This window comes from Rhinolophus hipposideros (assembly GCF_964194185.1).
Source record: "Rhinolophus hipposideros genome assembly, chromosome: 11".
In the NCBI taxonomy this organism is placed as follows: domain Eukaryota; kingdom Metazoa; phylum Chordata; class Mammalia; order Chiroptera; family Rhinolophidae; genus Rhinolophus; species Rhinolophus hipposideros.
Genome location: NC_138057.1, coordinates 64921032 through 64981979, shown reverse-complemented (window position 1 = coordinate 64981979; position 60948 = coordinate 64921032). Strand labels below are relative to the sequence as shown.

Genomic DNA, 60948 nt, shown 5'->3' with positions numbered 1-60948 from the left:
GAATTTGATAACCTTATTCTCTCATTATCCATTTTAGATGAATTTAACAAGTATCTTCATCTAAAACATCAAATGTTTATCATGCTACTACTATGACAGAAAACTTCAATTTTCCTGCCTTCTACTACATGACATTGAATGTCTCTGTTTAATTGTCAGAGTTTTTATTATCCAATCCCATTTCACTTTTTCTAATTTTTTACCTCTGCTTTTCAGAGACATACATCTGAATTATTATCATTGACTTTTTGTCATGTCATGTACTTTTCTGTATCATTACCTTTAATTATACATTTTGTCTCAGTGCTGTTATTTCTTTTTTCCATGCCTCTCTATATTATTTCTTTTCTTCTTTAAATTTACATATTAGCCGGGAACTATACTGTTGAATGTTTAATTTTATCATATCACTGGTTTATTTTTATTATTTCTTTTCTGTAATTGATGAGCAAGTTTTGTTTTCCTCTTTTGTACTGCAGAGGGAAGAGGTACTGTCTACCACTTAATTCCAGATACTATATCCAAAGTCAGAGTATCAACTCCAAAGCAGAAAGCTGAAAAATAAAGCTGTTATGGCGTGATATTAAAAAATTTTCAAGCGATGGTTTCAAAACTTTGTATTAGAAGAACTGGAATTTGATAACCAGTTTGAGAACCACCAGTAAAATGAAACTACAAGGAAACTCAATTTAAGAGGAAGATTATAAACATAATAATTTGGGGGCAATATTTAATCTGATCTCAAACCTTTTTAAACACTGATGTTTGTAGAACATAAAGACCTCAATTTTGATACAGATGGTAGGTGCTTAAAGTATAAGTCTACTTCAATTGATTTTTAAGGCAATTTATAAATGAAAAGTAATTTATTAGATATAAGAAAGGATGCATTTATACCTAAAATCTTACTTATTCTAGAAACAATTTAAATGTAAAACCATAGTTCAGTAGTAATGGAATCTGAGAAAATTTGTGTGAGAGAGAAACATGAATGTAAGCTTTGTGGTAAAACCTTCCACCGGAACACTAATCTTATTCAACATCAAAGAATGCATACTGGAGAGAAACCTTATGAATGTAATGAATGTGGAAAAGCTTTTAGTCAGAGCACTAACCTTATTCAACATCAAAGAGTCCATACTGGGGAGAAACCTTATGAGTGTAATGAATGTGAAAAAACCTTCAGTCATAGGTCTTCTCTTCGAAATCATGAGAGAATTCATACTGGAGAAAAACCCTATCCTTGTAATGAGTGCGGGAAAGCTTTCAGCCATATTTCAGCCCTTACTCAACATCACAGAATTCATACTGGAAAGAAACCATATGCATGTATTGAATGTGGGAAAGCCTTCAGCCGGAGCACACATCTCATTGAACATCAGGGAATTCATTCTGGGGAGAAATCCTACCAGTGTAAGGAATGTCAGAAAGTTTTTTGCCACAGCACATCACTAATTCGACATCAGAGAACTCACACAGGAGAAAAACCCTATGAATGTAATGAATGTGGGAAAGCCTTCAGCCATACTTCAGCCTTCATCCAACATCAGAGGATTCATACTGGAGAGAAACCCTACGAGTGTAATGACTGCGGAAAGGCCTTCAACCGGAGTGCACATCTTACTCAACACCAGAGAACTCATACTGGAGAGAAACCTTATGTCTGTAAGGAATGTGGAAAAACTTTTAGCCGAAGTACACACCTTACTGAACATCTAAAAGTTCATTCTGGTGAGAAACCCTATCGATGTAATGAATGTCAAAAACTATTTTGTTATAGAACATCACTAATTCGACATCAGAGAACTCATACAGGAGAGAAACCCTACCAATGTAATGAATGTGGGAAATCCTTCAGTTTAAGATCAGCCCTCACTAAACATAAGCGAACACATATTGGGGAGAAACCTTATCAGTGTAATCAATGTAGTGATGTTTTTTGTCATAGTACATCTTTAATTAGACATCAGAGAACTCATTTCAGAAATGAAATCCTATCAGAGTAATGAATGTGGGGAAGCCTGTAACCATAGGTCATCACTTACACCTGAGCACTCACAGTGGCAAGAAACCCTAGGATTGTTGTGCAAGAAAAAGTTTAGGCAGAATACTCATTCATTCAATATTATAATGTTTGTGCTGAAAAGAAACACTGTTCTTGTAATTAATCTGAAAAATGTGTTATCGTTGAGAGAAAGACTTGTAGTGGAACTATTCATCTCCAAATCTGAAGTTTGCTTTTTGATATATATTTAGAAAATTATTTTCAGATAATTTATTACAAATGTACATATTTGCTTATAAAATCCTTTTCAGGTACACAAAAATTTTAGTGGGATGATGAAAATTACTTACCGTGTACATACTCTTTATCCTTTTAGTAATTCCTGTGTTATTTTTCAATGTTAAAGAAACATTTTCATAGAGGATTTGAATTTTTAAAATTGACAAGTTTAATTAATAGACATAAACACATATAATATGCATTATTTCCTAATATTCATAGAATATTTGAAAGAATGGACAATGTATATGGCTATAAAGAAAATCTCAACTTATTCTCCTAGAGGGGAATAGTCAAGTCCTCCCTGTTTATTTTTATTTATTTTTACCATGATGATATAACAGTAGAAATGAAAGACTAAAAATAGCATCACAAAATTATTTAGAAAATAAAAAATAATTTTCTAAGTAATTTTGGGTTAAAGAATAAATGCAAGCAGAAAAAAATGCAATTATTAGAAAATAAAGCTAGAACATAATTATTCAACTCAAAAAGATAGGAAACAATAATGATATAAACCCAAAGAAAGTGAATGCATTAATAAAGATAAATGCTCACATTATTGAAATAGGTGCAAAGAGTATATTCGATAAGCCAGTAGACAAACTTCTTGCCAATGGGTCAACGGTGGATAAAAAGGAGAATACACAACACCCAAGATTAAGAAAAGTAATATAAATACAGATAAAAAGGAAGTGAATTTTTTAAATTAGGTCATTAACAAGCCAAATGTATCAGTTTAGTAAATTTGTATTGAGATTTAACATAGGGTTTCCAGGCTACTTCAAAAGTACAAATGTACATTAATAAAGAAAATGTATCTTAATGCTGTAAAAGTATTTGGTAAAATGCTACAGGCATTAGTGTTTATTTTAAGTTAGGAATAGAATGAAAGTTCCCTAAATTCATAAAGGATATTTACTAGAAACCTACACTACATGCAGTGAATAAATAGAAGCGTTCTTACCAGAGACAGGAATGAGAAAAGTGAGGTTTTATGTCACCACTATTAGTCAAGATTGTACTGAAGGTCCCAGATAATTCGTAAGAGAAAAAACGAGCTAGTAATATTTGAAAGGAAGAGAAAAAGTCATTTGGTATGATAAGTTCTGTAAATAGAAAATCCAACTAGTAGAACTACTAAGATGGAGATTATATACATATGTAATTCAATAATACACAAGGTAAAAGCTTTCTTAAAAAGAAGAAATAGAAAATAAAATGGAAAAAAGTGAGCTACAATCTTGATAAAAATTCTAAAAGTACCAGGAATAAAAAAATTTCAAAAACGTAATTATAGGATAAATCTTTTCTAAAGAATATAGAATATTATAATAAATGAAGAAACATGACTTGAAAACAAGTAAATGATGTCAATTTGTTTCAAATTTATCTTTGTAAATTAAAATCTCAATGGAATTTTAAAAACTAAGCTTTTTAGAGGTATAATTCATTTATGTGCATAACTTACTCTTTTAAAGGGTACAATTCAGTGGTTTTTAGTATATTCACGTAGTTGTGCAACCGTAACCACTATCTAATATTGGAACATTTTCATCACCTCAGAAAGAAAACCCCTGCCTGTTAGTGGTAACTCCCGGTTGACCCTCTCCTTGCAGCTCCTCACAACCACTCATCTACTTTCTCTTTCTGTGGATCTGCCTGTTCTGGCCTCTTCATATCAATGAAAGCACAGAACATGTGACCTTTTGTGGCTGGCTTCTTTCACTTAGCACAATGTTCTCATGGTTCATTCATTTGCAGCACTTATCAGTACTTTATTTCTTTTGATGGCTGAATAAGCTTTCATTGTATGGATATACCACATTTTGTTATCTATTCACCAATTGGTGGGCATTTGGGTTGTTTCTATTTTTAGTTATTGTGAATAATGCTGCTATAAACATTTATGCTATAAATTTTTGTGTGGACATGTTTTCAGTTCTTTCGGGTGTATACATGGGAGTGAGTCATTGTCGAGACATATGTTAACTCTGTGTTTAACTTTTTCAGGAAATGCTAAACTCTTTTCTAAAGCAGCTGCACTAAGCCCACTAGCAACATATGAGCGTTCTTATTTTTACACAACCTCATCAGTACTTGCTTTTCCCTGTGAGACATGTATATATGTGTATATATATATATATATATATATATATATATATATATATATATATGTGTGTGTGTGTATATATGTATATGTATATATATATGTATATATATATATATGCATATTTTCTTTGGAGAAATGTCTATTCAGATTCTTTGCCCATTTTAAATTAAGTTATTTGTCTTTTTGCTGTTGAGCTGTAAGAGCTCTTTATATGTTCTGGATACTAGATATATGTATACAATTTACAAATATTTTCTCCCATTCAATGGATTTTTTCACTTCTTGATGATGTCCTTTGAAGCACACAAGATTTTTAATTTTGATTAGCCCAGTTTATTTATTTTTCTTTTATTGTTTGTCCTTTGGTGTAACCCACCTTCATGAAGATTTGTATATTTTCTTCTAAGACTTTAATACTTTAGCTCTTTCAGGTCTATCATCCATTTTGAGGTGTTTTTTTTTTTTTTTTTTTGCAGAGATAGGAATCCAGTGTCATTCTTTTGCACATGGATCACATCAGTTGCACATTAACTGATTTGTGGATATTGAAGCAACCTTGCATACCAGGAATGAATCCTACTTGATTATGGTATATGATCTTTTTAATGTATTGCTGAATTCAGTTAGTTAACATTTTGTTGAGGATTTTTATATCTATGTTCCTGAGGGATATCGGCCTATAGTTTTCTTTTTTTGTAATGTCTTTGTCTGGTTTTGGAATCAGGGTAATGGTGGCCTCATAAAATGAGCTTGGGAGCCTTCCCTCTTCTTGGACTTTTGGGAATAGTTTGAGGAGAATAGGTGTTAATTCTTTTTTGAATGTTTGGTAACATTCCCCTATGAAGCCATCTGGTCCAGGACTTCTGATTGTTGGGAGCTTGTTGATTACTGATTCAATTTTGTTGGTAGTAATTGGTGTGTTCATATTTTCTGTTTCTTCTTGATTCAGCCTTGAAAGATTGTATGCTTCTAAGAATTTATCAATTTCTTCCAGATTGTTCAGTTTGTTGGTGTATAGTTGCTCATAGTATTTTCTTAAAAATTTTTTTTTTGTATTTTTGTGCTGTTGGTTGTCACTTCTCTTTTATTTCTGGTTTTAATTATTATTTGGGTCCTCTCTCTATGATTCTGGTTAAAGGTTTGTCAATTTTGTTTATCTTTTCAAAAAAACCCAGCTCTTGGTTTCATTGATCTTTTGTATTTTTTTTTAGTCTATTTTGTTTACTTCTACTCTGATCTTTATTATTTTCTCCCTTGTACTCACTTTGGGTTTTGTTTGCTGTTCTTTTTCCAGTTCCCTTAGGTGTAAAGATAGACTGTTGATTTGAGATACTTCTTGTTTCTTTAGGTAGGCCTGCATTGGTATGAATTTCCCTCTTAGGACTGCTTTTGTTGTGTCCCATAGATTTTGGGTTGTTGTGTTTTCATTTTCATTGTCTCTAGGTATCTTTTGATTTCTTCCTTGATCTCATTGTTGACCCATTCATTATTTAGTAGCATGTTATTTAGTCTCCAGTGTATGTGTGTTTTTCAGTGTTTTTTTTTTCCTTGTAATTGATTTCTAGTTTTATACCACTGTGGTCAGAAAAGACGCTTGGTATGATTTCAATCTTCTTAAATTTATTGATACTTGTTTTGTGGCCTAATATGTGGTCTATCTTGGAAAATGTTCTATGTGCACTTGAAAAGAATATTTACAGTAGTACCTCAGTTCTCAAACGTCTCAGTTGATGAACATTTTGGTTTATGAACACCTTAAATGCAGAAGTAAATGCTTCGGTTTTTGAACATGACTCAGAAGTTGAGCATGTCATACGGCTTCTGCTGAGTGCAAGATCCTGAGGCCTAGCTGTCGGCTGTTTTTGGACATTTCAGAACTCGTGGTTTACGTTCGAAAACCGAGGTACCACTGTATTCTTCTGCTTTGGGGTGAAATGCTCTAAAAATATAAATTAAATCCATTTGGTCTAGTGTGTCATTCAAGGTCGCTGTTTCTATATTGATTTTCTGTCTGGAAGATCTGTCCATTGATGTCAGTGGGGTGTTAAAATCCTCTAGTATGATTGTGTTACTGTTGATCTCTGCCTTTATGTCAGTCAATATTTGCTTTATATGTTTAGGTGCTCCTATGTTAGGTGCATAAATGTTTAGTAGGGTGATGTCTTGTTGTTTGATTTATCCCTTTATTATTATGTCATGTCCTTTTTGTCTCTTATTATAGTCTTTATTTTAAAGTCTATTTTGTCCAATATAAGTATTGCTATTCCAGATCTTTTCTCATTTCCATTTGCATGAAATATCTTTTTCTATCCCTTTACTTTCAGTTTGTTGTATCCTTCCATCTGAGATTGGTCTCTTGTAAACAGCATATACATGGGTTATTTTCTTATCCATTCAGCTACCCTATATCTTTTGATTGGAGCATTTAATCCATTTACATTTAAAGTGATTATTGATAGTTACATAGTTATTGCCATTTTATTCGTATATTTTATCATTGTTTTCTCCTTTCTTCTGCTTAAAGAAGTCCGTTTAATATTTCTTGTAATAATACTTGGGGTAATGAATTCCTTTAGTTTTTTCTTGTCTGGGTAGCTCTTTATCTCTCTTTCAATTTTAAATGATAGCCTTTCTGGGTAGAGTAATCTTAGTTGTAGGCCCTTGTTTTTCATCACTTTTAATATTTCCTGCCACTTCCTTCTGGCCTGCAAAGTTTCTGTTGAGAAATCAGCTGATAGTCTTATGGCAGCTCCCTTGTGAATAGCTAGTTGTCTTTCTCCTCCTGCTTTTAGGATTCTCTCTTTGTTTTTAAACTTTGCCGTTTTAATTATGATGTGTCTTGGTGAGGACCTGTTTGGGTTCATCTTGTTTGGGACTCTCTGCACTTCTTGGGCTTGTATGTCTATTTCTTTTGCCAGGTTAGGGAAGTTTTCAGTCATTATTTCTTCAAATAGGTTTTCTATCCTTGTTCCCTCTCTTCTCCTTCTGGTCTTCCTATGATGGGAATGTTTTTATGCTTGATGTTGTCCCACAGGGCCTTTAAACTATCTTGTTTTTTATCCTTTTTTCTGTTTGTTGTTCCTATTGGGTGTTTTCTGCTACCTTGTCTTCAAGTCACTGATTCAGTACTTTTCTTCATTTAATCTGCTGTTGATTCCTTCTAGTGTATTTTTCATTTCAGTTATTGTATTCTTTATTTCTGACTGGTTCTTTTTTTATGGTTTCTATGTCTTCATGCTTACTGTCTGTTGAAATTCTCACTAAGTTCCTTAAGCATTCTTATAATCAGTGTTTTAAACTCTGGTAGGTTGGTTGCCTCCATTTCATTGAATTCTATTTCTGAAGTTTTCTCCTGTTCTTTTATTTGGGACATATTTCTTTGTTTCCTCATTCTGGCTGCCTCTCTGTGTTTACTTCTATGTATTAGTTAGATCTCCTATATATCTCAGTCTTTGCTGGATGGCTTTATATAGTAGTGCCCTGTGTGGTCCAATAGTGCAGTCTCGCTGATCTCCTGTGCGTGTGTTCCAGGAGTGTGCTTGCTTTTGGCATGTCAATGGGTGGGATTAACTGCCAGGCTGATTGACTGTGGGGATTGGCTACGCCCACAGTGTATGAGCTGACCTCTCAGAGGAGATTTCACTCTCATGGGCTCTTGTGCCTATTGAGAACCTCCTTTGGATGTGCTCCTTGTGAGGCTAGTCAGGTAGTGCTCTGGTGTGGTCTGAGGCTGGCCTCTGGGTGTGTGGCTTCTGGTGTCTCTTTGGAGGGGCTGCTGTGCAGGCCAATTTCAGCCTTGCCTGTTACTGGCCCGCGGCTATGTGGTAGGAGCCACAAAGCTATGTGGTTGGTTGCTTTCTGTGCTGGATCTGGAGGCATGCAGGGGTGGCCTCACCGTGAACTGAGGCTGGCTGCCACCAGTAGTGTGCCTGGGGCAGCTTAGCAAAAGGCCCAGGGCCACCTAGGCCTATTGCCATTGCTGCCTGCCCATAAGTCCCAGCCGTTGAAAGCGCCTCCTTAGGTGCGTGGGCTGGGCTGGTTGACCCAGTGCTCATTATACAAAATTGTTTATATAGGTGTTTTATAATAAACAAATTTTATACTAGGTTTGTAAATAATGTGAAGAAAATTGTAGATTTTTAAAGCATATACTTAAAATAATCTGTTCCATATATACTATCCAAAAACTATTTCAATTGTTTTTGCATTCTAAATAAAATCTAAATGCCAGCATCAAAACTGGTGGTCATCCCAGAAGATTGCCTCTCAAACTCATAACAGAATACAAGTTCTGAATTAATATGTATTAAGTAGGGCAAAACCCAAGAAAGACTAGCTAGTTATTGCCAAATTCATGTACTTGTAGGCACACTTAATAGTCCAGTTTTAAGCATTCTTTAGGCATTTTTTAAAAGTTTCCCATATTAATGAATAAAATATGTTTTAAAATTCTGTCATTTAAGAGCAGATTAGCACTGAACAGATGCTAATTATTTTTGTCTGGCAAATATGTAAGTGATTTCTGTCCAATTGAGAAGATAACCACAAAGACTGTGGATTTATTGCCCTGTTGGAAATCAACCACTTTGGGTCTAACTTAGTAATTTTATTCCAGCATTTTTTTTCTTTCACTGACATTATATATGTCAGCTTCTCATACCCTCCTTTGGACTAGTTGTTGTCATTCTTCTGGGTCTTTCACTAATGGGTTGCTTAAACCTTTGACTTATGTTCCCTATATAGTTGTATGCGAGTTATATCACTTAACTCTTTGAGAATAATATTTTGACATAAGCATAAACCAATAAGTGTGACTGCCGCGGTGCAAGAACAAAGCTCTAAGTGCACTGGGATGGACAAAGGAATACAAGGGTGAGTGTTGGGAGAATCAAGGAAAGGGAATTCTTGAGCTGGGCCTTGAAGGAAGGGTAAATTTTAACAGGCAGAAAAGGAAGGGCTTTCTGGGAGGGATTGCAGCATGAGTGAAAGAAAAAAGAAATTAGGGGGTTTTGTAGGGACTACAATTAAAAGAGAGGCACCTAGTTTGGTCTTTTTCCTCATGTCCTGCTCCTGAACTTATAGGATACAGAATGTGAATATTAAAAAGAAATAGACTACTGTAGCAGCTCAATAAGGGCAGGGATTCCAGCTATTTTGATCAACACTGTATTCAGTACTTCAACATAGTAAGCCAACAATGACTATTTATTAAATGACTAAGTTGATCAGAGTAAAAGAAGATGTTTAGTTTCCATTAATTGACTATTTACTATGTGCCAAGCAAGGCACCAAATTCTTTACGTAGGTAATTGAGTCAAATCCTTACATTGATGGTGTGAAGCAGATTTTCTTTTTTTCTCCTCAGTCATTTAAATGGGAATTTTATTTTATTTTATTTTTTTTAATTTATTGGGGTGGCAATTGTTAGTAAAATTACATAGATTTCAGGTGCACAATTCTGTATTACATCATCTATAAATCCCATTGTGTGTTCACCACCCAGAGTCAGTTCTCCTTCCATCACCATATATTTGATCCCCCTTACCCTCATCTCCCACCCCCCCACCCCCCTTACCCTCTGATAACCACTAAATTATTGTCTGTGTCTGTGAGTTTTTGTTTCTCATTTGTTTGTCTTGTTCTCTTGTTGTTTTTGGTTTATATACCACATATCAGTGAAATCATATGGTTCTCTGCTTTTTCTGTCTGACTTATTTCGCTTAGCATCATACTCTCAAGATCCATCCATGTTGTCACAAATGGTACTATATCATCTTTTCTTACCGCCGAATCCCATTGTGTATATATACCACAACTTCCTTATCCATTCATCTATCGAAGGACATTTTGGTTTTTTCCATGTCTTGGCCACCGTAAACAAAGCTGCAATGAACATTGGAGCACACATGTCTTTATGTATAAATGTCTTCAGATTTTTTGGGTAGTTACCCAGGAAGGGATTGCTGGGTCACATGGTAATTCTATTCGTAATTTTTTTGAGGAACCTCCACACTGCCTTCCATAGCGGCTGCACCAGTCTGCATTCCCACCAACAGTGTATGAGGGTTCCTTTTTCTCCACAGCCTCTCCAACACTTGTTACTATTTGTCTTGTTGATGATAGCCATTCTGACTGGGGAGAGGTGATATCTCATTGTGGTTTTCATTTGCATTTCTCTGATGATTAGTGATGTTGAGCATTTTTTCATATGTCTATTTGCCATTTGTATGCCCTCTTTGGAGAAATGTCTCTTCAGGTCCTCTGCCCATTTTTCAATTGGGTTGTTTGTTTGTTTGTTGTTGAGTTGCATGAGCTCCCTGTATATTTTGGATATTAGCCCCTTATCGGAGGCACTGTTTGCAAAGATCTTCTCCCATTCAGTTGGTTGCCTCTTTATTTTGTCAATGGTTTCTTTTGCTGTGCAGAAGATTTTAAGTTTCATATAGTCCCATTCGTTTATTTTAGCTTTTACTTCCCTTGCCTTTGGAGTCAAATTCATAAAATGCTCTTTGAACCCAAGGTCCATAAGTTTAGTACCTATGCTTTCTTCTATGCAGTTTATTGTGTCAGGTCTTATGCTTAAGTCTTTGATCCATTTTGAATTAATTTTGGTACATGGTGACAGATAGCAGTCCAGTTTCATTCTTTTGCATGTGGCTATCCAATTCTGCCAGCACCATTTATTGAAGAGGTTGTCTTTTCTTCCTTGTATGTTTTCAGCTTCTTTGTCAAAAATTATCTGTCCGTATTTATGTGGTTTTATTTCTGGGTTCTCAATTCTATTCCTTTGGTCTATGTGTCTGTTTTTCTGCCAATACCATGGTGTTTTGATTATTGTAGCCCTGTAGTGCAAGCTAAAGTCAGGGAGTGTGATACCTCCAGTATTGTTCTTTTTTCTTAAGATTGCTTTGGCTATTCGGGATCTTTTGTGGTTCCAAACAAATATGATGATTTTTTGTTCTATTTCTTTAAAAAATGTCATTGGGATTTTGATGGGGATTGCATTAAATCTGTATATTGCTTTGGGTAATATGGCCATTTTAACTATGTTGATTCTTCCAATCCATGAGCACGGAATGTCTTTCCATTTCTTTGTGTCTTCAATTTCTTTAAAAAATTTCTTATAGTTTTCAGCACATAGGTCCTTCACATCCTTGGTTAAGTTTATTCCTAGGTATTTTATTCTTTTTGCTGAAATTGCAAAGGGAATTGTTTTTTGTATTTCTTTTTCTGAGATTTCATTGTTAGTATATAGGAATGAGATGGACTTTTGTACGTTGATTTTGTAGCCAGCAACTTTACTGTATTCGTTGATTGTTTCTAACAGGTTTTTGGTGGAGTCTTTAGGGTTTTCTATATATAGCATCATGTCATCTGCAAAGAGTGATAATTTAATTTCTTCATTCCCAATTTGGATGCCTTTTATTTCTTTCTCTTGCCTGATGGCTCTGGCAAGGACTTCCAACACTATGTTGAAAAGCAGAGGTGATAGGGGACAGCCCTGTCGTGTTCCTGAACGTAAAGCAAAGGGCTTCAGTTTTTCACCATTAATTATGAGATTAGCTGAGGGCTTGTCATAGATGGCCTTTATTATGTTAAGGTATTTTCCTTCTATACCTATTTTATTAAGTGTTTTCATCATAAATGGATGTTGTATCTTGTCAAATGCTTTTTCTGCATCAATTGATATAATCATATGATTTTTGTCCTTTATTTTGTTTATGTGATGTATCACATTCATGGATTTGCGGATGTTGAACCATCCTTGTGCCCCAGGGATGAACCCCACTTGGTCGAGATGAATAATCTTTTTAATGCATTGTTGTATTCGATTTGCTAGAATTTTGTTTAGGATTTTTGCATCTGTATTCATCAGAGATATTGGTGTGTTGTTTTCTTTTTTTGTGTTGCCCTAGATTTTCTTATTTTTCAAATTAGGTCCAGCTGATGGCAAAATTGTAGCAAGGATGATTTTTATCTTTGTGGGTCCTTGACCCTTTTCCCCAAGGTTCCAGGATCCAAGACTTATGATTAGTCTTCCCATGGTCCAAACTGCCTCCTCACTCCTGCTAGTGTCAGCATCAGTCCTAAATGATGTACAACTGAGAGAGTCCCAGGTGGGTTACCCTCTGGGTAACCTGGGGCCACATACACATAGGGACTTACTGAGTTTTAACGAGTGGAGGCAACAGTTAGTGGGATTCTTGGTTTTCTTACCTCCAGGAACCCTCATGTTGTGGTAGAAATTTCAAACTAGAAAAGAAAGAAAGTGGTTATGTTTCCGCCCCTGGTCCTACTCCATGTAGGAAGAGAAACTCTGGGCCTATTTGAAAAAAGGAAACTATACATATATATATATGGTATCAGGTAACTTTGGACCTCTTTTGAGGAGACTACCTATTTCCAGATATTAGGACGGTGTGCCAGACATAGAGATGCATTGCTCACATTCCCCCATCAAGAAAGGGCTCCTGGCCCAGCTGACAGTCTCCACTGTTAACTCACTCAGATTTGCCTCAACCCTTGAGATGAGGTACGGGTCTTCTTGGGGTGGGCCCAGTCAGTGGGTTCAGTCAGTGACCGAACAGGACTGTGCTACAAGGTCCTAGCAATTTTCTCCTGACAAAGGACTCTGCTAACATGCTCCAGAGCTCCCTGTGGGGCTGACAGAGACATTGTCCGATCTGCATCATGGTCTGGCGACTCCCCTTCCCTAATCCTGCTTCCTTCTTTTTCCTTTCACAAGTGTTACTCCTGAATAAACCGTTTACACTTCTAAATCTGTCTCAGCATCTGCTTTCTGGGAGACCCAGCTAACACAGATGAGCTGTTGTTAGCTTTCAGGCAACCTTTTATTGGTGAAGGAAGTGGGTATTTTAGAACTGGATCTGTGCCAGTACCAGCAGGATGTCTAATCAGCCTGGATGCTGAGGAGCATTTCACTCTGGCACGTGAATCAAATAAACTGCTATTCTTCTTGGCATTGACTATGCCTTAGTATTATTCAACAGGGGTTGGATGTTGCCACTGGTTTTTTCAATGAGTAACTTGTTCAATGAATCAAGAGTGAGATTGAAAAAAAAGGTCACAAAGTGCATTTCCAGTCAGCCAGTTAGTTTCAATCAAGTTGCCTAGTTATAAATGGACTGTTATCTGGTCATATATGGACTCCATAAGCCTCTGACTCACACACAGAGTCATGACTTAAGCCAGTCGAATCTCAACCACCTGACAGACTGTCACCCTCCCCATGGGTCACTTATAAAATGCCCTATATGTGGTGTTGGGTAAAGGAACTCAATGTGGTTGGTGACCACGAACTTAAATCCATGAATAGAAGAAAATAGTTTTTGCTTTTTTGATCTGGAAGCGTTTCCTAATTCCTTATTAGAAGGTAATACTCCTCACGTCATCCATCCATCCATTCACCCATGAAATACTTATTTACCAAGAGAGAGTTGGCACTTGACCTTCACTTGATCAGATACACCTGCAGCTCCACCCATGGTGTCACATTTTTGAGAAATCTACAAGCAGCTTCTTTAGTAGTAACTACCAAGCAGACACCCCTGAGGTTCTAAAGCAGGGGTGTCCAAACTTTTTTCAATGGTTTTCACCAAGGGCCATATGTGGTAAAATACACAAACAGCCGGGCCACTCACTCGAGGTGAAGTACGTACTGCCTCACCTGGTTTATTTAAGTAAACTAAGTATATTTTTGGAATTTTTGTGGGCCAATTAACAATGGATCATGGGCAGCAGTTGGCCCGTGGGCCACAGTTTGGACATCACTGTTCTAAAGTATTACTTATTCTGCCCTTCATGTCAGAAACATCAAGCCTTGGCTTGTGTAGTTGAGTCAATAAAAGTAGGGGCTCTTGGATCAGACAGTCTTGGGTTCAAATATGGATTCTCCCACTTACTAGCTGTGTGATCCTGGTATGTTTGTTTACTTAGCCTCGCTGAGTCTTAGTTCATACCTCTGTAAAATGGGAATAGCACTTATATAGAGTTATTGTAAGGATTATATAAAATAATATTTTTAAAGCACTTAATCTAATACTGAGTTCTTACTCAGTTGGTGACATCAAAATATTACTTTTAAATATCTGGTCCCTGGACAGATGATGTTTGTACTATTGCAAAATACGTCCCCCATTATAACTATTTGCCTTGGTAAGTGGATTCTGGCACAATCTGATGCTTGAACAAAGATGACTTTCAATAAGACCTTCTTTTTTGTGATTACCAGTTTCTAAGTTTGTTGAAGTCTACGGACCTTAATTATAGAAGTAGCTGATGCAACTTGGCTGAAATATAACAATTTGGATTCACATACCATTTAAAATATGGGAATATGATTTAATATTATTAATTCTCTGTTCTTAAAAGATTGGTAAATATTTTGGGCCCAGGCTGCTCATCCCTAGAATGATTGGCTACTCTTAACAGCAATCAGTTGGCCCTATAAAAGAGAAGGTCCAAAGGCTAGCTCAACAGGGCGGCAACAAAAGATAGGATATAAACTAGGTCCATCTGCTACTGTTGCACTGACAGAGACTGGCTCAAGAGAAGTACTGTTTGTCCCCTAGCAGAAAGGAAGGAGTCAGTTTCCTTGGCTGACAGAAGAACCACCCCTTTCTCCAGAGACCAATGCCCCCTGCAATCCCCCTCCCACCCCCAGGGCCCTTTCCTTCTCCACTGGACCAAGAGAGGACCAGAGTCTACTAAAGCTTGTGTTCTTTACATAAAGTGCTACTAATTTGGAGGGGAAAAAAACTCTTCTGGTTCCGTACCTGGAATTAGGTAATCAATCTTCAATTGAATCAAATCATGTTTTATTTTTCTCTCCTTTTATTCTTTCTCTTCATCACTATTGGCTTCTTGGGTTTCCTATATAATTTGAAAACCTGTCTACCTAATAATTAAGATTTTTTTCAAATAATCCTTGCACTGACCAGGAGTTTCTTGAGGGCACAGCCCCTATCTTATCTCTTTAGTCCTCAAAGTGTCTCTAAAAGGCCTAGTGTAGAGTAGGCATTTGGTAATGGTAGTTGAATTAACTCTAATCATTGTTTTTGAAAAATCCTGTAGTAGCATCATCTCGAGCAACTTGCTACACTACAGACAAAATTACTCTACAGTCAAATGTACCTTGTGTATCTTCCATTATACAATACATGTATTCCCTGTTGATGGGTGGCCAAGTGAGCTTTTGTAAATTAAATCCTTATTCCATGTGCTTATACTATAATCTGGGAGATGCTAACATCAGTGGTTACTCTTTTTGAACTATTTATTTTGTTCTCATCTTTCCCCATCTCTACCTCTTCCCATCTCACTATAAAAGTCAATATTTCACTTAACAGTGACATTTATTGATCATCTAAAAATTGTGAGAGTGTTTTTAAGTAATGAATCCACAGCTCCTACCACAAATATATAAATGCAGTAATGCAGAAGTATTTAAACCCATTGTAGGAATTCTTTAATTCCTGTTGTAGGAAACCTATTGTAAAGTGAACCATCACTCCTGACTGATTTAATATTAGTTCAGGTTTTGTTTTGTCTGGATTTTCTTTCACTGAACCGCCAGCTGGATTGCTCACAACTCCTTGGTATATTTGCAGCCTTGACCTTTCTGTCTCAGTGTTTTTTGGCTGTCCTGGCAATGCTTACCCAGACACCTGAAACTTGGTAGATCTGAAATGAAAGTGAGTAATCAGAGCAGGGAATAGTCAACTCAGGTCTTAGTAGATAAGATGATCCACAACAGGTTTCTGATTATAGACTTCAGTCCTATGCTCTCCACTACTTCTATAACTCAATAATATAAATTAGGAGGTCACTTCCCAAAAATAATATTCCTAGGTACAAAAGGATTTTCTATAAGGTTCCTTCTACTAAAAGAATACCTAATGCTTTTAATATAGGATATGGTGTACAATCATTCTAAAGGCAATACTATGTATCAGGTGCTATGGTACTTACAAAGGTGAACAAGAAACAGATTGCCACCAGGGACAGAAAGTTCTGATATGGTGCTCTGATATGGGTGCAGAGTAGGAGTGGTGATGGGCTGGGATCGAGATGGTGGGTGTGCAGCAAGGGTAGCTGCCTGTCCCCTCAGCATCACACACAGCCCAGGAAGAACGGGATTCATCTCACAAAGCTGATTACTCAGAGGCTGCCATCAATTCTTGGAGATAATCAACTAGAGAGAATAAAGCACACAGCCTTTGCCCCGAAGTGTCAAACTCAGCACCTTTATCGCTCTGGCAGCACAACCTAACCGACAGCCAGCTCATGAAGCCTAAAGTTGTATAGACCTCAAAAGACCAGTGACTGGATATAGGTTGAGCGTGAATTAGGAATGGTCCCCCAGGGGCTGGGATGACTCTAAAGCAGCCCACAGATAGATGCCAGAGTTCCTGGGTTCACTGCCTTGTGCTCAGCTCCACCCAGGACACTGGCCTCTTTCTGTTTTGTGGGTGCAGCAGGGGACCATTAGTTCAAGGCTAAAATGAGCCACAGCTTTGAACAAGCCCCAACGGTGGTCACAGGGGCCTGACCACAACATTCCTCTCACCAGGAATCTTCTTCCAAAAGGCTCTCCATGTCTCCATACCTCCCCTAATGATCATGGCCTCCCCCTAGTCTCACCTACCCCAGGAAAACTTTTGGGACCCAACCAACCCAACATATCTGGTAATGCATGTGCCAGACATTAGTCTGAGGGTTCTACGCATATCATCCCACTGAATCCCTCCAGCAATCTATCAGCAGGTACAATTATCCCCCAAAAGAGGACACTAAGGTTCCAAGAGGTTAAATTTGTCCTCGTGGCTTCAAAATGGCAGAGATAGGAATGAGGCCCAGGTCTGCATGACTCATGTGTTCTTAAGCACTTTCTACCTGATGCCACCTCCTTTAGCATCACCCGCTTTTGTGATGCACAGTGGTGTGGACTTGGTCCCACTAACTTGGGTTACTTATGTTTGTAGAATCGAGCTTTTTTTGAGAAATGAAGCATGTCTCCATCTTCATTGAAAGTTGCTTGAAGTAAGGGATGACATCTTCTACTTCTCCATGTCTCTTATTGGTCTATGGTACATAGCGAGGTATACATAGTGATAGGTATACTCGTAGATGTAGGAACAAATGCTGAGTCTTAATTTGCTCAATACCAGACACTATACCTTTAAGACATTATTCTATACCATCCTATATTACTCAGCTCTATTTGAATGCTTTGCAATAGGTATTGTCATCTTTGGTAGAGACAGTTTTTTGTTTGATTCCTGAGTCTAGTTATCGTGGGGTAACTCATGTAATTCTGCACACCACGTGAATGCTAGAACAGGGGGGGTCTGACACATTCTATGTTTTCCGTTCTACTCCATTCCTGCCACACATAACTGGCTTTCTGATTCCAAGCCAGATCAACAGTTATAACTAGTTCCAAATGGCAGTCTTTTTTTAACATCCACTATGTTTCTTGAGTGTGTGTTTTGAGAAATTTAAGGTCACTCAGTAGATCTAAAATAAATGAGATTGCCAAATATGAAAAGGTCAGGAACAATCGTGGCCTCACACCAGTGAATGACAGGGCATTTCATGGAGTGGGAGGAGGAAAGCTGGCACCCTGTGGACAAATAACTGGACTCAGAATGAATATAAAGGCAGAGGAGCTGGGTAGTGGAGTCACTTTCAGGGAAAGACTCACTCTAAGGGACTGTAGCTGAGTCACTACCGTCACCTGCCAAGATGAAGCTGCTGTCACTGTGTCTGGGGCTGACTCTAGTCTGGGCACATGAGGAAGGACACCATGACGTTGTGACAAGCAACTTTGATGTCCCAAAGGTAGAGTTGGTGGAGCACAGTGATGTCTGACTTTGGGGGGTGGTTTGGAGGATTCTGAAGCAAGGTGGCCCTACTGAGGGGCAGGCGATTTTTGACATAGTAGACAAAGGAGGAGGGTTGTGACACTGGACTAAGAGCAATTGTACCATGTGAAACTATGACAACACTTGGGTCCTCCATTCTCACTGTGGAGGGACAGTAGAAAGAGACTTACATGTGGTGTCAATTGACCTGAAGTCTAATTCCATCTTCACATCACCATTATGAGTCCTGGCCAGCAGGCCAAGTTCAAGGAGACGAGGGTCCATGTGGTGTCCCCTACCCCAATACTTCTTTTCTTACCCAATACTTTTACTGATTTATTGCAGATTTCAGGGGAATGGTATACCATTCTCTTGGGCTCAGATGTCAAAAAAAGGATAGAAGAAAATAGTGTCATGAGGATTTTTATGGAACATATCCAAGGCTGGGATAACTCTTCTCTGACTTTTAAATTTCATGTAAAGTAAGTTTGTCCTTTCTTACCTAGGAAACAAAAACAAAGCAAAACAAAACGAAAAAACGAGAATCCTAAGTATGGTCTGGGACCTCTAAACACACATACAAAACATAAACACACACACATGCACATGTGTACAAACATTGTTGACATGTATCCAAGATCAGACTCGCTCATCTAACATTGATCCAGGACTTGATGAACCCGGGCTTTTCTAGGTTCACAGATAAAAATTGGTGACAGGAGTAGATTTTAATGGGAGTAGAGGAGGTAAGTGGGAGAGAGTTATCAGAATCATAATTTGTCTGGCAATGTAACGTAGGTTAGGAGCATAGGATTAGGGATCAACAGCCTGTCTATCTCTCAGATCTATCTCTTACTAGTTGTGTGACCTAGAAAATTGATCTCTTTCCACCCCAATTCCCCAGTTATCCCTTGGGTAAAAGCAGGTGACAGTAATGCTTTCTCACAGTTCTTTTGTGAGGACCGAGTGAAGTAATGTCTGTCTGTAAAACACTCATCTGCGAGGCTGGCACATGTGAGCACTCAGAGAATTATACAGACAAGTAGCTGTAGTAATAGTGATAGTGGGAAGCAGTAGTAGAGTAATAGTGATAACAGTAGTTGTTTCATCATTGAAATATCGAATAAAGTGAAATAATATAAATATGAACTGTTTCAAATTTGTACCAAAAATGTTCAATAGTTAAGAGGAATCAGAAGCTCAAGGGACAGGTGGAGTGAGGGAGCCAGCACCATCAATATATCTTAAATAACAGCTCATTTTGTTCTACAGAATAGATGGAGAGTGCATTGATATTGCTGGGCTTTGTGACCAAGCAGCAGAGGATGGTGTATATAATGTAATCTGTAAGTATGAAAAGAAGTCTTTCTGAATTCTATTTCCAACTGCAAGGAATTTACTGAACCCCAATGTCATTAGGATCTTGATCAATTCCTGATCAATGTTTATTTAGCTGACATAAATGGGCTCATCTAATAGCCAATGTCCCAAATTTGGGAGAATCTTATGTGTAAAAGCCAATCCCTGGTAATAATACTATTAGATAAAGATGGCAATTTGGTCACATGTACCTCCTGCAACAAAAGAAAATTAGCAAAAATAGAAAAAAGTAAATTGTCAAGATAGCTGGTCATTCTCTGCCCATTTGTGGTGGTGTCTGGTGGCCATTGCCACAACCATGGCTCGGATAGAATGCTGGGTATAAAATGCCAGTGGGGCTTAAAGATGGCCAAAGAGGTAGGTGAGTCTCAGGGAGGATGATAGAAGGTAAGTTGGTAATGTAGCTGAAGTTTTCACCACTAGTGGTCAATTAACTGTGGTAGAAATTGTACCAGGAATCAATTCTCCCCTTAGAAGTCACCACACGAAGCCCAGGGAGATGCAAATGGAAGGCCTTAGATAGCACTCCTTAAGTCTTCTAGGATATGAACTTGAATTTGTTCTGTGGGAGAAATAGGAATAGCGTTTCACTTGCTTCCCATGAATGAAGAAATTCTGAGTTTTGTTCTGTTTCCTTTGCAGATGCTGGATTTGATACATTTCGAATAGTTGAAGTCGTCTATAGTGACTATATTATTTTTCATCTCATTAGTTTCAACAATGAGCAAACATTCCAAATGATGGCACTCTTTGGTAGAGTATTTTCATTCTGACACTCATCTTCGGGCTGGGAGGCAGGGGAAGGAAGGAAACCTGCAAACAAAGTGATCCTCCCACTCTTATCTTGGGGTGTCTCTCCTCCTCACAAGAGAGATGCTTGTTGGGTAGTCCCTCAGTCTCAATGGTGGGATGATGATAAAATCACTCATCATGCCAGAAGGCTATCCTAAAGACGTTTAATTCAAGACAGGTTACATCCCATCCCCAAGTCTTCTGCCTAATCACCAATCAGCGCCATCCATATTCCCATCCATTTGGAGACCCACCCCACAGCCATGAACCTCAATGACCAATACACAAGGCACAGCAGTTACTGTCAGTTTTCCCACAGCCCGAGAACCAGATGTGAGTCCGAAACTCAAGAAAAAGTTTGGGGAAATTTGCCAAAAATATGGAATTACTGAGGAAAACATAGTTGATCTGACCAAAGTTGGTAAGTTTAGCTCTCTTAGGTTTTCTCTTCCTAAATTTCCATGTTACTGTAGGGAGAAATCCAAGAAAAGGTAACACCTCCAATGAGCCCCCTTTGTTCTAACCTGGAAAATCATTTGGTTTCTGCCTGGGAAATCAACTGGGATTGCTGTTTGAATATGCTTTCTCTGCCTCTGCAGATCGCTGTCTCCACGCCCGAGGGAGGCAACTGGCCCAGGCATCCAGGTTGGTTATCTCTGATGGTGACAGGGAGGCCCAGGGATCACTGCCTTTCAAAAGTATTAGGATTTATGTGCAAAGATTACAATAAAAACAATTTAGTAGAGAATCCAGTGGGGTGAGCTTGAAATTTGAAGTTGTACATCCTGGGTTCCAGACCCACTCCTTCCGTGAGCTTTAGAGCACATGACATAAGTATTTAAAGTAAAACAATGATGTCTACCTTACAGAGTTACTGTGTCGATATAACGCTGGTGAAAAGAGCTCAGTAATTGTTCATGTGCTACAAATAATTAAGACTTAAAATTTTGAAATGAGAAAAGAGTAAATGTGTGAGTATGAAACTCAAATACGTTTCTGTTTGTGGTCTGTCTTCCAAGCCCAGAAGGCCTCCAATTTATCTCACCCTCCAATTTTTGGCGAAAATGTCTTGCTTTGATCTCTGCACAACTTGAACTTCTGATCTTCAAATAGAGCTGTCTGACCTTCCAATTGTCTCCCAACCTGAAAAATGTACTGTCAGTTTCTTCATCTGTTTCCTACCCAAGATGTATTGTAGGGCTTCATTCAGATAATGTATGGGAAGGTCTTAGCAACTATAGTTGCATAAAATAAATATTTAATAAAAGGCAGCTATGGCTTTGCCATTCTCCCTCAATGTATCACAAATGCTTCAGAACTTCCCATGCTGAGGATGACAGAAAGCAGCCTAGGATCCTTCATTGATTTCTCCGTTTTTCATAGACTCCGTTGAGCAAAGGTTAAGATGAGGACAGCAAAAGGGAAAACAAAAGTCATCGACTCAACGAACTCCTTCCCTTTATTCTGGCACATAATATAGGTTAGAATGCAGGTTAACGTCTATTTCTTCATCTTTTTTTTCCAAAATAGAAATTCTCTTTGTCCTCAATTCAATCCAGGAAGTGCTTATGAGTTTCTGTGTTCTCTTTCTCATCTGTTTCTTTAGTGCTAAGTGAATGGTTCATCATCTGAGTTCCAGGATCATCCCTTCCATGGTCCCCACGTCACCTTCTGACAAGTTCTGTGACCTGATGGCCATCACTATCTCACATGAAAGCATTATCTCTGCATCTTCAGGATCTTCCCTCCATTTCTAGCAAGACTCATTAACTGGCCAAGAATCAAGGGTTTTCTCCAAATTTCTGATTCTCTGTGGCATACCCAGGAGAACTTGCCATAAACAAGACCTTCTTCTACCTTGTCAATAAATGATTTTTCTTGCAGAGATGTTTATCTTTGTGTGTGTGAGAGATATTGTGCTGACAGTAAATGAGGGGACTTCCTTGGCTCTGCACATATAAACCTCCTCTAGCTTCTCAGAGTCATCCCCAAGTTTCAGGATTCTAGGCCCATGCATTAGTTTTGTCCCCATGAATGTTGCTTGCCCTTTGGTTTGCCTCTTTCTTAGGGACCTGATAAGACAAACTGTAAAACTTGTCTCATCATTTGTCCCATCCGAGAATTCTCTTATTCAGTGGGGTGCTGACATATAGATGCTGCTGAAGCTGATACCAGCTCTCCATGTTTCACAACATGTCCCACATCCCAGCTTTTCTACATTATCCATGAAGGTCAATGTCCTTTCACGCTCTTGGAAAACTTCCTTCAACCACCACTATTATCTACTGTGAACATAGTAAGTGAGATCCCATGAAATGTGGGCAATACCTATCTTTTGCAATGTAGATGTTATTAACCTCTTCTTTTGGGAGCTTACAGGCTTTAGAGAAAGGGAAATTAAAGTTCTTCTTTCACTTATTATCCTTGTCCAACATCAGATGATGAACGCAATGCTAAAGTTGCACAAGGGTATTGGGGCAGAGCAGGGTGGGTGGGCGTTACCATGCAAGAAGAATGACTCAGTCATTACAAACCTAAGTTTAATGACAGAAGATTCTGTAGGCTTCTTACGCTCCCCATATCTTGCTCTGCCTCCATTTCAGAAGAGCAAGTTAGATTCAGACTTGTTGGCCCTGACTTAAGTACTTGGTCTGGTTTACTGACATTTGGCAAAAGCCTAGGTAGAAAGTCAACCAGTCATGCTGGGATTTGTCATTTTTAAATGTCGGCATTTAAGGGACCGAACAACTGATACCCAGAAGGGTTTGAAAAATTACAACAAGCACAATAAATCCAAGGCAGCCACGTTCACGATGGGAGGTTGCTGGGAACCATAGCCAAGAGGGAGGCACAAAGAGACCCTCAGCTGTTCCCAGATCAAGATGGCAGGTGTAACTCACACTGAAACCTACATCTTCACTCCAAACGTTTTATGCAAATGAGGCATGAAATGTTAAAAACACTCAAAAGCAAGGAGTAAAGATGTGTATAGATCAGAAACAGAGCAGAGCACTCCTTTTGAAAAGAAATGAAGAGACAAGAAAAGAATAGCAAAGAAAAGAAAAAGAAAGAGATGAGAATGATATGGGTAAACAGGTCTGAGCAGTGTTGCCCATATCAGGATACCCATGCAGTTTGGGGGGCAAGCGTCAAAATGGCCAGGCAGGGATGCAGGCTAAGATATGTGCCTCTGAGAAGCAGGGGTTGAACCAGAATGAATTTGAAGTCAGCTCCTCTCTCTCACCAGGGGTTACAGAAAGAAGCTGATAGTCTGTGGCCTGCAAAGGAAACACCACCACCCTGGAACTGACCTGACTCCCATAGCTAGGCTTCAATGTTGTCACAAGATGGCCTGGTGCTCACAGCCTAGCCAGGTGGTTCTGATGACATAATCTCATAACACATCAACATAACAAAGTCACCCACGGGTCACCATGGTGAATGCTCCCTAGCTACAATAATGAACCCAACCCTGTTCAACTACAGGTATGTTCCTGATGGTCTTAGAAGAATATTCACATTTTTAGGACTAGAACTCGGGCCAACTCTATGCCCGGGTTCCCGGGTATTCTGGGAAGCACCAAGCTAAATCACAAATACAGGTCCTGATTTAATGCTTTGCATCTTGTAGGGACTAGGACCCAGGACGCCTCCAAGGGTCTTGGTCTGAGCAAAGGGGAGGATGGAATTGCCATTACTTAGTCAGCTGAGGGAGGGACCAGCTTAGTGGGGAAGGATACATTTCACCGTTTGGACATTTCATTAGTTTATATAGCTAGAGTCCTATTAAAAAAGAGACCCAACCATAGTCTAGTATAGTTTAATGAAGAATTAATTTCATTTTCCTATGAATAATCTGAAGTGAGCGTTCTAATGTGGCCATAAGTCTGTCCCAGGTACTCATTCAAGAACCCAGTTCTATCTTGTTTGTCCATCAACCCAAGGACATTGCTCTCACCTTTGTGGCTAAAGCTGAGTTTTCTGAAGTAAGGGGAGAGAGAATGGGGTGGAAGCATGGTTTTGTGCCCACTGTCCTCTGGTCCCCGGCTCTGGGAGGTGCTTTCTTGTCCATTATTCCCATTGTCAACACCCACATTTTTCTTGTGCAGGGTCAAAGAAATTATTTTGAAGATTAAAGGGTCACTTACTTTTGCTATAGGCTAGACCTAAATTTCTTTTGGCAATGCAAATTCCTCAGATATTTAGCAGGCTTCTAACGTGTTTGCCTCTTGACTTCTCAGTGTGCAGATAACCAGACACCAAAAATCTTATCTAGACATAGAGTTAAGCTTGGAAACTCTGGTATATTCTAGACTGGCCTTTATGCTCTGCCCTTCTCATCCCCTTTTCTTAGTTTAATGGTGGCTGCATTGAGGCTATCTAAAGCAATGAATTTGGGTGGGATGGGCCTTTAATCCCTTCTTCGTTTGGCAGCAGTATTATCTCCCACTAAGCCTAGATTTCCACTTCACAGCCACAATTTACAACTGCTTCACTTTGAGATAAAGAAGCAGTGACCCTCACTCAACTTAGAGTGAGGCTTCAGGCAGAGCAGGCCTCCCTCAGCAAAGCTGTGCCAGCTTCTCTGTCTATTGGGACAGGAATGGACAAGATCTATATTAACATTCTTACATCTCAAAAACCAATTGTTGACTGATATGTGTAGCATGACACCATTTATATCAACTGTAAATAACACACAAAATAATGCAATCTATTATTTATGTTCTGTATGTATGATAATACTATGCTTCTCATACTGTGCATACAAATCTCCCGGGGGTCTTGTTGAACTGCAGGCTCTGATTTAGAATGTCTGGGGAGGGGCCTGAGATTCTGCTTTCTAACCAGCTCCCAGATATGCCAGTGCTGTACTACCTTGGGAGAAGGGTGACACAGTAAAGTGAAATTGTTCTTCTTACATCAGTGCATCAATGTCTTGGATTATTTTCCTCTACCTGGGTGCTGGAACCTCTCTTTTGTAATCCTGGATTCCCAGGAAGTATTCTCATCCATGAGTTCTTGTTAAAATAGGTGTTTCTGTGGCGGTATGAGAGCTGGCAACTCCAATTCCACTGTCCTGCTGGCATCAATCCAGAGAAGTTATCGTTTCGCCTAAAAGACACACAGAGAGAAAGACATTGAGTTTTAATTTTCTGGACTGTCTCATAAAATCAGGGATCAAATGAAAGTTATGGTGGAATCACCCACCAACAGGTACTATCTTGCTGCTTCTTGGTAAACTTTGCTTGGGGACTAGAGTGCCATACTCACAGCCAAGTCCCATTGGGGATTTTCTACCATGACATTTAAAACCTAAGTTGTTTTCGTATTAGTTCCTTATCACCATACTATCTCCTCACTGTCCAACAGTGAGGAATCTAAAAAAAGAATTGAGTTGATTAAAGAAAGGGAAATAAATCTGTTGCAAGGTCACCACAGGCAAGTGTGATTGAGGACAATCAGCAGACCACGTATGCCACACTTCCTTTCAAGAGTTAACAATATATGCAGAACTTTACACAATAGCCAAGATATGGAAACAACCGAAATGCCCATCGGTAGATGACTGGATTAAGAAGCTGTGGTACATTTATACAATGGAGTATTACGCAGCCATAAAGAAGAAAGAAATCTTATCATTTGCAACAACATGGATGGATCTAGAGAACATTATGTTAAGTGAAATAAGTCAGAAAGAGAAAGACAAGTACCATATGATCTCACTTATATATGGAATCTAAAGAAAAGACTATGTGAATGAACTAATCAGAAACAGTTTTGGGGACACAAAGAAAAAACCGAGAGTTGTTAGATGGGTGTGGGTGGGGGGGTTGGGGATAAGGGGAAAGGTGAAGGGATTTGGAAGCAGCTGGTAACCACAACATGGCCTCAGGGTTTTTTTGAAAATTAATTTGGGGAAGGTATTCAATAATGTTGTAAAGATTTGGTTGGGTATCCGATGGACATGCGTCCTATTTGGGAGACCACCTCAGGGATACTGTGGATACCTGATCATGGCATTGTACACCAGAAGCTAAACATTAATGAATGCCAACTATAATTTTATATATATAATGTGATGGTTCAGTGTGAGGTCGGAGGGATAGTGGATGGGGGGAGGGGGGTTCACAGTGTGAGGGATATAAATGATGAACGTCTAAGTATTACCTTGTCTTGTACACCTGAAACTAATAAATAAATAAAAAAAAATAAAAATAACTTCAAAAAAAAAAAAAAGTGAACAATATATACAAGGAAACTGCCTGTGCATCAGAAATACAGTGAGGAACCTCTCTATTCATGGTATCAAGCTGGACAGGAGAAATGGGTTCTGAATTAGTTTCCATTTTGTGCTGGAATAATCACCACAAACTTAGTGGCCTAAAAGCACAAGCTTATTATACTAAAGTCTTGGAGGTCACAAGTCTGACACAGGGCTCACTGGGCCAAAACCAAGTGAGTCTCGTATCTGTCAATTTATTCTGATCGTCTTCTATGTCTTTGCTTAGATGTTTTAAAATTCTCTCCTTGGTCGTCTTCTTGTGTGCTTTTGGTTAATTCCTTTATACTGTCACAGTTTTTCTTAACCATTTGATATTATCGTGAGATTTTGCTGGTACAGAGAAATGTTATTGATTTGTGTAAGTGGATCTCTAGTTCCCCTTGATGAAATATTTTATTAGTTATAATGATATTACTTCTAATACTTTGTGGATTTTGTTGGTTTTATAGGTATATGTCATATAATCTTCAAATAAGGTCAATGTATCTCTTCCAACACTTATGCTTCCCATTTTCTTTTTCTCTTCTTGTTATAACTTCTGCCGGAACCTCCTGGAAAACTGAAAATTAAAACCATATTTTCTGTATCAGAGGTTTGCAAAATATGGCCCAAGGGCCATATCCACCTGCTGCCTATTTTTGTAGTGCCTGTGAGTCAAGAACATTTGCAATTAAAGTGATATTAGGACACGCATTTTCAACCCCAATTAAGCAAAATTCTAAAATTGTTATTCCAATAAAGAATTCAGTTTTCTCACTAATAAATCTGAATTTCCAAAATGATTATGCTCAATATTCTATTTAGAATTTCATCAAAAAATGTGGAAATGTGTTTATTATTATAATACTACTGACATAATACCTGATTTTACCTCTTGGCCTGCACGAACTTCACTATCTCCTAGTATCTGACCCTTTACAGAAAAAGTTTACCGGTCCCCATTTCTATATCATAACTTTTCCCCTCACTGCTAGTCACTATAGTTATTTGTGTTGCATTGTCTCCCAAATAAATAACTTTGTCAAATTGAACCCCTCAGAGTGCCTGCAGTAAAATTGGCAATAAATTATCTGATTGTGGGGTTAAGGAGATATTTTTAAGTTATCCTGTTACTACTACCCTTTAAATATCCTGAATGAGTTAAACCTGAATGGAGGAAATGTAGATCAATATCAAATAAACTTTCAGAGTAAATGTCAAACCACAAACCCTGAGGTTATTTGGGGTTTCAAGAGCAACAATGAAGACACCAGCTCTGCCTTCCTGGGTGAGAGGACTGCCATTGAAGTCTCTGGTGCCAGGACAGACTTTGATTCAAACTGTCTGCTCCTAGAAACGGGCCCATCGAGATACCAGAGGTTGTTCTTAAAAGTTAGCTTTTCTGAATCGTTGTTCCACTGCTTACAAAAAACTCATGATGGCTCTGCTTCCTTATTAGAATAAAAACAATTACTGGCTGACCCCTGGTAAAGAAAGACAGAGAACTGGAGTGCCAGATTGTTCAGGAGAGCCTGGCCAGAAAGAAGACCTGGTCAGCCTCACTGAAAGTAATTACACGCTGTTAGTATCCCCACAACAGCCTTAAGTTTCCCATGTTTCTGTCAAACCTCAATTCATCATGCACACAATTTTCCTCAGACACCTCATGAACACTCCCATCTCTGCACCTTTGTTCTTGCTGCTCCCTTTGTCTGAACAGCTATCATCTGCCAGATAGCTGCATGGCCTCGCCCCTCACAACTTCTGGTCAAAACCCCAAGTGTAAAGTAGCACTGTTTCCCCATCTTCTTTGATATTTACTTGTTTAGTGCCTTCTCCACTTACTAGAAGGTAAGTGAAATAGGGTCGAGGAGCTGATTTTTCTCAGGGCCATATCCAGCACCCAAAACAGTGCTATCCTGACACAGGCGCCCCGTGTTTGCTGCCTTCCTCATGGGCTTCCCTGACCTGCACTGGAGAGCCTTGGGACTTGCTTTGATCACTGACAAGAGAGTGGAAATTCTCTATTTCCTGCTCAGTAGGAGTTTTAAAAGCTCCCCAGGTGATTCATGTAAGGAAGGAATGAGTTGGTTTCCCCATATATGTGTAAAACAGAATCTCTAGAACTGGAGCCATGGAGCGGGGGTGCCTGGAGCTGCCCCAAGCAATGCTCTGCAGATGGGGGTGGGGGGACCTCAGATTGGCCCGGTGCTCAGAGGAGCTCCAGAGAATGGCTTAAGTTTCCTCACAGACGGCTAATCCAACGCTCCTGGCTCAGGTTTGTCTGCCCTGCAGTAGGGCAGGCAACTTTGGATGGGCAGTGCCTGAGACTGGAGCCACTCTCCAAGGACGACGGAAGGATGCCTGGGGCCTCCTGGTGGCTGGTAGGCGCTTCGCAGCCCCTGTCGCTAGGGCGCTGCTGAGAAAGAGGTGGGTGTCCTGAGGCCTAGACTGAGTTGGGCGCCAAAAGGCATCAGGCCACTGTGGGAGGCATCTTCCAGAACACCCGGGGCTCACGCGGGCTCCCCCAGAGTCTCTGCAGGCCTGAGAAGCCAGGTCGGCACGGAGCGTGGAGGAGAAGGCTGCCCAAGGAGGCTGCGAGGAAACCGGGAAGTCTGAGGCTACAGCTGGGCTCTGCATGGGGGAGGCCTTGATACTTTTAGGACCTGGGCCCAGATCTTTGGTCTGCGGTCACCCATGGGAGTTTCAGAGCTCAGAATTAGGGGCTGCAGGGAACCTGTGTTGGCAGAACCTGCAGGCAGTGGGTGATTTGTTAGAGGTAACACCACCCCCCAAGTGTGTTTGGGAACCGTGAGCCTTTGCTCATCAGAAGTCAGGGCTCATCTATGTATGTCCTGAACATGGACTCAGAAGTAGGGTGTTGTGGAGAAGCAGCAACTGGCTGGAAGTGAGTGGATCATGTTGGAGTCTTCTCTTTCACCAAGCCCACTCCATGCCTTTAGAAACTAAGGAAGCAGCACCCCCCCTAATAGCCCAGGGTCTCATCACCCGTCTCCTCTGAGGCCTGACAGCCAGTAAAGGGCAGAGAAGTCATTAGTTCTGTCTTCCAAATATAGGCATTTCCTCCTTAACATAGGAAAGGAAAAATCATGTTCATGAAAATCAGAGGTTCCATGTGAAAAATGCTAACAGGAAAGTCATTTCCCTTTAATACTAGGTTTATTGAGGTACAATTGACAGTAAATTACACATATTTAATGTATAAAGTTTGATAAGTTTTTACAAGACAATACCCATGAAACCTGCACCACAGTCAGGATACTGTTTACCCATCACCTTCAATAGTTTGCTCTGAGCCTTTGTAATCCCTCCTCCCCACAGTGCCACCCAAAGCCCCAGGCAGCCACTGATCCACTTAGAGGGTTAGACTACATGCAGTTCTCAGTATGTACTACTTTTATGTTGTTATTCTGGCTATTTTCTCTGGCATAATTATTTTGAGATTCATTCATGTAGTGTTTATCAATAGTCTGTGCTTTTTTATCGCTGAATCATTTTCTGTTATATGGATATACCACCAACTGTTTACCCAGTTCTATTAAAGGACATTTTGATTGGTCCTAGTTCTTGGCTATTACAAAGAAAGTTTCTATGAACATTCATGTACTAGTCTTTGTATGGCCCTGTGCTTACATTTCTCTTGGGTTGTACCTAGCAGTGTAATGGTGGCATCATATAGTAGGTGTGCATTTAATTTTTTTAAGAAGATGACAAACTTTTCTAGATTGGTTTTACCATTTTTCTTCAGCGGTATGAGAATTCCAGTTTCTCCATGTCCTCACCAACACTTGCAAAGTTTACGTACAAAAATTATACTGGGTTACACAAACCCCAAAATTTCCCAACAGTTTCCTAAAATCCGATAAAACAAATTAAGTGCCTATGTGAAAAGAGTAAACTGTATTGTTTGGGCATTAAATCTTCAAACATCGGTTTTTCATCATCAAAAAGTAACTGGTTACTTTGTGTTCGATAAGTCTGTGATGCTTTTCTTAGAACATCAGAGATTCACGTGGCTTTTGTTGATGATTCTGAAGGTTTCTACCAGCTGTATTTGAAATGAAACTGTCCAGTCAGATTATTAAAAATGTTGCATCACATTTTATAATGTAAACCTAAGTTTTGCCCACATACCTTCTGAAAAACTTATATTGAGAGATAACAATATTCCGTGAAGATTTGTGTATTAAAAACTATTAATAAAAGACTGGGAAACATTCTGTGGCATATACCTTCACTTCTGGTTTTTCTCTTGGGACACACAGTGGGAGTGGCAGAAGCAAATATGACCCTCTGATATGGGTCAGAGTAGGAGTGGTGGTGGGATGGGATCGCGATGGTGTGTGTGCAGCAGGGGGAGATGCCTGTTCCTTCAGCCTCACAGCCCAGGAAGAATGGGATCGTCTCGCAAACCTGGTTGCTCATAGGCTGCCATCGATTCTTGGAGACAATCAACTAGAGAGAATAAAGCACACAGCCTTTGCCCCGAAGTGTCAAACTCAGCACCTTTATCGCTCTGATAGCACAACCTAACCGACAGCCAACCCATGAAGCCTAAAGTTACATAGACCTCAAAAGACCAGTGACTGGATATCGGTTGAGCATGAACTAGGAATGATCCCCCCAGGGGCTGGGATGACTCTAAAGCAGCCCACAGATAGAAGCCACAGTTCCTGGGTTCACTGCCCTGTGCCCAGCTCCACCCAGGACACTGGCCTCTTTCTTTCTTTCTTTCTTTCTTTTCTTTTGTCTTTTTTTAAAAGATTTTTATTGGGGAAGGGGAACGGGACTTTATTGGGGAACGGTGTGTACTTCCAGGACTTTTTTCCAAGTCAAGTTGTTGTCCTTTCAATCTTAGTTGTGGAGGGTGCTGTTCAGCTTCAAGTTGTTGTCCTTTCAGTCTTAGTTGCGGAGGGCGCAGCTCAGCTCCAGGTCCAGTTGCTGTTGCTAGTTGCAGGGGGCAGAGCCCACCATCCCTTGCGGGACTCGAGGAATCGAACTGGCAACCTTGTGGTTGAGAGCCCACTGGCTCATGTGGGAATCAAACTGGCAGCCTTCGGAGTTAGGAGCATGGAGCTCCAACAGCTTGAGCCACCGGGCCGTCCCCTACACTGGCCTCTTTCTGTTTTGTGGGTGCAACAGGGGACCATTAGTTCAAGGCTAAAATGAGCCACAGCTTTGAACAAGCCCCAGCTGGGGTCACAGGGGCCTGACCACAACATTCCTCTCATCAGGAATCCTTTTCCTTCCAAAAGGCTCTCCATGTCTCCATACCTCCCCTGACATTCATGGCCTTCCCTTAGTCCCACCTACCATAGGAAAATTCTCTAACCACACCAGCCCAACTTGTGCCAGACATTAGTCTGAGGATTCTACGCACATCATCCCACTGAATCCCAGCAATCAATCGGCAGTTACAATTATCCCCAGTAGGAGGACACTAAGGCTCCAAGAGATTAAATTTGTCCTCAGGGCTTCAAAATGGCAGGAATGAGGCCCAGGTCTGCATGGCTCCTATGTTCTTAAGCACTTTCTATGTGATGCCAATTCCTTAGTATCACCCCAATTCTGACACGCAGTGGTGTAGTCTTTGTCCCACTTAGTTGGCTTATTTCATATGCTTGGATAAATGAGCTTTTATTGAGATATGAAGCATTTCTCCACCTTCATTGAAAGTTGCTTGAAGTAAGGGACGACATCTTCTACTTCTCCATGTCTCTTATTTGTCTATGGTATATAGTGAGGTATACATAGTGACAAGAATACACTTCTCCGTTGTGGGAAAAGGAAAGACTTCAGTGGTTGAATTCATGGAAAGGAATTAAAATGTGCTCAAAACTACACACCAGACACCAAACTTTGACGATGTTATTTTATTCCACCTTATATTATTCAGCTCTATTTGAATACTTTGCTATATGTACTGTCATATTTGGTAGAGGCAGTTTTTTTGTTTTGTTTTGGGGATAGTTATCATGGGGTAACTCATGTAATTCTGTACCCCACATGAATGTTGGAACAGAGGTGACTGACACATTCAATTTTTTTAGTTCTACTCCATTCTTGCCACACATAATTGGCTTTCTGAATCCAAGACAGGTCCACAGTTAAAATGGGGTTCCAAAAAGCAGCCCTTTATGACATCCACTATTTTCTTGAGTACGTGTTTTGAGACAGTAAGGTCATAAGTAGAGCTAAAGGAGATGAAATTGACAAGTATAAAAGTCAGGAACAATCGTGGCCTCACACCAGTGAATGACAGGACATTTCACGGAGTGGGAGGAGGAAAGCTGGCACCCCGTGGACAAATAACTGGACTCAGAATGAATATAAAGGCAGAGGAGCTGAGCAGTGGAGCCACCTACAGGGAAAGACTCACTCTAAGGGACTGTAGCTGAGTCACTACCGTCACCTGCCAAGATGAAGCTGCTGTCACTGTGTCTGGGGCTGACTCTAGTCTCGGCACATGAGGAAGGACATAATGAAGTTGTGACAAGCAACTTCGATCTTTCAAAGGTAGAGTTGGTGGAGCACAGTGATGTCTGACTTTAGTAGGTGGTTTGGAGGATTCTGAAGCATGGTGGCCCTACTGGGGGGCAGGCGTTTTTGACATAGTAGACAAAGGAGCAAGGTTGTGACCTTGGACTAAGAGCAATTGTACCATGTGAAATGATGACAGCACTTGGGAACCTACCTTCTCACTGGAGGGACAATGGAAAGAACCTTATATATGGTGTCAGTTGACCAGAGTTCTAATTGCATCTTAACATCACCATATGAGTCCTGGCCAGCGGGCAAAGTTCAAGGAGACAAGGGTCCATGTGGTGTCCCCTATTCTTTTCCAACTCAATCATTTTACTGATTTCATTGCAGATTTCAGGGGATTGGTATACTGTCTTCTTGGCCTCGGATGAGAAGGAAAGGATTGAAGAAAATGGGGGCTTGAGGATATTTTTGAAACGTATCCAACCCTTGGATAACTCTTCTGTGTTACTTAAATATCACAAAAAGTAAGTTGGTCTCTTTTACTTGGGGAAAAAAATCGAAGAAGCCGGTGTACGATTTTGAGCCTCTACACACACACACACACACACACACACACACACACGCACGCGCGTGTGTGTGTGTGTGTGTGTGTGTGTGTATGGACCTGTATCCAAAAACAGAGTCACTCATCTGGCATTGATCCAACTTGATGAAGCTCAGGCTTTTCAAGATTATAGATTATAATTGGTGACAGGAGTAAATTTCCACGGGAGTAGAAGAAGTAAGGGGGAGAGAGAGTTATCAATCATAATTTGTCTGGCAATATAACATAGGTTAGTAGCATAGGATTGGGAATCAACAGCCTGTGTATTTCTCGAGTCTATCTCTTATTAGTTGTGTGACATGGAAAATTAATCTCTTTCCACCCCAATTATCCCTTGGGTAAAAGCAGATGACAGTTATGCTTTCTCATAGTTTTTTGTGAGGACCAAGTGAAGTAATGTCTGTCTGTAAAGCACTCATCTGAGAGGCTGGCACATGTAAGCACTCAGTTAATTGTACAGACAAGTAGCTGTAGTTATATTGATAGTGAGAAGTAGTGGTAGAGGAAAGAGTAGTTGATTATTCTTAAAGTATCAAATAATGTAAAATAACGTGAGAGCTCTTTCAAATTTGTACCAAAAATGTACAATACTTAAGTGGAATCAGACATTCAAGTGACAGGTTAAATAAGGTAGCTAGCCCCATCAATATATCTTAGACAACAGCTCGTTTTCTTTTACAGGGAAAATGGACAATGTACTGAATTCTCTATTGTTGGAGTAGACACAGAACAGAATGGTGTACACAGTGCTATTTGTAAGTATAAAAAAAAGTCTCTCTAAATTCTACTTATGACTATAAGGAATTTGCTAAACTCCAGTATCTGCAGGATCTTGATCAATTCCTGATCAGTGCTTCTTTAGTTAATATAATTGGGCATCTAATAGCCAATATCCCAAATTTGGGAGAACATTGTCTGTAAAAGCCAATGCCTGGCACATAATAATATCAGATGAAGATGGCAATTTGGTCACATGTACCTCCTGCAACAAAGGAAATTAGGAAAACAAGAAAAAGTGTAAAGATGGTGTCACGTAGCCATGCCATATCACTGCTTGGATAGAGTGCTGGGTATAAAATGCTAGTGGCGATTAAAGACAGGACAGAGACACATAATTGGCAAAGATGGCCGAAGGAGGTAGGTGAGTGTCAGGGGGAATGATAGAGGATTTTGCTGCTGTGGCTGAAGTTTTTTTTTTTTATCACTAGAGGTCAATTACTTGTGGTAGAAGTCAACCAGGAGTCAATTCTACCCTTAGAAGTCACCACACGAAGCCCAAGGAGATGCAAATGGAAGGCCTTAGATATCACTCCTTAAGTCTTCTAGCATATGCACTTGAATTTGTTCTGTGGGAGAGAATAGTTACTAGGGTTTGCTTGCTTTCCATGGGCTAAAGAAATTCTGTGCGTTGTTCTGTTTCCTCCACAGATGATGGATACAATAGATTTCACATAATTGAAGCCGTATATGGTGAATATGTTATTTGTCACACCATGAATTACAAAAATGAGAAAATAACCCAACTGATGGAATTGTGTGGTACAGTATTTTCATGCTAACACTCCTCTTGGGGTTGGGAGGCAGGGGAAGGAAGGAAACCTGGAAACAAAATGGTCTTCCCATTCTTATCCTGGGGTGTCTTTCTTCCTCTCAAGAGAGATGGTCACCTTGGATAGTCCCTCAGACTCAGTGGCGGGATGATGATGAAATCACTCATCATGCCTGAAGGCTCTCCTAAAGATGTGAAATTCAAGACAGGTTACATCCCATCCCCAAGTCTTCTGCCTAAGCACCAAATAGTGCCATTCTTTTTTCCATCCATCTGGAGACCCACCCCACAGCCATGACCCTCAATGACCAATACACAAGACACAACAGTTACTGTCAGTCTTTCCACAGGCCATGAACCAGATTTGAGTCAAAAAGTAAAAACAAGGTTTGAAGAAATTTGCCAACAATATGGAATTCCTAAGGAAAACATTCTTGATATGACTGAAGTAGGTAAGTGTAGCTCTCTTTGTTTTTTTTCTCTCTAAATTCTCACATTATTAAAGCAAGAAACCCAAGAGAAGATAATACCTCCTAAGCTGGAAAATCATTTGGTTTCTATCTGGGAAATCACCTGGGGTAGGTGATGAATGTGCTCTGCTTTGCCTCTGCAGATCGCTGTCTCCAGGCCCGAGGGAACAACTAGCCCCAGTCCTCCAGGTTGGTAATATTTGATAAAACGGGGTGGCCCAGGGATTACTGCCTTCCAAGAGCATTAGGAGTTTACGTGCAGAGATTAATATAAAAACAATTTAGTAGAGAGTCTTGTGAGGAGAGCTTAAAATTTGGAGTTGTACACCCTGGGTTCAGGACCCACTCCTTCTATGAGCTTTAGAGCACACGACATAAGTATTTAAAGTAAAACAATGATGTCTACCTTACAGAGTTACTGTGTCCATGCTGGTGAAAAGAGCTCAGTAATTGTTAATGTGCTACAAATCATTAAGACTTAAAATTTTGAAATGAGAAAAGAGTAAATGTGTGTGAGTATGAATCTCAAATACATTTCTGTTTGTGGTCTGTTTTTCAAGACCAGAAGGCCATTTCACCCTCCAATTTTTGGTAAAAATGTCTTGCTTAGATCTCTGCACAAATTGAACTTCTGATCTTCAAATAGAGCTGTCTGACCTTCCAGTTGTCTCCCAACCTGGAAAATGGCCTCCGAGTTTCCCCATTGTTTCCTACCTAAGATGTATTGTAGGGCTTCATTCAGCTGATGTATGGGAAGGCTTTAGCAACTATGGCTGCATAACGTAAGTAGTTAATAAAAGGCAGCTATGGTTTTGCCATTCTCCTTCAATGTATCACAAATTCTTCAGAACTTCCCATGCTGAGGATGGCAGAAAGCAGTCTAGGATCCTTCACTGATTCCTCTGTTTTTCATAGACTTGGTTGAGGGAAAGTTAAGATGAGATCAGCCAAACTAAAAAAAAGAAGTCATTGACTGGCAAGTAACATAGTTTCAAATGCAGGTTGATGATAATTCATCATTTTTCTCCGAATAGAAATTCTTTGTCCTCAATTCAATCCAGGAAGTGCTTATGAGTTTATGTGTTCTCTTTCTCATTTGTTTTCTTTAGTGCTGAGTGTATGGTTCGTCATCTGGGCTCCACAATCACCCCTTCCATGGTCCCCACGTCATCTTCTGACAAGTTCTGGTACCTGATGGCCATCACTACCTCACATGAAAGAATTATATCTGCATCTTCAGGATCTTCCCTAATTGTCTAGGAAGACTCATCAACTCACCAAGAATCAAGGGTTTCTTCCCAATTTCCGATTCTCTGTGCCATACCCAGGAGAAATCTGCCATGAATAAGACAAGAACTTTCTCTACTTGGTCAATAAATGATTATCCTTGTAGTCCTGTGTGTTGCCCTTGTGTATGTGAGAGAGGTACTGTCCACACCATGTGACTGAGGGGCTTTCTTGGATTTGTACCTGTGGGGACAGAGCCAGGAGTGCAGTTTCCAGGCTCTCGGCCTCACTTTAGAAAAGCGCTGGCTCAGGTAGTAAATGGCCATCAATTGTTATTGGATGGCCATCAGCTGTGACTAGTTGGCCGTCAGCTGTAACCAGTGAGCCATTGGCCACTAATATAATTGCTGTGGCTATGCTAACAGAAAAATGGGAGCTAGCAAGAAGATGGTGGCTGAGCCAGCAAGAGACAGAGTGTGGATTGTGGATTGCAGAGAGACGGATTGCAGCTAGCAAATGAGGTTGGTTGGCAGAGAAAAGTGGACAGCAGATCGCACGTCGTGTGAATCCAGCCTCCAGTGAGACTATAGTGGTGTGACTCCCCTACCTATATCTCCGAGGGTGTTCCTTTTTGGCCTAGCCACATCATGAGTTCTTATGTGGGGAACAGGAGCAGAGACCTTGCAGGCTGCCCAGAATGACAGTACCCATAATCCTCTAGCTTGTCAGAAACATCCCTGAGGTTCAGGTTTCTCCTCCTATGCAGTAATTCTCTGTCCCTGTGAGGGCTGCTTGTCCTTTGATTTGCCTATTTCTTAGTGACCTGACAAGAGAAAATATAACACTTGCCTGGCTGACTCTAGCCTGTGTCCTTCCGTCTTGCAAGTTTTGCTGAGAGCTACAACAACGTCAAGGACACAATAGCAATATTCTAATATCTTGAGTGTTTTCTTTTTATTCTCCTAGCTCTATAGTCTGTGTCAGCACATGGTCTCATTTGTAAGGGCCAGGAAGCAAGAATTTGACCAAGCGTTTTCCCAGCATGTAATGATACATATCAGCTTTCCAGGGTAAGCCAGCTGAATCCTTTTTGCCCAACACTGGCTCTCCTCCAGTACATTGGCCACATATGCTAGGTTCTCTCCCTTGACTTACCTAGTAAATCTCCACTCTATCCCATATTCTTTTAGCTTGCCTTGGCTACTGAAAATCATGATAAAGCCAGACATTGCTCTTGTTAATGAAGATCTAGGTCTGTTAAATGGCCTCTGAAATGTGGAGCAGTGTGTCTTATAAAGATCAAAGGATAAGAATGTATGCTGCTAGTTTTCCTGAAGATATTAAGAATATGAATCTCATTCCAGTTTGAGGTGAATCAACTGTGATAGGATGGCCATCAGCTGTGGCTAGTTGGCCGTCAGCTGTAACCAGTGAGCCATTGACCACTAATATAACTGCTGTGGCTACGCTAGCAGAAAATGGGGGCTAGCAAGAAGATGGTGGCTGAGCCTGCAAACGGCGCAGTGAGTGTTGAGAATTGTGTGGCTCCTGCTTCCTGTGTCTCCAACCCAGTGGCCAGCGAGAATATAGCTGTATGACTCCCCTCCTATGGCTCCGTGGATGTTCCTTTTTGGCCTCACTATATCCTGCGTTCTTATGTGGGGAGTGGGACCAGAGACCCAGCAGGCCACCCTGCACGACACCGTTCTTCTTATAATGTGCATACAACCTCTGGGGATTTTGTTAAAGCGCAGGCTCTGATTTAGCATGTCTGGGGTGGGGCATGAGATTCTGCTGTCTTACAAGCTCCCAGAGATGCCAATGCTGTGCACCCTGGGGGAGGGGTGACACAGGTAAGGTGAACTTATTCTACCGTCTTCAGTGCACCATGTCTTGGATTATTTTCCTCTGCCTTGGTGCTGGAACCCTTCAGTTGTACTTCCAGACAGACTCTCATAAAGATATTCTCATCTATTGTGTTTGTTAAAATAGGCATTTCTGGGGGAACATGAGGGCTAGCACCTCTCATTTTACCATCTTGGTGATTTCAACCTAGGTCAGTTATTTCATTAAAAGACACAAAGAGTGAAAACACTGAGTTCCAATTTTGGGGTATGTCTCATTAAATCAGGGAGCAAATGAAAGTTATGTTGGAATGAGCCATCAACGGATGGTATGCTACTCCTTGTTGGTACACTTTGCTTGGGGACTGGAGCGCCACACTCACAGTCAAGTCCCATTGGGGATTTTCCATCATGACATTTAAAACCTAAGTTGCTTTTTTATTAGTTCCTTATCATACAATCACCTCACTCAACCATAAATTCTTAGGGCCTAAAAACAAATTGAGTTGGTTAAAGGTAGGAAAACAACTCTGTTGCAAAGAGCTACCACAGAATAATACTCCAAATGCAGGCAAGTGTGATTGAGGACACTCAGCAGACCATGTATGACACACTTCCTTTCAAGAGTTAACAATATATGCAATGAAACCCTGTTTGTGCATCAGAAATACAGTGAGGAAGCTCTATTCATGGTATCAAGCTGGACAGGAGAAATGGTTCCTGAATTAGTTTCCATTTTGTGCTGGAATAATCACCACAAACTTAGTGGCCTAACAGCACAAGGTTATTATACTATACAGTCTTGGAGGTCAGAAGTCTGACACAGGGCTCACTGGGCCAAAACCAGGTGAGTCCTGTGTCTGTCAATTTATTCCAATCACCTTCCATGTCCTTGCTTAGATGTTTTAAAATTCTCTCCTTGGTTGTCTTCTTTTTTTTTTTTATTACAATAAATACGTGTCAAATACTTTATTTAACGTATTGCTAATGAGAGAATGATTAAGATGTTACAATCAGTTCAAAGAAGAAGCCAAAAGGCAGACACATATATAAGCAATCAAGAATGTTGAAGTGAGGGGTGGCTGGTTAGCGCAGTTGATTAGAGAGCGGTTGCTGTTTCGATCCCCACATGGGCCACTGTGAGCTGCGCCCTCCAAAACTGGATTAAAACAACTACTTGACCTGGAGCTGATGGGTCCTGGAAAAACACACTTAAATAAATAAAAAGTTTTTTTAAAAAAAAGAATGTTGAAATGAATTTATTAATAGATGTACAACTGGCCTCCACCAGACAAAACTCATTTGAATTACAGTAGTCCCCCCTTATCAGTGGTTTTGCTTTCTGCAGTTTCAGTTACTCATGGTCAACTAAAGTCTGAAAATGCCTACATCACTCCCCTCACTATATCTCATCACCTAAGCACTGTATCATCATCTCAAGAAGGGCGAATACAGTACAATAAAATATTTTGAGAGACCACATTCACATAACTTTTATTACAGTATATTGTTATAATTGTTCTATTTCAGTATTAGTTATTGTTGTTAATCTCTTATAGTGATTAATTTATAAATTAAACTTTATCATAGGAAAAAACATAGTATGTATAGGGTTTGGTAGTGTGTCTGCAGTTTCAGGCATCTACTGGAGGTGTTTGAAAGTATCCCCCATGGATAAAGGGGGATTACCATACTGTTTCTACAACTGTACAGTTGTAAAACAGCTCAGTGAAAGAAAATGATAGGTAAAAAACCCTGTAGAAAAAGATACTTGGAAAAGTACACTAGACAACACCTAGTGTTCACTGGAAATAAACCTAGTAATTTTTTTTCTTGCCCATTTCAAAGATTTTCTGTAACAATCTCCCTTGTCCCCCCTTGTGATCATAATAAACTCAAAAATTATTTCTGCTCACATAAAAAAGGACTAGTCTCAGTAGGTTTGGCCTAAGTATTTACATATATGAAGCAAGTGTTAATTAACCACACAAGCCTCCTTCAGATTGCTTTGCCAAAAATATGGAACGCTTCACGAATTTGCGTGTCATCCTTGCGCAGGGACCATGTTAATCTTCTCTGTATCGTTCCAATTTTAGTATATGTGCTGCCGAAGTGAGCACTCCTTGGTTGTCTTCTTGTGTGATCTTGGTTAATTCCTTTATACTGTCACAGTTTTTCTTAACCATTAGCTATTAGCATGAGTTTTTGCTGGTATAGAGAAATGTTATTGATTTGTGAAAGTAGCCCCCTTGATGAAATCTTTTATTAGTTATAATGACATTAGTTCGAACACTTTGTGGATTTTGTTGTTTTGATAAGTATATGATGATATTATCTACAAATATAGTCAATGACTCTATTCTAATACGTATGCTTCCCTTTTTATTTTCTCGTCTCTTTATAACTTCAGCCAGAATCTCCTGGAAAACTAAAAATTGGAATCATATTTTCTATATCAGAGGTTGGCAAAGTATGGCCTAGAGGCCAAATCCACCCGCTGCCTATTTTTCTATTGCCTGTGAGTCAAGAACATTTGCAATTAATGTGATATTAGTACACACATTTTCAACCCCAAGCAAGCAAAATTCCAAAAAAAAGAATTTCATTCTTCTCACTATGAGACCTGTATACCCTCCCCCAAATTGTACTCCATATTTTCATTTCATCCAAAAAATGTGTTTTCTCTATTATTATATTACTACTGATGTAATATCTGATTTTACCTCTTGGCCTGCATGACCTAAACTATTTTCTATCTGACTATTAAGACAAAACGTTTACTGGTCCCCTTTTTATACCATGGTTTCTCCCGACTGAAATTCACTACACTTATTTGTGCTGCATTGTCCTCCAAATAAACAACTGTCAAATTGAACCCCTCAAAGTGTCCTCAAGAAAATGGGAATAAATTATCTGATTATGGGATTAAGCAGAAATTTTTGAGTTGTTCTGTTAGTGCTCCCCTTTAAATATCATGAATGTGTTAAATCTGAATGGAGGAATTGTAGATAAATGTCAAATAAACTTCCAGAGTAAATGTCAAACCACAAACCCTGAGGTTATTTGCGGTTTCAAGAGAAACACTGACGACTCCAATCTGTCTTCCTGGATGAGAGGACTGCCATTGGAGTCTCTAGTGCCAGGACAGACTTTGATTCAAACCGTCTGCTCCTAGAAACAGGCCCATCTGAGACATCAATTGTTCTTAAAAGTTACCTTTCTGAAACATTGTTCCACTGCTTTCAAAAACCTCATGAGCTCTGTTTGCATATTAGAATAACAGAAAATTACTGGCTGAACCCTAGTAAAGAAAGACAGAAACTGGAGTGCCAGCTTGTTCAAGAGAACTTGGCCAGAAAGAAGACCTGGTCAGCCTCACTGACAGTAATTACTCAGCTGCCAGGATCCCCACAACCGCCTTCAGTTTCCCATGTTTCTGTCAACCCTAAATTCGTTATGTACACAATTTTCATCAGACACCACACGAGCACTCCCATGTCTGGACCTTTGTTCTTGCTCCTCCCTTTGTCTGAACAGCTATCAGCTGCCAGATAGCTGCATGGCCTCGCTCCTCACAACTTCTGGTCCAAACCCCAAGTGTAAAGTAGCACTGTTTCCCCATCTTCTTTGATGTTTACTTGTTCAGTGCCTTCCCCACTTACTAGAAGGTAAGTGAAATAGGGTCGAGGAGCTGATTGTTCTCAGGGCCATATCCAGCACTAGAAACAGTGCTATCCTGACACAGGCGCCCCATGTTTGCTGCCTTCCTCATGGGCTTCCCTGACCTGCACAGGAGAGCCTTGGGACTTGCTTTGATCACTGACAAGAGAGTGGAAATTCCCAATGTCCTGCGCACCAGGAATTTTAAAAGCTCTCCAGGTAATTCAAAAACCACTCCTGTAAGGATGGAATGAGTTGGTTTAGCTACCTATGTCTGAAGTAGAATCTCTAGAACTGGAGCCATGGAGCGGGGGTGCCTGGAGCTGCCCCAAGCAATGCTCTGCAGATGGGGTGGGGGGAATCTAAGATTGGCCCGGTGCTCAGAGGAGCTCCAGGAAATGGCTCAGGTTCCCTCACAGGAGACTGATGGAACGCTCCTGGCTCAGGTTTGTGGGCACCTTGGGGTGGGCCGTGCCTGAGCCTGGAGCCCGGCTCCCAGGTCATGGGTGAGAGGCCTGAGGCCTCCTGGTGGCTGGTAGGCGCTTCGCAGCCCCTGTCGCTAGGGCGCTGCTGAGAAGGAGGTGGGTGTCCTGAAGCCTAGACTGAGTTGGGCGCCCATAGACCACAGGCCACTTTGCGAGGCATCTTCCAGAACACCCGGGGCTCACGCGAGCTCCCCCAGAGTCTCTGCAGGCCTGAGAAGCCAGGTCGGCACGGAGCGTGGAGGAGAAGGCACCCCAAGGAGGCTGCGAGGATACGGGAAGTCTGAGGCTACAGCTGGGCTCTGCATGGGGGAGGCCTTGATACTTTTAGGACCTGGGCCCAGATCTTTGGTCTGCGGTCACCCGTGGGAGTTTCAGAGCTCAGAATTAGGGGCTGCAGGGAACCTGTGTTGGCAGAACCTGCAGGCAGTGGGTCATTTGTTAGAGGTAACACCACCCCCCAAGTGTGTTTGGGAACCATAAACCTTTTCTCATCAGAACTCAGGGCTCATCTACATATGTGCAGAATCTGGACCTCAGAACCAGTGCCTCCTGGGGAAGCAGAATCTGGCTGGAAGTGAGTGGATCATCTTAGAGTCTTCAATTACACCTAGCCGACTCTATGTCTTCAGAAAGTAAGGAAGCAGTTCCCCGGTGATAATCCAGGGTCTCATCCCCTCCCCTGTGAGGCCTGAGAGCCAGTGAAGGGCAGAGAAGTCATTAGTTCTGTCTTCCAAATATAGGCATTTCCTCCCTTAACATAGGAATGGAAAAATCATGTTCATGAAAATAAGACGTTCTGTGTGAAAAATGGTAACAGGAAAGTCATTTCCCTTTAATACTAGCTTTATTGAGGTACAATTGACAGTAAATTACACATATTTAACGTATAAAGTTTGATAAGTTTTTACAAGACGATACCCATGAAACCTGCACCACAGTCAGGATACTGTTTACCCATCACCTTCAATAGTTTGCTCTGAGCCTTTGTAATCCCTCCTCCCCACAGTGCCACCCAAAGCCCCAGGAAGCCACTGATCCACTTAGAGGGTTAGACTACATGCAGTCCTCAGTATGTACTACTTTTATGTTGTTATTCTGGCTGTTTTCTCTGGCATAATTATTTTGAGATTCATTCATGTAGTGTTTATCAATAGTCCATTCTTTTTTATTGCTGAATCATATTCTGTTATATGGATATACCACCAATATTTACCCAGTTCTGTTGATGGACATTTTGATTGGTCCTAGTTCTTGGCTATTACAAAGAAAGTTTCTATGAACATTCATGTACTAGTCTTTGTATGGCCCTGTGCTTACATTTCTCTTGGGTTGTACCTAGCAGTGTAATGGTGGCATCATATAGTAGGTGTGTATTTAATTTTTTTAAGAAGATGACAAACTTTTCTAGATTGGTTTTACCATTTTTCTTCAGCGGTATGAGAATTCCAGTTTCTCCATGTCCTCACCAACACTTGCAAAGTTTACGTACAAAAATTATACTGGGTTACACAAACCCCAAAATTTCCCAACAGTTTCCTAAAATCCAATAAAACTAATTAAGTGCCTAGGTGGAAAGAGTAAACTGTATTGTTTGGGCATTAAAAGCTTCCAACATTTCTTCTTCATCACCTAAAACTAACTGGTTACTTTGTGTTCGATAAGTCTGTGATGCTTTTCTTACAACATCAGAGATGCACGTGGTTTTTTGTTGATGATTCTGAAGGTTTCTACCAGCTGTATTTGGAATGTAACTCAAGCTGTCCACTCAGATTATTAAAAATGTTGCATCACATTTTTTAATGTAAGATAAGTTTTGCCCACACACCTGCCGTAAAACTTATATTGAGAGATAACAATATTCCATGAATGTTTGTGTATTAAAAGCTATTAATAAAAGACTGGGAAACATTCTGTGGCATATACCTTCATTTCTGGTTTTCTCTTGGGACACACAGTGGGAGTAGCCAGAAGCAGAAAGTTCCAATATGGCGCTCTGATATGGGTCAGAGTAGGAGTGGTGATGGGATGGGATCGCGATGGTGTGTATGTAGCAGGGGGAGATGCCTGTCCCCTCAGCATCACACACGGCCCAGGAAGAATGGGATTCATCTTGCAAAGATGGTTGCTCAGAGGCTGCCATCGATTCTTGGAGATAATCAACTAGAGAGAATAAAGCACACAGCCTTTGCCCCGAAGTGTCAAACTCAGCACCTTTATCGCTCCGGCAGCACAACCTAACCGACAGCCAGCCCAGGAAGCCTAAAGTTACATAGACCTCAAAAGACCAGTGATTGGATATGGGTTGAACATGAACTAGGAATGATCCCCCCAGGGGCTGGGATGACGCTAAAGCAGCCCTCAAATAGATGCCACAGTTCTTGGGTTCACTGCCCTGTGCCCAGCTCCACCCAGGACACTGGCCTCTTTCTGTTTTGTGGGTGCAACAGGGGACCATTAATTCAAGGCTAAAATGAGCCACGGCTTTGAACAAGCCCCAACTGGGGTCACACGGGCCTGACCACAACATTCCTCTCACTAGGAATCCTTTTCCTTCCAAAAGGCTCTCCATGTCTCCATAATTCCCCTGATGTTCATGGCCTCCCCCAAGTCCCACCTACCGTAGGAAAACTTCTCTAACCACACCAGTCCAACATGTGCCAGACGGTAGTCTGAGGGTTCTACACACACCATCCCACAGAATCCCTACTGCAATCTATTATTATCCCCAATAAGAGGACACTAAGGCTCCAAGAGGTTAAATTTGTCCTCATGGCGTCAAAATGGCAGAGATAGGAATGAGGCCCAGGTCTGCACGACTCTTGTGTCTGTACGCACTTTCTATGTGAAGCCACCTTCTTAGTATCACCCCCTTTTCTGATGCACATTGGTGTGGACTTTGTCTCATTCAGTTGGGTTACTTCATATGCTTGGAGAATCGAGTTTTTATTGAGATATGAAGCATTTCTCCACCTTCACTGAAAGTTGCTTGAAGGAAGGGACGACATCTTTTACTTCTCCATTTGTCTTATAAGTCTATGGTATATATCGAAGTATACATAGGTAGTGACAGGAATACATTTGTATGTTGTGGGGAAAGGAAAGGCTGCAGTGGTTGAATTTAGAAGACAAGGGAAAGGAATTAAAATATGCTCAATACCAGACACCATACTTTAAAGACATTATTCTGTTCCACTGTATATTATTAAACTCCATTTGAATCGTTTGCAATAGGTACTGTCATCTTTGATAGAGACAGTTTTTATTGTTTCTGAGGCTAGTTATAATGGGGTAACTCATGTAATTCTGCATAACATGTAAATGCTGGAACAGAGGTGCCCGATACATTCCAATTTTTCAGTTCTATTTCATTTCTGCCACAAATACTGGCGTTCTGAATCCAAGCCCGAACCATAGGTAAACCTGTTTCCACGAGGCAGCCCTTTATGACGTCCACTATTTTTCTCTCACTAATAGACCTGTATTTCCAAAACAATTATATTCAATATTCTATTTTGAATTTCATCAAAAAAGTGGAAATATGTTTTCTCTATTATTATATTACAACTGACGTAATATCTGATTTTACCTCTTGACCTGCACAAACTACACTACTTCCTATCTGACCCTTTAGAGAAAAAGTTTACTGGTCCCCTTTTCTATATCATAGCTTTTTCCCTGAGTGCTATTCACTATAGTTATTTGGGTGCATTTCCACCCCCGCAAAAAAAAGTTTGTCAAATTGAACCCCTCAAAGTAAGTGCCTACAGCAAAATGGTTATTAAATTACCTGATTGTGGGGTTAAGTTGTCCTGTTACAGTTCCTCTTCGTATCACGAATTAGTTAAACCTGAATGGAGGAAATGTAGATAAATGTCAAAGAAACTTCCAGAGTAAATATCAAACCTGGACACCCTGAGGTTATTTGCGGTTTCAAGAGAAACACTGATGACTCCAATCTGTCTTCCAGGATGAGAGGACTGCCATTGGAGTCTCTGGTCCCAGGACAGACTTTGATTCAAACTGTCTGCTCCTGTAAACAGGCCAATCAAGACATCAACTGTTCTTAAAATTTAGTTTTTCTGAAACGTTGTTCCAAAGCTTACAAAAAACTCATGATACCTCTGTTTGCTTGTTAGAACAGCAGACAACTACTGGTTGCCCTGCTGGTAAAGACAGACAGAAACTGGAGTGCCAACTGGTTCAGGAAAGCCTGGCCAGAAAGAAGACCTTGTCAGCCTCACTGACAGTAATTACCCAGCTGCCAGGATCCCCACATCCGCCTTCAGTTTCCCAAGTTTCTGTCAAACCTGAATTTGTTATGCACACAATTTTCCTCAGACACCTCACAAGCACTCCCATCTCTGGACCTTTGTTATTGTTGTTTTCTTCGTGTGAAATACTCATCCGCCAGATAGCTGCATGGCCTAACCCTTCACAACCCCAGTGTAAAGTAGCACAGTTCCCCAGCTTCTTTGATGTTTGCTTGTTCAGTGCCTTCCCCCTCTTACTAGAAGGTAAGTGAAATAGGGTGGAGGAGCTGATTGTTCTCAGGGCAACATCCAGCACCCGAAACAGTGCTATCCTGACACAGGCGCCCCTTGTTTGCTGCCTTCCTCATGGGCTTCCCTGACCTGCACTGGAGAGCCTTGGGACTTGCTTTGATCACTGACAAGAGAGTGGAAATTCTCTATTTCCTGCTCACCAGGAATTTTAAAAGCTCTCCAGGTAATTCAAAAAACATTGCTGTAAGGATGGAATAAATTGGTTTAGCCACGTATGTCTGAAGTAGAATCTCTAGAACTGGAGCCATGGAGCGGGGGTGCCTGGAGCTGCCCCCAGCAATGCTCTGCAGATGGGGTGGGGGAATCTAAGATTGGCCCGGTGCTCAGAGGAGCTTTAGGGAATGGCTCAGGTTCCCTCACAGGAGGCTAATGGAACGCTCCTGGCTCAGGTTTGTCTGCCCTGCAGTAGGGCGGGCACCTTGGGGTGGGCCGTGCCTGAGTCTGGAGCCCGGCTCCCAGGTCATGGGTGAGAGGCCTGAGGCCTCCTCGTGTCCGGCCTTGACTTCGTAGCCCCTGTCGCCAGGGCTCTGCTGAAAACGATTTGGGTGTCCTGAGGCCTAGACTGAGTTGGGTACTGAGAGACCACAGGCCACTTTGCGAGGCATCTTCCAGAACTCCCGGGGCTCATGCGAGCTTCCCCAGAGTCTCTGCAGGCCTGAGAAGCCAGGTCGGCACGGAGCGTGGAGGAGAAGGCACCCCAAGGAGGCTGCGAGGATACGGGAAGTCTGAGGCTACAGCTGGGCTCTGCATGGGGGAGGCCTGTGATACTTTTAGGACCTGGGCCCAGATCTTTGGTCTGCGGTCACCCGTGGGAGTTTCAGAGCTCAGAATTAGGGGCTGCAGGGAACCTGTGTTGGCAGAACCTGAAGGCAGTGGGTCATTTGTTAGAGGTAACACCACCCCCCAAGTGTGTTTGGGAACCATGAGCCTTTGCTCATCAGAACTCAGGGCCCATCTATGTATGTCCTGAAACTGGACTTCAGAACCAGGGTCTCGTGAGGAAGCAGAATCTGGCTGGAAGTGAGTGGATCATGCTGGAGTCTTCAATTACACCTAGCCGACTCCATGCCTTTAGAAACTAAGGAAGCAGTTCCCCCATAATAGCCCAGGGTCTCATCCCCCCTCCCCTGTGAGGCCTGAGAGCCAGTGAAGGGCAGAGAAGTCATTAGTTCTGTCTTTCAAATATAGGCATTTCCTCCCTTAACATAGGAAAAGAAAAATCATATTCATGAAAATCAGAGGTTCCATTAGAAAAATGATAATTGGAACATTATTTCCTTTTAACACTAGCTTTATTGAGGTACAACTGAAAGTCAACTGAACATATTTAAAGAATAAAATTTGGTAAGTTTTTACAAGATGATACCCACGAAACCTGCACCTATAGTGTTTACCCATCACCTTCAGTAGTTTGCTCTGCGCCTTTGTAATCCCTCTTCTTCACAGTGCCACCCAAAGCCCCAGGCAACCACTGATCTTTGGTCTGCGGTCACCTGCTGGAGTTTCAGTGTTAGACTTTGCATTTTCTAGAGCTTTACGTACATGCAGTCCTCAGCATGTACTTTGTTTTATTGTTGTTCTGGCTATTTTCACTAGCTTAATTATTTTGAGATTCATTCATGTAGTGTTTATCAATAGTCTGTTCTTTTTTAATGCTGAATCATGTTCTGTTATATGGATACACCACCAGTTGTTTACCCAGTTCTGTTGATGGACATTTTGATTACTCCTAGTTTTCAGCTATTACAAATAAAGTTTCTATGAACATTTATGTACTAGTCTCTGTATGGACATATGTTTACATTTCTCTTGGATTGTATCTAGCGGTGAAATGGTTGGGTCATATAGCAGGTGTGTATTTATTTTTTTAAGAAGATGACAAACTTTTCTAGAGCAGCTGCAGCATTTGACATTTCTATCAGCAGTGTATGAGAATTCCAGTTTCTCCATCTCCTCACCAACACTTGGAAAGTTTACATAGAAAAAATTATAATGGGTGACACAAACACCAAAACTTCCCAACAGTTTTCTAAAATCCAAGTCAAATACATTAAGTGCCTAGATGAAAAGAGCAAACTGTATTGTTTGGGCATGCAAAGCTTCCAACATTGCTTCTTCATAACCAAAAACTAACATGGTTATATTGTGTTCAATAAACCTGTGATGGTTTTCTTAGAACATCAGAGATTCACATTGCTTTTGTTGATGATTCTGAAGGTTTCTACTGACTGTATTTGGAGTATAACTCGAGCTTTCAACACAGATTATTAAAAATGTTGCATTATATTTTTGAATATAAATATCAGATTTCCCCACATACCTGCAAGAAAGTTATATTTAGAGATACAAATATTCCGTGAAGATTTGGTTATTAAAAACAAAAACACTGGGAAAACATTCTCTGGCATATATCTTCATTTTTGGTTTTCTATTGGGACACACGGTACGAGTGCCCAGAAGCAGAAAGTTCCAATCTGACACTCTGATTGGGTGCAGAGTTAGGAGTGGTGGTGGGATGGGATAAAGATGTTGTGTGCAGCAGTGGTAACTTACTTTCCCCTTAGCAGACAGCCCAGGAAGAATGGGATTCATCTCACAAACCTGGTTACTCATAGGCTGCCATCAATTCTTGGAGACAATCAACTAAAGAGAATAAAGCACATAGCCTTTGCCCTGAAGTGTCAAACTCAGTTCCTTTATCGCTCCAGCAGCACAACCCAACCGACAGCCAGCCCATGAAGCCTAAAGTTACATAGACCTCAAAAGACCAGTGACTGGATATCGGTTGAGCATGACTAGGAATGATCCCCCCAGGGGCTGGGATGACGCTAAAGCAGCCCTCAAATAGATGCCACAGTTCCTGAGTTCACTGCCCTGTGCCCAGCTCCACCCAGGACACTGGCCTCTTTCTGTTTTGTGGGTGCAACAGGGGACCATTAATTCAAGGCTAAAATGAGCTGTAGCTTTTAACAAGCCCCAACTGGAGTGACAGGGGCCTAACTCACAGGAATCCTCTTCCAAAAGGATCTCCACACATCCTCTAATGTTTATGGCCTCCCCCTAGTCCCACCTACCCCAGGAAAACTTCTGCAACCGCACATTCCCAACATGTGCTGACATTAGTCTGAGGGTTCTGCACACATCATCCCACTGAATCTCTCCAGCCATCTATGGGCAGGTACAATTATCCCAATAAGAGGACACTAAGGCTCCAAGAGATTAAATTTGTCCTCAGGGCTTCAAAATGGCAGAGATAGGAATGAGGCCCAGGTCTGCACAACTCATGTGTTCTTAAGCACTTTCTATGTGATGTCTCCTCCTTAGCTTAGCATCAACCCCCCTTTTCTGACGCACAGTGGTGTGGACTTGGTCCCTATCAGTTGGCTTACTTCATATGCTTGGAGAATCGAGCTTTTATTGAGATAAAAGCATTTCTCCACCTTCACTGAAAGTTGCTTGAAGGAAGGGATGACATCTTCTACTTCTCCATTTCTTTTATGAGTATATGGTATATAATGAGGTATACATAGTGATAGGAATACATTTGTTCATTGTGGGTAAAAGAAAGGCTGCAGTAGTTGAATTCAGGTGATAAGGGAAAGGAATTAAAATGTGCTCAAAAATCACATACCATACCTTCAAGACATTATTCTATTCAATCCTACATTATTCAGCTCTATGTGAATGCTTTGTGATAGGTACTGTCATCTTTGGTTTCTGAGACTAGTTACCATGGGGTAACCATGTAATTCCACATAACACATAAATGCTGGAACAGAGGTACACTTCACTTCCATTTTTTCAGTTCTACTCCATTCCTGCCACACATAATTGGCTTGTGATGCCCAGCCAGATCCACAGTTGAATCTATTTCCAAAAGGCAGACCTTTATGACATCCACAATTTTTCCTGAGTATGGTTTTGAGAAATTCAAGGTCATAAGTAGATCTGAAAGAGATGAGATTGAGACACATCAAAAAGGCAGGAACAATTGTGGCCTCACACCAGTGAATGACAGGGCATTTCACAAAGTGGGAGGAGAAAGCTGTCACCCCATGGACAAATAACTGGACTCAGAATAAATATAAAGTCAGAGGAGCGGGGTAGTGGAGCCACCTACAGGGAAAGACTCACTCTAAGGGACTGTAGCTGAGTCACTACTGTCACCTGCCAAGATGAAGCTGCTGTCACTGTGTCTGGGGCTGACTCTAGTCTGGGCACATGAGGAAGGACACCATGACGTTGTGACAAGCAACTTCAATCTTTCAAAGGTAGAGTTGGTGGAGCACAGTGATGTCTGACTTTGGGCAGTGGTTTGGAGGATTCTGAAGCAAGGTGGCCCTACTGGAGGGCAGGCGATTTTTGGCATAGTAGACAAAGGAGGAGGGTTGTGACACTGGACTAAGAGCAATTGTACTATGTGAAAAGATGACAACATTTGGGGGGCTCCATTTTCATTGTGGGCAGTAGAACCTTACATGTGGTGTCAAATGACCCGAGTTCTAATTCGATCTTTACATCACCATTGTGAGTCCTGGCCAGCGGGCCAAGTTGAAAGAGACAAGGGTCCATATGGTGACCCTTTTCTTTTCCAACTCAATCATTTTATTGCAGATTTCAGGAAATTGGTATTCCATCCTCTTGGCCTCAGATAAGATGGAAAAAATAGAAGAAGATGGTAACTTCAGGATGTTTGTGGAATATTTCCAAGCCGTAGACAGCTCTACTCTGTTACTTAAATATCAAATAAAGTAAGTATGCATTTTTTACGTGGAAAAGAAAACTAGAAGCCTGAGTGTGATCTTGGATCTTTATGCACAAAGACACACACAGACACACACACACACACACACACACACACAGAGAAAGAGACACACACGTATATATACATGTGGACTTGTCTCCAAAATCAGAGACACTAATCCAGGACTTGAAGAACAAAAGTGTTTTTGTGATTCACAGATAAAAATTGGTGACAGGAGTAAATTCTATGGGAGTAGAGGAGGTAAGTGGGAGAGAATTATCAGAATCATAAGTAGTCTGGCAATATAACATAATTTAGGAACATAGGATTGGGATTAACAGCCTATGTCTTGAACCTATAACTTACTAGTCGTGTGACCTAGAAAACTGATCTCTTTCCACCTCAATATTCCCTTGGGTAAAAGAGGATGACAGTAATGTTCTCTCACAGTTTTTGTGAGGACCGAGTGAAGTAATGTCTGTCTGTAAAGCACTCATCTGAGAGGCTGGCACATGTGAGCACTCAGCTAATTACACAGACAAGTAGCTGCAGTTATATTGATAGTGGGAAGTAGAGTAAACAGTAGTTGACTCATTCTTAAAGTGTCAAATAAAGCAAAATAATGTAAATAAAAGCTCTTTCAAATTTGTACCAAAAATGTTCAATACTTAAGTGGAATCAGACACTCAAGTGACAGGTAGAATGAGGGAGCCAGGCCCATCAATATACCTCAGGCAACAGCTCATTTTGTTTTACAGGGAAAATGGACAATGTACTGAATTCTCTGTTGTTGGAGAAGACACAGTACAGAATGGTGTATACAGAGTTACCTGTAAGTATATATATATATATATAAAAAGTCTCTCGGATAAATTCTACTTCCAACTGCAAGGAATTTCCTAAACTCCAGTATCTGCAAGATCTTGATCAATTCCTGATCAGTGCCTCTTTAGTTAATATAATTGGGCATCTAATTGCCAATATCCCAAATTTGGGAGAACATTGTGTATAAAAGCCAATGCCTGGCACATGATACCATCAGACAAAGATGGTCACATGTACTTTCTGTAACAAAAGAAAATTAGCAAAAAAAGAAAAAATGTAAATTGTCAGGATAGCTGCTCATTCTCTGCCCGTTTTGTGACGGTGTCTGGTAGCCTTTGCCATACCACTGCTTGGATAGAGTGTTGGGTATAAAATGCCAGTGGGGCTTAAAGACAAGACAGAGACACATAGTTGGCAAAGATGGCCGAAGGAAGTAGGTGAGTCTCAGGGAGGAAGATAGAGGGTAAGTTGCTGCTGTGGCTGAAGGTATTTTTTTTTTTATTACTAGTGGTCAATTACTTGTGGTAGAAATTCAACCAGTAGTCAATTCTACTCTTAGAAGTCACCACATGAAACCAAGGGAAATGCAAATGGAAGGCCTTAAATATCACTCCTTAACCTTTCTACAATATACACTTGAATTTGTTCAGTGGGAGAGAATAGATAAGAGTTCCTCTTGCTTTCCATGGCCCAAAGATATTCTCAGGGTTGTTCTGTTTCCTCCACAGATGATGGATACAATAGATTTCACATAATTGAAGCCGTATATGATGAATATGCTCTTTTGTACACCATGAATTTCAACAATGAGGAAAAAACCCAACTGATAGAGTTGTATGGTATCGTACTTTCATGCTAACACTCAACTTCGGGTTAGGAGGAAGGGGAACGAAGGAAACCTGAAAATAAAATGGTCCTCCCCTTCTTACCCTGGGACGTCTTTTTTCCTTTCAAGAGAGATGGTCACCTTGGGTAGTCCCTCAGCCTTGGTGGTGGGATGATGATGAAATTTCTCATCATTCCAGAAGGCTCTCCTAAAGATGTGAAATTCAAGACAGGTTACATCCCATCCCGAAGTCTTCTGCCTAAGTACCAATCAGTGCCATCCATTTTTCCATCCATCTGGAGACCTACACCACTGCCATGACCCTTAATGACCAATACATGAGACACAACAGTTTCTGTCAATCTTCCCACAGGCCGAGAACCAGATTTGGGTCATGAAATAAAAACATGGTTTGGAGAAATTTGCCAAGAATATGGAATTCCTAAGGAAAACATTCTTGATCTGACCAAAGTTGGTGAGTTTAGCTCTCTTTGGTTTTTCTCTGCCTAAATTCTCATGTTTCTAAAGCAAGAAACCCAAGAGAAGATAACACCTGCTATCAGTCCCCTTTGTCCTAAACTAGAAAATCTTTAGGTTTCTGTCTGGGAAATCACCTGGGGTAGGTGATGAATGTGCTCTGTTCTGCCTCTGCAGATCGCTGTCTCCAGCTCCGAGGGAACAACTAGCCCAGTCCTCCAGGTTGGTAATATTTGATAAAATGGGGTGGCCCAGGGATTACTGCCTTCCAAAAGCATTACGAATTTATGTGCAGTGATTAACATAACAATAATTTAGTAAGGAAGGTTGTGGGTAGGGCTTGAAATTTGGAGTTGTAAACCTGGGGTTCAGGACTCACTCTTCCATGAGCTAGTGCAAATGATCTAAGTAATTAAAAGGAAAACAGTAATGTCTACCTTACACAGCTACTGTGTGGATATAAAGCTGGTGAAAAAAGCTCAGTAATTGTTAATGTGCTACAAATCATTGAGACTTAAATTTTGAAACGGGAAAAGAGTAAATGTGTGTGAGTATGAATCCCAAATACGTTGCTGTTTGTGTCTGTCTTTCAAGTCCAGAGGCAGGGTGAGAGGCCATCTCACCTTCCTATTTTTGGTAAATATGTCTTGCTTTAATTTGTGCAGAAATTTAACTTCTGATTTTCAAATAGAGCTGTCTGATCTTCCAGATGTCTTCGAACCTGGAAAATGGACTCTGAGTTTCCTCATCTGTTTTCTACCTAAGATGTGTTGTGGGGCTTCATTCAGATAATGTATGTGAAGGTCTTAGAAACAATGGCTTGCATTAAGCAAGTATTCAATAAAAAGCAGCCATGGCTTTTGCCATTCTTCCTCAATGTACCAAAAATTCTTCAGAACATCCCATTCTGAGGGTGGCAGAAATAGCCTTGGATCCTTCATTGATTCCTCTGTTTTTCACAGACTTGGTTGAGGGAAGATTAAGATCACATCAGCAAAAGAAACAAAAAAGTTATTGACTGAATGCCCTTCTTTCCTCCATTCTGTCAAGTAACATAATTTAGAATACCGGTTGGTGACTATTACTTCATCATTTTTCTCCAAAATAGAATTCTCTTAGTCCTCAATTCAATCCAGGAAGTCCTTATGAGTTTCTGCATTTTTTTTACTTATCTGTTTCTTTAGTGCAGAGTAAGTGGTTCCCTACGTGGGCTCCAGGATCATCCCTTCCATGGTCCTCACATCATCTTGTGACATTTGTGACCTAATGGCCATCACTATCTCACACGAAAGCATTATCTCTGTATCTTCAAGATCTTCCTGAATTGTCTAGGAAGACTCATCAACTCACCGAGAATCAAGGCTTTCCTCCAAATTTCCGAATCTCTGTGCCATACTCAGGAGAACTCTGCCATGAATAAGACAAGAACTTTCCCTCCTTTTTCAATAAATGATTATCCTTGCAGTCCTGTGTGTTGTCCTTGTGTATGTAAGAGAGGTAGTGTCAACAAAATGCGAATGAGGGGACTTTCTTAGCCTTGTACCCATAATCCTCTAGCTTCTCAGAAACATCCTTGAGGTTCAGGATCTTCCCCCCATGCAGTAAATCTCTGTCCCTGTGAAGGCTGCTTCTCCTTTGATTTGCCTATTTCTTAGTGACCTGACAAGAGATAATATAAAACTTGCCTGGCTTGTTCTAGCCTGTGTACATCCCAGGTGTAAGTTTTGCTGAAAGCTGTAAAAAAGTCAAGAACACAATAGTAATATTCCAACACCCTGAGTGTTTTCTTTTTATTCTCCTAACTCTGTAGTCTGTGTCAGCACATGGTCTCTTTTGTAAGGTTCAGGAAGCAAGAATTTGACTAAGTGTTTTCCTAGCATGTAATGAGACTTACCAGCTCCAGACTGGGATAGCTGAATCCTTGATGACCAACACCAGCCTTTCTCCAGTAAATTGAACACATACTTTAGGTTCTCTCCACCACCTTACCTAGTAAATCTCCACCATATCCCATATTCTTTTTACTAGCCTTGGTTACTAAAAATTGTGATAAAGCCAGACATTGCTATTGTTATGAAGATCTAGGTCTGTTAAATGGCCTCTGAAAATTGGAGCAAATTATATAAAGATCAAAGCCTCGGAATGTTTACTGCTAGTTTTCCTAAAGATATAAAGAATATGAATCTCATTACAAGTTGATGTGAATGACTGTTCTTATTCTAATACCTGCCCTGTTATTGCAATAGTATCCTTGCTAGTCTAATTTGCCATTAGTGTTCTCATTGGCATTGACACATCTGAACTTTAAAAACTCATTATTTTATTCTGGGCATGTAACATTTAGTCTTAAAACCATAAACAGTTATTACTTTTCTTTGGGAAGAACTTTCCCCCAGTTGCCGTAATGCTTCCAGGAAACAAACGGGTGCATTTTTTCTTTTTATTAGTTTCAGGTGCACAAAACAATGTAATAGTGAGACATTTATCATTTATATCCCTCACACTGTGTCATCCCCCCTCCCACCATCCACTATCCCTCTGACATCTCACACAGCCATTACATTTAATGGGTGCACTTTTTAAAAGTGGAGGGCATTACGACTCTCTACCCATCCCCATTTGAACCTGATTGCACTAAATCAATGTCACTACCACACTGATTTCATAACAGATTTCATTATGAGAGGCATAAATGTGAATTTTCTTCAAGAATTGAAATGAAAGTTACTAGATATCCATTAACACAATAGATCTCAAAAGTCAATTGTTAAATGATAAAAGTAGTTGTTTCATGTTATGTACCCTATGACACCATTTATATAAATTGTAAGTAACACACAGAACATGGAACATATTATTTACAGTTCCTACATGTATGATAATACTGTGCTTCTAGTAATGTGTATACAAATCATCTGGGAATCTTATTAAAGCGCAGGCTCTGATTTAACATGTCTGGGGTGGGGAATGAGATTCTGTTGTCTTACAAGTTCCCAGAGATGCCAATGCTGTGCCACCCAGGGGGAGGGGTGACACAGGTAAAGCAAACTTGTTCTACCATCTTCAGTGCACCATGTCTTCGATTATTTTCCTCTACCTTGCTGCTGGAACCCCTCAGTTGTACTTCCAGACACTCTCATAAAGTTATTCTCATCCATGAATGGTTGTTAAAATAGGTGTTTCTGAGGGGAACATGAGGGCTAGCACCTCTCATTTTACCACCTTGGTGATGTCAACCTAGATCAGTTATCATTTCACCTAAAAGACACATAGAGAGAAAAGCAGTGAGTTTTAATTTTCTGGAATGTCTCATAAAGTCAGGGATCAAATGAAAGCTGTGGTGGAATGACCCGTCAACGGGTGGTATGCTACTCCTTGTTGGTACACTTTGCTCGGGGACTGGAGCGCCACACACAGCCAAGTCCCATTGGGGATTTTCCACCATGACACTTAAAATCTAAGTTGTTTTTTTATTAGTTCCTAATCACTATGCTATCACTTCACTGTCCATTCATAAATTCTTAGGGTGTAAAAACCAATTGTGTTGGTTAAAGGAAGGAAAAGAAATCTGTTGCAAAGAGCTACCACAGAATAATATTCTAAATTCAGGCAAATGTGATTTAGGACACTCAGCAGACCATATATGCCACACTTCCTTTCAAGAGTTAACAATATATACAATGAAACTCTGTTTGTGCATCAGAAATACAGTGAGGAAGCTCTATTCATGGTATCAAGATGGACAGGAGAAATGGTTCCTGAATTAGTTTCCATTTTGTGCTGGAACAATCACCACAAACTTAGTGGCCTAACAGCACAGGTTTATTATACTACAGTCTTGGAGGTCACAAGTCTGACACAGGGCTCACTGGGCCAAAACCATGTGAGTCCTGTATCTGTCAATTTATTCCGATCACTTTCCATGTCCTTGCTTAGATGTTTTAAAATTCTCTCCTTGGTCGTCTTCTTGTGTGCTCTTGGTTAATTCCTTTATACTGTCACGGTTTTTCTTAACCATTAGCTATTATCGTGAGTTATTGCTGGTATAGAGAAATGTTATTGATTTGTGTAAGTGGATCTCTCTAGCCCTCTTGATGAAATCTTTTTAATTAGTTATAATGACATTCGTCTAACACTTTGTAGATTTTGTTGGTGTGATAAGTATATATCAACAAATAATGGCAATGTCTCTCTTCCAATATGTATGGTTCCCATTTTATTTTCTCCTTTCCTTATAACTTCAGCCAGAATCCCCTGAAAACTAAAAATTGAAGCCGTAGTTTCAATATCAGAGGTAGGCAAAGTGTGGCCCAGTGGCGAAATCCATCTGCTGCCTATTTTTGTATTGCCTGTGAGTCAAGAACATTTGCAATTAATGTGATATTAGGACACACATTTTCAACCCCAAAGAAGCAAAATTCCAAAATCTTTATTCCAAAAAAGAATTCCATTTTACTCACTAAGAGACCTGTATTTCCAAAAAATCACACTCAGTATTCTATTTGAATTTCATCCAAAAATGTGGAAATACGTTCTCTCTGTTATTATATTACCACTGGCGTAATATCTGATTTTACCTCTTGGCCTGCATGACCTAAACTATTTTCTATCTGACCCTTTAGAGGAAACGTTTACTGGTCCCCTTCCTATACCATGGCTTTTCCTGACGGGAATTCACCACACTTATTTGTGCTGCATTGTCCCCCAAATAAACAAGACTGTCAAATTGAACCTCTCAGGGGACATTCAGTAAAATGAGCAATAAATTATCTGATTTTGAAATCAAGCAGACATTTTTAAGTTGTCCTATTAGTGCTCCCCTTTAAATATCACGAATGAGTTAAACCTGAATGAAGGAAATGTAGATAAATGTCAAATGAACTTCCAGAATAAATGTCCAGCCAGGACACCCGGAGGTTATTTGGGGTTTTAAGAACAGCAATGAACATTCCAGATCTTCTTGGATTAGAGTGCTGCCATTTGAGTCTCTGGTCCCAGGACAGACGTTTGTTGAACCTGTCAGCTCCTGGAAACAGGCCCATCCAGATATCAGAGGTTGTTCTTAAAAGTTAGTTTTTCTGAAACATTGTTCTATTGCTTACAAAACTCTCATGCTGGCTCTGTTTCCTTATTAGAATAAAGACAATTACTGGCTGACTCCTGGTAAAGAAAGACAGACAACTGGAGTGCCAGCTTGCTCAGGAGAGCCTGGCCAGAAAGAGGACCTGGTCAGCCTCATTGACAGTAATTACTCGCTGCCAGGATCCCCACGTCTGCCTTCAGTTTCCCATGTTTCTGTCAAACCTGAATTCGTTATGCACATGTTTTCCTCAGACACCTCATGAACACTCCCATCTCTGCACCTTTTTTCCTGGTGCTCCGTTTGTGTGAAATTCTTGTCCGCTGGATAGTTGCATTGCCCACTCTCTCACGTCTTCTGGCACAAACCCCAAGTGTAAAGTAATACTCTTTCCCCATCTTCTTTGATGTTTACTTCTTTAGTGCCTTCCCCACTTACTAGAAGGCAAGTGAAAGAGGGTCGAGGAGCTGATTTTTCTCAGGGCCATATCCAGCACCGGAAACAGTGCTATCCTGACACAGGCTCCCCGTGTTTGCTGCCTTCCTCATGGGCTTCCCTGACCTGCACAGGAGAGCCTTGGGACTTGCTTTGATCACTGACAAGAGAGTGGAAATTCCCAATGTCCTGCGCACCAGGAATTTTAAAAGCTCTCCAGGTGATTTAAAAAAAAATTCCTGTAAAGATGGAATGAGCTGGTTTACCCATATATGTGTAAAACAGAATCTCTGCAACTGGAGTCAAGGAGAGGGGGTGCCTGGAGCTGCCCCCAGCAATGCTCTGCTGATGGGGTGGGGGAAATCTAAGATTGGCCCAGTGCTCAGAGGAGCTCCAGAGAATGGCTCAGGTTCCCTCACAGGAGACTGATGGAACGCTCCTGGCTCATGTCTGTCTGCCCTGCAGTAGGGCGGGCACCTCGGGGTGGGCCGTGCCTGAGCCTGGAGCCTGGCTCCCAGGTCATTGGAAGGAGGCCTGGCGCCTCCTGGTGTCCGGCCGCTGCTGAGAAAGAGGTGGGTATCCTGAGGCCTAGACTGAGTTGGGCGCCAAAAGGCATCAGGCCACTTTGGGAGGCATCTTCCAGAACACCCGGGGCTCACGCGGGCTTCCCCAGAGTCTCTGCAGGCCTGAGAAGCCAGGTCGGCACGGAGCGTGGAGGAGAAGGCTGCCCAAGGAGGCTGCGAGGAAACCGGGAAGTCTGAGGCTACAGCTGGGCTCTGCATGGGGGAGGCCTGTGATACTTTTAGGACCTGGGCCCAGATCTTTGGTCTGTGGTCACCCGTGGAAGTTTCAGAGCTCAGAATTAGGGGCTGCAGGGAACCTGTGTTGGCAGAACCTGCAGGCAGTGGGTGATTTGTTAGAGGTAACACCACC

General features: G+C 40.8%; 3 protein-coding genes across 3 annotated transcripts; all 3 read left to right on the top strand.

Annotated features, from left to right (window-relative positions):
• Nucleotides 1-953: 953 nt before the first annotated feature.
• Nucleotides 954-2091, top strand: ZNF883 (zinc finger protein 883; the record flags this gene model as incomplete). The annotated part of the gene is made up of 1 exon (XM_081066703.1): nt 954-2091. The coding sequence occupies one exon, from the start codon at nt 954-956 to the stop codon at nt 2004-2006; it is 1053 nt and encodes a 350-aa protein (XP_080922829.1). The 3' UTR covers nt 2007-2091.
• Nucleotides 2092-18149: 16058 nt separating this feature from the next.
• LOC308504831 (salivary lipocalin-like) lies at nt 18150-22207 on the top strand. Its single transcript, XM_081066208.1, has 7 exons — nt 18150-18260; nt 18629-18765; nt 19556-19629; nt 20306-20416; nt 20775-20876; nt 21055-21100; nt 22062-22207. Exons 1-7 carry the CDS (start codon nt 18165-18167, stop codon nt 22069-22071), a joined length of 576 nt encoding a protein of 191 aa, XP_080922334.1. The 5' UTR covers nt 18150-18164; the 3' UTR covers nt 22072-22207.
• A 10954-nt stretch (nt 22208-33161) lies between these two features.
• Nucleotides 33162-36025, top strand: LOC308504829 (lipocalin Can f 6.0101-like; the record flags this gene model as incomplete). The annotated part of the gene is made up of 6 exons (XM_081066206.1): nt 33162-33257; nt 33615-33751; nt 34513-34586; nt 35260-35370; nt 35731-35832; nt 35994-36025. The coding sequence occupies 6 exons, from the start codon at nt 33162-33164 to the stop codon at nt 36023-36025; spliced, it is 552 nt and encodes a 183-aa protein (XP_080922332.1).
• Nucleotides 36026-60948: the final 24923 nt, after the last annotated feature.

Bases quoted from the DNA above. Each gene is read 5' to 3' on its own strand.
- LOC308504831 (XM_081066208.1), top strand. From the start codon at position 18,165: ATGAAGCTGCTGTCACTGTGTCTGGGGCTGACTCTAGTCTGGGCACAT. The intron at 19,630-20,305 runs GTAAGTATGAAA...TTTCCTTTGCAG, and splicing joins TGGTGTATATAATGTAATCT to ATGCTGGATTTGATACATTT. The intron at 20,417-20,774 runs GTAGAGTATTTT...GTTTTCCCACAG, and splicing joins CCAAATGATGGCACTCTTTG to CCCGAGAACCAGATGTGAGT.